We start from the raw sequence: 72,089 nt of genomic DNA on the forward strand, positions 1-72,089 counted from the left end.
CTGATTTCCCGTATTTTACTAAGATGATCGTTTCTCCCTATGAAGGTCGACGTCAACAGAATATTTTCGCATTCGGAGGAGAAAACTCATGATTGAAATGTCAGATTCTGCCGCAGCGAAAAACGCCTTTGTTTTAATAATGTCCACCCCAAATACAATATCAGTTCAGTGACAATCTCTCCCCTATTTCGGAATAATGCAATACGTGCTGCCCTTCTATGAACTTTCTCGATGTGCTCCGCCATTCTTATCTGGTAAGGATCCCACACCGCGCAGCAGTATTCTATAAGAGGACGAACAAGCGTAGCGTAAGCAGTCTCTTCAGTAGACTTGTTTCGTCCGGCCCCGGTAGCTAAGTGGTTCGCCGGCACGGTAGCTCAGCGTGTTCGGTCAGAGGGTTAGCAGCCCTCTGTAATAAAAAAAAAACTGAGTTAATCCATCATAAACGAACTTAAATGGATGTCTTACGACGTCCGCCCCGACCACACACAACGAACGAAAACGAACAAAATGAGAAATAATTTTAAAAAAGTGGTCAGCGTGACAGAATGTCAGTCCTAAGGTCCCGCGTTCGGTTCCTGGCTGGGTCCGAGATTTTCTCCGCTCAGGGACTGGGTGTTGGGTTGTCCTAATCATCATCATTTCATTCCCGTCGACGCGCGGGTCGCCGAAGTGGTGTCAACTCGAAAGACCTGCACCAGGCGAACGGTCTACCCGACGGGAGGCCCTAGCCACACGACATTTCATTTCATTTTGCAAGTGTCCTCCCAATAAAATGCAATCTTTCGTTAGCGTCTCCCACAACATTTTCTATGTCTTCCTTCCAATTTAAGTCGTTCGTAATTGTGATTCCTAGGTATTTAGTTTAACTTACGGCCTTTAGATTAGACTCATTTATGTGTAACCGAAGTTTAACAGATTCCTCTCAACACTCAGGTTGATATCCCCACACATTTTGTTATTTAAGGTCAATTGCCAATTTTTGCAGCTTACACATATCTTTTGTAAATCGTTTTGCTTCTTTTTTATCTCCTGATGACTTTACTAGACGAAAAGTGACAGCATCATCTGCAAACAACCTAAGACGGCTGCACAGGTTGTCTCCCATATCTTTTATAAAGATAAGGAAGAGCAAAGGGCCTATAACACTACCTTGGGGAACGCCAGAAATCACATCTCTTTTACTCGACGGCTTTCCGTCAGCTGCTATGAACTGGGACCTCTCTGACAGGAAATCACGAATTCAATCACATAACTGAGACGATATTCCACAAGCACTCAATTTCACTACAAGCCGCTTGTGTGGTGCTGTGTCAAAAGTCTTCTGGAAATCTAGAATACGGAATCAATTTGAAATCCTTTGTCAATAGCACTCGATACGTCATTGAGTAAAGAGCCAGTTATGTGTCACAAGAAAGATATTTTCTAAATTTCCAAATCCCTGCTGCATATTGACGTTAATGATAAGGGCCTATAATTTTGAGGATTACTCCAATTCTTTCTTGAATACTGATGTGACCTAGCAACTTTTCAGACTTTGGGTACGGATCTTTGTCGAGCGAACGGTTGTATATGATTGGGAAGTATGGAGCTATTGCGTCAGGATACTTTTAAAAGAACCTGATTCGGATACAATTTGGACCGAAAGACTTGTTTTTGTTAAGCGATTTAAGTTGCTTCACTAATCCGAGAATATCTTCTTCTACGTTATTCATGTTGGCAGCTGTTCTTGTTTCGAATTCTGCAGTACGTACTTCGTTTTCTTTGGTGAAGGAATTTCGGAAGGCTGAGTCTAGCGCCTCTGCTTTGGCAGCACTGTCTTCGATAGTATTTCCATTGCTATCGCGCAGAAAAGGCATTCATTGTGTCTTGTCTCTAGCATACTTCACACGTATGTGAAGAATCTCTTACGATTCTGCCAAGTTTCGAGACAAAGTTTCGTTGAGGAAACTATTATAAGCATCTCGCATTGAAGTCCGCTCTAAATTTCGAGTTTCTGTAAAAGATCGCCAATCTTGGAGATTTTGCGCCCGTTTAAATTTGGCATTTTTTTGTTGTTTCTGCAACAGTGTCTACGGTGTGCTCCTGGGAATGTCAGTAAAAGACTTTTGGTTTAAATAAAGATTAATGTCTACGAATAATAATAAAAAAGTAAGGAGACATTCTAGAATTACAGCCTGGAGAAAACGTGGCACCGAATCAGTATTTAAAAATGTATATTCTTTGAGGCAAAGGATATTATTGTAATAACTTTATACTAATTACATGTTATCCAGTGTAAAACTGTTTAGACTTAAGTATTCAGTGCACCCATCCTCTCTACGCAAAGTATATTATTAAGTTTTCAGGACGCTGAGACGAGTTAACCGCTCCAAGGCTGGCGAGTTTTGACAACCACTACGCGCCACATCACTTAAAAAATTCTTTTACAGCTTCCTGCACAAGATAGACTACGAGTAGGACATATACATATTCTGCAAATAAATTTCGAATACAGCAATAGCAGTTGTTATAAAAATATTAAGAAATTCAACCAGGACTACTGTTGAGTGATTTCTTTGTGTCCTTTCTCGGCCGATGTTTTATTAATAGCTTTTGAAGAATTAAAGAGAAAGTACACTATGCAAAGAAATTATTAACAGTTGCATACAATATTCACAACGCGACTCCACGATAATTAATTTCTCATGCTTTTCATCTGTGATAAATCCCTGAAATAAAAATTCTACTTATAATATTCTTACGTACGTAGTTACGTGTCCTGCATTTAAACGCTTTACTCTGGATCATAAATATCATAAATAGTAAAAAAAGACATATTGACAGTGAAAAACATCTAAAAGAACCCAATTCATATTATGCCATTTACTGATCTATAGATACGATCGCTATAAAAAAAAATGCACACAGTGTTCTAATCCGCTTTGTCAGCCAAGGAGAATCAGCTCTGTCGTTTGTTAATTTATTTGGTACAACCTCTCAACTGCTACCGATACTACTTCTTTGAAATAAGCCACATCTGGTCTGCATGTACATTCTTAATTTGGAAGGGGTCGAGATTGTGTCTCAGGAAGGCGTCAAGTGAAATTTTATCTAGTTTTTCGGATGGGTATATTTTACATTTATTTTTGGAGGATTTGGGGGCTACAGTATTCAATCCCACTACGCCAACCCTGTGTTCACTAATACCTGTATCCGTTTTGATGTTGTTTTTAGCTGAGGGTTATTTGTTGCTAAGAGGTCAAGTGTGTTGCCACAACCTTTTCCTATTCGCATGAGTTCATGGACTAACTACTCGAAATAATTTTTAGCACAATTTCGGATGATGTTTTATGCGTACCCTCGGATTTAAACATGTACTTTTCGCCAACATATTGAAGGTAAATTAAAGTCATCACCAATTGTAAGTGTATAAGTGGGGTACGTGTTTGAAATTAAATTCAAGTTTTCTTTAAACCTTTAAGCAATAGTATCATCTGAATTGGGAGATCGGTAAAAGGATCCCATTATTATTTAATTTCGGTTGCCAAGAATGACCTTTGCCCATTATAACTCACAGGAAGTATCTACTTCAATTTCACGACACGATAAATTACTCCTAACCGCAACCAACACGCCACCGCCAATTGTGTTTAGCCTATCCTGTGGAAACACTGTTAGGTTTTTAGCAAACATTTCGGCTGAACTTATGTCCGGCTGTAGCCAGTTTTCAGTGCCTATAACGATTTGAGCCATCAGTGCTTTCTATTAGGAGTGGAGCTCTGGTACTTTCCCAACACAGCTACGACATTTCACAACTGTTATACCGACACTTCCTCTACCTACGTTCTTCCTGTGTTCGGCCTGCACCCTTTGAGACTGAAGCCCTTTTTGTGTTTTCCCGAGAGCCTCTAACCTAAAACACCGCCGAGTCCACGCCACAGAGCACCTGCTACCCGTGCAGCCACTTCCATCGTGTAGAGGACTCATGAACTATGCAGCGGAAACCGAAACCCAATCACCCTATGACGCAAATCGAGGAATCTACAGCTTACACGGTCGCAGAACCGTCTGAGACTCTCATTCAGTGCCTCCACTCGGCTCCATACCGGAGGCCGGCAATCGGTCCTGTCGACTATGCTGCAAATAGTGAGCTCAAATTCATCTCGAAAGCAAGACTGGCATCCTTTAACACCTCTTTTAGCCGCTCGAAACCGGAGACAATATCTTCAAATCCTTACCGACACACATCGTTGGTACCGAAGTGAGCCTCCACCTGTGCTCTTCGTGGCAACCAGATGAACCCGTTCCACGTCTGGAATGACTCCACCCGGTATGAACACAGAGTGCACATTGGATTTCTTCCCCTTCTTGGTAACCATGTTCCGAAGGGGCCTCACAACGCATTTAACATCGGAGCTCCCAACTACCAATGATACCACCCTCTGTGAATGCCCGGATCTTGCAGGCTGAGAGTTTCCTCTGAAAGAGGACAGGCCACTATATCTGACTAAGTGACAGTATCAGCCACAAACAGCACATGGAATCTATTTGTCAGACTAACCGGCGAGGCCGTACGTGAGGACCCCTGGGAAGTCTTTCACCGCCTGCCATGCTTCAAGGCGACCTCCCATTGTAGCACGGGTGAGCCGTCAACATCAGTAACTGGGCTGGCCACTAGAGAAGACCGATCGGAGGACTCGGACGTGCTTGACATCCGTTGGATCCTGACAGCCGACACACAACTATGACTCCCATCCACTGCAGCTTCAAGCTATGTAATAGAAACCATCACACCCTGTAGCTGAGAGCAAAATGTCACCAACTCGGCTCGCATCCGCACACAACAATCAAAGTCCCTATCTGTACTAAAGACCGTGGAAAACTTCACTACTCAAAAAGTGGACTATCGATAAGTGGTGCCGAGCTCTATAGCAGACCCTGACGCAAACGCAAGAACTGTGTCTAATAGATTAATACAGGAAGATTCAAAAACCGAACTACCGAAGCACTCAGGAGAGACTAAGTAATTCGCTCTTTATTGGGAAAATGTACACTACTGGCCATTAAAATTGCTACACCAAGAAGATGAGGTGCTACAGTCGCGAAGTTTAACCGACAGGAGGAAGATTCTGTGATATGCAAATGATTAGTTGTTCCATGCTTTCACACAAGGTTGGCGCCGATGGCGACACCTACAACGTGCTGACATGAGGAAAGTTTCCAACCGAATTCTCATACACAAACAGCAGTTGACCGGCGTAGCCTGGTGAAACGTTGTTATGATGCCTCGTGTAAGGAGGAGAAAGGCGTAGCATCACGTTTCCGACTTTGATAAAAGTCATATTGTGGCCTATCGCAATTGTGGTTTATCGTATCGCGACATTGCTGCTCGCGTTGGTCGAGATCCAATGATTGTTAGCAGAATATAGAATCGGTGCGTTCAGGAGGGTAATACGGAACGCCGTGCTGGATCCCAACGGCCTCGTATCACTAGCAGTCGAGATGACAGGCATCTTATCCGCATGGCTGTAACGGATCGTGCAGCCACGTCTCGATCCCTGAGTCAACAGATGGGGACGTTTGCAAGACAACAACCAACTGCACGAACAGTTCGACGACGTTTGCAGAAGCATGGACTATCAGCTTGGAGACCGTGGCTGTTGACGCTGCATCACAGACAGGAGCGCCTGCGATGGTGTACTCAACGAGGCACCTGGATGCACGAATGGCAAAACGTCTTTTTTGGGATGAATTCAGGTTCTGTTTACAGCATCATGATTGTCGCATCCGTGATCGGCGACATCGCGGTGAACGCACATTGGAAGCGTGTATTCGTCAACCCCATACTGCTGTATCACCCGGCGTGATGGTATGGGGTGTCACTGGTTACACGTGTCGGTCAGCTTTTGTTCACATTGACGGCACTTTGAACAGTGGACTTTACATTTCAGATGTGTTACGACCCGTGGCTCTACCCTTCATTCGATCCCTCCGAAACCCTACACTTTAGCAGGATAATGCACGGCCGCAAGTCGCAGGTCCCGTACGGGCCTTTCTGGATACAGAAAATGTTCGACTGCTTCCCTGGCCAGCACATTCTCCAGATCTCTCACCAATTGAAAACGTCTGGTCAATGGTGGCCGAGCAACTGGCTCGTCACAATCCGCCAATCACTACTCTTCATTAATTGTGGTATCGTCTTGAAGCTGCATGGGCAGCTGTACCTGTACACGCCATCCGACCTCTGTTTGACTCAATGCCCAGGAGTATCAAGGCCGTTATTACAGCCAGAGGTGGTTGTTCAGGGTACTGTTTTCTCAGTATCAATGCATCCAAATTGCGTGTAAATGTAATGACATGTTAGTTCCAGTATAATGCATTTGTCCAATGAATACCCGTTTATCATCTGCAATTTGCATGGCTAGTTGTGTATTAGATATTAAATTAACACGCAGAAACTCAAGAAACTAAACTATCAAAGCACACAGATGAAATTACACAATTCGCTCTTGGTTAGGAAATCATAAAAGCCACAAAATCAGTTACTTCCCTGTTGCTGCTTCTGTATCGGCCGGTTGCGCTGTCTGACACATATTACGTAATTCCCGTGCAGGGGAGGACATTTTAATTCAAAGTTGCTGCCTGATATCAGTGGCCAAATATGATATTGTCTGTGCTGCCTGTTTTATTAAGACGTACGCTGCAGTGCTTCTTCGAATATGCATGTATTTCAGAAGGAACAATGCATCGTTCTTCTTATCAACACAGGCACTGCAACACCTTATCAATATATGTTTCACTTCTTGACTTTCCTATTAGAGATGTGATATCCTCCCCTTTCTCCCAGTAGCCAAGAAATCTGGGGCCCCTGGTTGTATGAGCTTTGCCAAAACGTTGCATAATCTAATACTGGATAAGTAATCAATTCGGAATTGCAGCCGCCCGTTAACATTAACCGCGTCTACAAACTGTGACAAACTCCTCTCATTTTCGCCACCTGCGATTGCAGGAGTTATGGAACAAAACGGAATGAGTTAGCCACAGACATATAGGGTTTATTTGCTTGCTTTTACTGGGTGAATATTTGTTCAGCAGAGACAAATGACTCCTGGACGGTACTCATTCCATTAACAGTACACCAAGTAAACAAGTAATATTTCTGCTTATCCAACAGAAGCAAATATTTGTGTAAACAATGAGAGGAAACACTTGTTTGCAGCCCCTCCTCCCTACTGCGAAGAGTATGTGCATACATGACTAACAAATATATCTTAAAACGAAACAGTGAAGCTGGAGTTACGAGTGTATTTATGTCAGGCCTCATAAACAACATAATTTAATTAACACTGCTTCATTGTTAACTGAGCGGTTAACAATTTGGTTTCATCAGCTAGTACAAAAGGAAGTACAAAAATTTTAGGCGACGTTGGATCATAGATGTGATTACTCTATCACTTTTTCAACTGAAAGATTAAAGTCATTTGCAGTGATAAGATGTAGACTTGGCGAATATGTGTCACTAACGTTACTAGTATTAAATAGCGGATAGAAGGCCTAAATAACTAGCGTGATCAAGAGTAATTTACTGGAGACCCTTACAGCCAGCACTCAGGAAACTATCAATCACATGGAAATCGCTCGTCCGTCACTAATTAATAGATACAGTTTGCCTCGACGTAAATGAACTAATATTTTAAATAATAATTCATAAGCATTTTATCAATGCAAGCTTACTTCAGTTCAGTAGTGAAACAGTGTCACGCAAATTTGTTGCCTAAATGGGGACTGAGCCTGCTGTCCTATTCGTGAATACTGATTTTGTCCAAATCCATGGTATTTTCAGGCTTAACCAGAAATGAAAGGGGCAGAAGTGGGAGATCCTGATACCCTAGTATTTATTTAAAAAATATCGTTTTTGGCGCGGGTGGCGATGCGTCAGCCATTTACGTTACCGGGATTTCCAGGCAACAGTTGGCGCAGTGGAAGGAGTAGAAAAAGTACAGAACGTCAATGTGAGGGTTATGGGGTCGAGCACCTATGCGGGAAGATGTTTTATTTTAGATATTTACATTTTTTACACTGAAAATAAACCGAAATAAAGCTAGGCATATTATATTCATTAAAACTCTGATGAAAGACGTGAATGTGTCTACTCACAGCGTCCACGAGGACTCTGGAAATAAAGTTCTAAGCAGGGACTGTCACTATCTCGTACAGGACTTCGAGCAGCTAATGTTATTCTGTGATACCTATTTAGATCGTGAGATCGACAATTTTATCAAAAATTTTAAAAATTGATTCAAATGTTTCAAATGGCTCTGAGCACTAAGGGACTTAACTTCTGAGGTCATCAGGCCCCTAGAACTTAGAACTACTTAAATCTAACTAACCTAAGGACATCACACACATCCATGACCGAGGCAGGATTCGAACCTGTGACCGTAGCAGCAGCGCGGTTCCAGACTGTAGCGCCTAGAACCGCTCGGCCACCACGGCCGGCTCAAAATTGATTGTACCTCTTCCAGAGAGAAAAAGAAATCACATTCCGAAGAGATTACATCAAAATACATCCAGTGTAGAAATGATGCATTACGCGCGGTTTGCTGCCAAACCGAGCTGTGAGAGAGAACCTTTCATGAATGTAAACCTAGTTTGTTTTCCCATGGAAACTTTAAAAGTACCATCTAACTGTAAAAATGCGGCCTTTATAACGTGTGCAAGATGCCGAGGTACATATTGTTTCACCTTTTTTGTGATGGATATCAACCCAATGCATGTAAGTCATCAACTTTAATACAATAAAAGTCTGTAATTTCATGTGTATGCCTTACAAATCCCTTCCAGGACATTTGTTTGCAATCCGAAATTTTCCTTTGTCTTCCCTTTCTATGTCTTTTATGGAAATATTTGCAAATACAAAATAATGAGCATGAATTCGCTTTACTAGTAGTTCAAGTAAAGTGAAAATGAAAATAAAAGAAATTATCCGCGTAGCGATTCGACCTCATGTCCCTCGGATTACCCTTCTGTACTCTTTCCGCTAAGTCAGTCGCTGCTGGGGAATTACGCTAATGTAATGGCTCAGCCCTCACACGATCCGCTCCAAAAATACCATTTCTGAAAACAGTCTGTTAAGACAGGCACTCACGGATCCCTTGTAATTGAGTTTTCATTCCAAGAACTTGAAGCGGTTCTGTCGGTTCCTTTCTTACGACCTGCCGTTTGGCGCCCCCAAGAGAGTTACGTTGAATTTCACGCTGTTACTATTACGAGGCGCCTCTGGAGGAAGGATGAGCGAGGGAACGATATATTTATGACAAAGTCATATGTTTTCAAATCACCTTCCATCGTGTAAATCTTCCTGAGGAGTGGATGGGTGAATCAGTCTGCCTTCAAAGTTCGACGGAGAACCAAGGACCAACTTCAGGCCGCATGAGCTATTCCAAGGTTTCAGTAATTTTATTATTGCACGGACAGTGGTAAACGAAAGCGTGTCGGTGATGTTCCTTTACTTAGAACCACGCTGATCGGATGTTGGCGAGATACCTTACGGATTCTAGTTCTCTCCTACCCTCAGCGAACCAGCGAACAGGCCGGAGCTTTGCTTATTGGTGCCTTCTAAGTACGACACGGCCTTCTCGGTCAGTTTACTGATACAGTTTGGAGATTGGCACCGAGTCGTTATTTCATCGTGTAAGAACTATCAATCAATTTTCTTTTATTGACTCAGTCCCGTAGTTTTTGTGGTTATAGTAACGACTTTATTCAATTAGTAGGTGGACTTTGACCGTGAGGAGATGCTCCCACCTGCACTTAAAGATCAAAGAGCTGAGTGTTGCATGCATTTGTTTATTTCTAAATTCAAATAGTGTTTGTTCTGGACACTTTTTAAGTCGTTTCTCTTAGAATTAGTATGTCTTCAATGGGTTCGTTCGTGCTTTAGTCTCGATTCTTTGTTGGTGACCATCCCATATGGCACTGCAGTGGATCGGAAGTAAATGCATGATCGTCTTCAGCGAATGCATTTAGTCGCATCGTGGCCGTCTCTATGAGAATATTTTGATTAGAATAGAGATATTTTCTTCTGATACTGAACTTACCACTCATAATCTGAAGCTGCAATGCGTCATTCATGTTGTATCCCACAAGCCATACTATGTTTCACATTATCGTACATGAGATTGTGAACCGAAAAACTACTGACGTGCGTATCTTTTCTTCCCTCGTTCTCCATTTATAGAACTTGAAGCGTTTGACGCCAGCGCCATATTTCACCGGTGGAAGGCCTGTATTCGCCCATTCGCCCTGGTTTTACCCTAGTCGGTTTGATCTTAACAAATGAACAGATGTAATAAAGTCTATTAGTTCAGAATTCACGTGTTCCTAATGTCTTCGTTCATGCTTCAATTTTGATCCTTCGTCTGTGACCACTCCACCTGGACACTGTAGTGTTGGATAAATCGCCTTCAACAACTGTACTCAGGTATATCGTGGTCTTCCCTGCAGGAACAAAGTTATCCGGGTTCAGAGACATTCGTTCGGTGTTGAACATAGCATTCATAGCTCGAAGCTTCAATGTAGCCTTTATTATCATATATAAGTCAGTGATCCAAACAATTACTGTCATGCTTAACAACATTTCTCTCGCTCCGCATTTACAGAAACTGATACGTTCTGCACCAGAGTCGTATCTTAGCCTATGTCTGCTAAGATACGGCGCTGGTGCAGAACGTTTCAGTTTCTATAAATGAACGATGAGAGAAATGTAGTTATGCAGACAGTACTTGTTTGGATCATGTTCACACTGCTCTTACCACAATTGGTTTGATAGTAGAAACTGAACACCTGTGGATGCTTAATTGATTTATCTCTGAATCGTGGTAAGATAATTTTATTGGTTTGAGTGACCTGTTCCCAATATCCATGCTCCATACTTCTCTGCTAATCCACTATGCATATAAATAAACTATATCTGCAATGGAATACCTATGCAGATGAACCTGAGTTACTAATTCTTTTAGGTGACGATGTAATTAATTCTACACCACTATTCTTGTTGCCTGTGTTTCATTGGCTGCAGCGACTTTAATTAAGGTTTTATTCTAACGACGGTCATATTACGTGTTTAGAAGCAATAAATGTCCCCTATTCGTCATAATTGGCCCACTAGGAATCGTGTAGATGCAAATGTCACAACTTTCAACGAGCTAATCTTTATACCGGCATAAAAAATGCTAGAAAGGTAAGAAGACAAATGAAATTTGCAACTAAGTTTCATATAAACTCCCTGTCTGCATCACCTCGTACACTTGAGCTAGAGCGATATTTTTTATTTACCCTGTGCACGTAAAAGCGATGCTAGTGCTATCAGTGATCCGAGCCAGTTGAAACAGTTTGAAGAAAAGCATTTTTGTAGCAATCAGTAGTACATTTTGCACTCTATTTTTACGCTGTTTCCGTTTTTAGAACTGTGATCACTGGGAGACTAATTAACGTTAACAGGAAAGTATTCGTAGTATACATAGATTAAGGGATCGAGAAATATAATAATGGTTCTCAATTACATCAAAATCATAGTCAACACTTACAAAGCAATACCTTTACATCAGACTTATCAAACAGGCACACTTCTCATCAATGAATCATTAGCATACAGAAGACCACGATGTTTTGTAGTTCAATAAACAGTACAAATCATGTAGCCAATGTCATAAATCCCACAGACAGGTTACGTAAAAGCTACTGACAGTTAACAGGTGACTGTCACTAAGACCATATAAAATCTAAGATCACCAAAGAGTCGAATACCAAAGAGCAAAAACATATTATGATATACAAAACAGTCATTAAAGAAGTCTGAGTACAACCAACAGAAAAGTAGTTAAATGTTTTTATAATGTTGTGTGTGCTATCAACAACCAGCATCCATTGAGTTCAGAATAAGAAAAACAAGCCTACATGTCATTACATAAAAACTACTGCAAACAAATAAATCTTAACTCACAAAAATGATGTCTTCTGCGTTTCATACTTTTTGGTACAGTATAATAATATCATTATGTAAAGTACTTGTTTTGATAGTAATTAAAATCAGTGACTTTTAATACATCATGACAGACAGTCATACCATCAGGTCGACATTAAATCCATAATTGAGCCGTTATGTAACACATTCATCAAGAAAATCGAGTACTAGAAACAACAAAGGATGAAAGACCAAACGTTTTTAGCATACCCCAGAATTACTAAATATATGAGTATTTGGGTAAAGGGGTTACCACCCCAGTCTTTATTGTTGCCAGACATCTCCAAGATGGCGGCGATGACATCACCCAAGATGGCGGCCTGTAGACTTGGCAACAGCGCATAACTTGATCCAAGATGGCGGCAGTGACATCAGCTGACGACTTGAGTACTATTGTCCAATATGGCGGTTTTTGGCAGGAAAGTGCCACACCCCCTTAGTGGGAAGCTTGAATTTTGGCAGGATATGGAATTATGTGGTTCTACGGGTCATCCGGCAGTCAACCACCCTTCTTGCATGATGGAGCTTCATCCTCTTGGAAAATGGGCGGGATTTTGAATTTTGCAGGGAATTTTGCGCTAAGAGCTTACTCCTGCATCTGAGGGGAGTTAGGCTTACTAGAAAGATTTCAAGATGTCATTCAATTCGAATATAATTTTCTTAATTTTGTTTAAATATGTTGAAATTTATTATCTACCTACAGAAGTTGCAGCTTAGTGTAATGTTACAAGCAGAAGACGCTGAGATATCAGTGCTTGTTGAGCTGTGAGTGTGGAAGGAGCATGTGTCAATTACCAAGATGTTGGTGCCAGACAGGGGGAGTTTTAATAGATGTATTTCATTCACTCATTCAGCTGAGGAGTGCATCCACAGCTCACTGCATGAGGAATGGAAGCGGGCATTAATGCTTGAACATATGAAGAGGAAGAATACAGTCCTGCAGTAAATGCTGTGCATCAAGATGCATTAAAGGTGGATTATGCAATGCATGAAAACATCTGTCTCTGCTGGAACTATCTGTCATTTCTAAAACCTACATATAAGCTCCCACCCCACAAAAGACAACTGCCTCCGATCCAGCAGACAAAATAACTGAGCTAGTTCGCGAGTTCACCGCTAGAGGGTGCCACGATAGGTCACATGATCTTGCAATTCAGTCAATATGAGCACAGCATCATGATGGCATCACATGTTTTTCTCAGCTGCACGTGCGCCCCAGCCACCTCATCAACCCAGCAGTCTGGAGGGGAAAAGAGGCAGGAAAAGATCTCAGCTTGTCCTGTGCTGCTGGAGAGAGGAAGGAGTGTACTTGATTTATTTTTGGAACAATTTATTTCGGAACGGATTTGATGTAGTTTATTTATTACGCTGATGCAAAACACTCACCCTGATGTGCTTAGGGTCACAATACACAGTTTACAGACCTGGAAACTAATCGCCAATAATGCAGTACACTGATGTTCAGAGACGCAAACAACTCGTAAATTACCTAAATAATCCAATACACAGCATACAGACGTGCAAACTACTCATAGATAACCAAAATAATGCATGTATAACGCTATGCAAACATGCTCACAACGCTTAAACACCCGAAAATAATGCAGTGCACAAACGTTCAGTGCACGTATGAAACCCAAAGTATCAGCGACTTGAACACTCATTCTACGGGATGGAAAGCCTAAGTCCACCCCCGACACATGGAAACTGTCCATATGCGAGAGAGGAAGGTTAGGTTAGTGTACTTTGTTTGGTTTGGTCAGGAAACTGACGCAAACATCGATCCTAATTAAGTAATGAATCACAGAGATCAATCCTAATTACACAGCTATATGCATAGCACTGCAAAAGGATGGCATTAAATAGCATTACAGTTTAACAAACTAACGATACCATACAACTAGTTTTATTCTGCTGGGAATAAATTTCGCAGTATCAAACAAAACTAAATAGATGTCGATCCTAATTATGTAAATAATCAGTAATGGCGGACCTAAATACACAACTGTATGCATAGGGCTTCACAAGGACGGCATAAAATCACAATACAGCGCAAAAACTGACCATACCATATAACTGGTGTTATCCTACTGGGAAAAATTTCGCAACACCACCCGAAAACAGCGACTGAAACACTCAAACTCTGCCCTACACCTACAAGCGAGGGGGAAAAAGTAAATAAAGTACATTCCTCCCTCTCTTCAGCAGCACAGAACCGGCTAAGTTCTTTTCCTGTCTCTTTTCCCCTCCAGAACGCCGGGGGGATGACGAGGCTGGGGCACACGTGCAGCTGAGAAAAATGTGTGATGTCATCATGATGCTGTGCTCATATTGACTGAATTGCAAGATCATGTGACCTATCGTGGTGCCTTCTAGTAGTGAACTCGCGAGCTACTTTAGTTCTTTGGTCTGCTGAATCGGAGGCAGTTGTCTCTTGTGGGGTGGGAGCTTATATGTAGGTTTTAGAAATGACAGATAGTTCCGGCAGAGACAGATCTTTCCATGCATTGTGTAATGCATCTTTAATGGATCTCGATGCAAAGCATTTATTTGCCAGAGTGTATTCTTCCTCTTCATATGTTCAAGCATTAAAGCTCGTTTCCATTCCTCATGCAGTGAGCTGTGGTTGCACTCCTCCAATGGATGAGTGAATGTAATCAATCTATTAAAACTCCCTCTGTCTGACACCAACATCTCGCTGATTGAACACATGCTCCTTCCACACTGACAGTGTTGATATCTTAGCCCCTTCTGCTGGTAACACCACACTAAGGGGCTACTGCAGTAGATGATAAATTTAAACAAATTAAACAAATTTTATTCGAATTGAATGACATCATGAGAGGTCTCTAGTGGTGGCAACACCATACTATCCCCCTCAGCAGCAGGAGTAAGCTCTTAGAGCAAAATTCCCTGCAAAATTCCAAATTCCCGCCCATTTTCCAAGAGGATGACTCACCCTCATGTAAAAGTCAGAAAGGGGGGCGGGGGACTGCCGAATGACCCATAGACATAATTCCATTTCCTAATAAAAGTCAAACATCGCGCCAAAGGAGCGTGGCACTTTCCCTCCATAAGCCGCCATGTTGGATAACGGTTTTCATGTCATCAACTGACGTCATGGACGCCATTTTTCATTACGTCAGGTGCTGTTGCCAACTCTACAGGCTGCCATCTTCGATGATGAATCGCCGCCATCTTGTATACGAGTATGACAACAATGGAGAGTGGGGTGGTAAACCCCTACCCTACTACTGATATGGACCTACATTAAAGGTCAGTAATATGACATGAATGTAATTAAACGCAGACCTCAGTTGAACAGATAGCATGAAACTTAGACCTTAGGCTACTGAAGACATAATACTTAAGACTGAGCTATTGATGACCAACACTGGATGTGATTGATTATAAATTAAATCTGTACTATTCACATCTCAGCTACTCATACCAACGCAAACATACCAATTAAATTATATGAAATTTTATAAACTGTACACAAATGTGACAATAAAGTCAAGTAATCATACTGTACAAACAGATACATACCATTAAATTGTGCACAATATACACATATATACTAGTCAATAATAGAAGATTAATGGAGTAAGTCTAGTCCTCAGGTTACATGCGAGATAAACATGAGGCTATATAGATTGCTGGTCAATATGAAAATATGAATGCTGCAAACCTGTCTATAGCTGACATAGCACTCACATTACAAAAGTCAATCATCAGTTGGCAGCTTTGGCAGATGGTGACACTCAAGCATTAAGCAGGTGCAGAATGTTATGAGTTGTTTTGGATTCATTGCAGTACTTTCTATTAAACCCAGATATTGTATTTTTAATGCTGTTTGTATAAATATCGTGAATTTTCGAGTTTGCATTCTACTCATGTCTTTCATGAAAAAAAAAAACTACGTTTAGTTTATATCGGTGGAGTGCTCACAAGCCAGTGTTAACATCTACTCTCCATCTAATGGTTATGTGTTGTTTTGGATTCATAATGGGGGTTTACACAATTTCCTGATAGCGTCGGTTTAAGATTGTTGTTATAAAATATCATGCTTTCTAATTTTCAATCACTTAATGTCTTCTGACGCTTAGACTCAACCAACATATGTCATGTTATTCTACGCCTACTTGACGCTTGAAGATAGTTTCAGACTTCACCAAAAGAAATATTTACTAATTATTACTGTATCACTATTTAAGAGTGTTCTAGTGCTTTTCAATTCTTTGCAATGGTGGCATCATGTATGAGAAATGTGGATGTTGTAATAGGTTAATTGGTATATGAAAATTGTTTAGTGGTGTTTCACTGGGGACAATGCAGGAGGAAGGCCAAAAAACGCCAGAGGAGGCTCTTCTGTGGAGTTGTATGTTATGTAGTCCAAACAAGAAAATCGTGGAACATCAAAGAAAGATCTGCGTCTTTTAGGCAGAATTCGAAATGGCATATCTTGAATAAGATAGTGTGAAGGGGTAAAGACACAATGTTAGCTAAGAGACGGTGACAAGTATTTGGAAAAGGAGAAAACCTCAGAAATCTCATTTCCCATTGCGGTTGGCAATCCATTTGCCTTCTTATATATTGTAGGAGAAAGGCCATAACTATTTATGAGGTAAGTAGAATGCATCAGACTTGTAGGAACGACTTTTGGTGTAGGTCAGTAGAAAAGTCAAGAAGAAAGAAAAAGTGTCTTACTGTTAAGTAGTAGTCATGGGAGACATACAGGTCAATCGCTACAGGAAAAGTTAGGTGTAGAACAGGAGGTCACAAGGACAGTAAAACCAGCTCCAGGCGTAGACAGGCGACAGGTAACATAGGGTACTTGTGCAGAGATTGTGATGGAGATGGTAGGGTGCTTATCTGTATAGTAGGAAGAGTAGGAAACAACATGGCTAGCAATGTAGAATATAGCATTAAGTATCACACTCCAATGTCGAATGAAATTAAAATAAGTTAAAATAGGAGAGTATTTTTTTTTTTCATTTAATCAGAATACTCTAACATGAGGAACTGGTAAGTACGTCAGGCATAGAGACAACAACTTAGAATGCATTCATTCCTCATTCTCTCTCTGAAATTTCAACAGTTGAACTAATAATTTGGGTCTCATATAAAAATGTACTATGTCTTTCCAACACAGCAATAACTAGACTGTAAAGTGATGGATCTTCACTTCAGGAACTGTTCTATTATGTATGTGTGTACCCTGTGCAACGACAATTATTCATATAAACTTGAGCTACAGTTCATTTACCTGCTCTTGCTCATAGGTCAATGTTTCCAGTTTTTCCTTGAGATACATAATGGCTGTCTCTCTAACTAGATTACTGGACGTGAAAATCATTCTAGTTGTCATTTGTATTTTACTAATCTTAACTATATATTTTATTCAACATGTTTGAGGTCTATCAGTACATCAAACGCAATTTAGAGACATAAATAATCATTCATTTTAACTTCTTTTAATTTGAAGTAACATCGTGTAGTACACAATTAACTACAAATATGGACATAGTATTCTAAGAAAGTTAGGAACTGATTATACTGACGCATCATAAATACTGCAAAGTACAAGGTGCATCAAAATTCGTGGTATTCAGATGGATAAACCTTGTAACAAATGCCACACATTAAAAAAAATCCCTACACGTACTCCAACCACCCATGATGTTCATACACCGTAAACTGGTGACTAAGCTGGCACATATCACTTTTTGGGTGTAAATTTCTGAAAGAGAAAGCACTTTGTGTTATTCTCATTGTTGCATATTATCACTATTCTCAGGCAGTCCCCAATTCTGTACATCAATCCTTTATGTGTTAGGTGTCTGGATAATCGCCATTGCAGTTATTTGTGTTGAATTCCGACAATTTATTCCATTAATATTCTGAATCACTATTTTCATTTCATTAAATGGTAGATTTTCAAAAATTACCATTACACTGAAATCATGATTTGTGGGCAGGTCTACAATCACGCATTGGCTGTTGTTTACATTGAGCTTCTATCTTTTAGAGATTGACAATACTTGGTAGTGGCTCAATGAGTGGTGTACATAATGGCAAAAGTATAAACTGAATGTCTGGAAAGAATTCTGCAAGCTAACTTGGCTTCTACTCGAAAGCATCAGGTAGACTATATAGTGGTTGTCCCGCAACGTCTGTTGTATGTGTTGATATATTAAAAATGTGAAGTCTGCAAACTTGTTTGTATCCTGATCTGATATACACTCCTGGAAATTGAAATAAGAACACCGTGAATTCATTGTCCCAGGAAGGGGAAACTTTATTGACACATTCCTGGGGTCAGATACATCACATGATCACACTGACAGAACCACAGGCACATAGACACAGGCAACAGAGCATGCACAATGTCGGCACTAGTACAGTGTATATCCACCTTTCGCAGCAATGCAGGCTGCTATTCTCCCATGGAGACGATCGTAGAGATGCTGGATGTAGTCCTGTGGAACGGCTTGCCATGCCATTTCCACCTGGCGCCTCAGTTGGACCAGCGTTCGTGCTGGACGTGCAGACAGCGTGAGACGACGCTTCATCCAGTCCCAAACATGCTCAATGGGGGACAGATCAGGAGATCTTGCTGGCCAGGGTAGTTGACTTACACCTTCTAGAGCACGTTGGGTGGCACGGGATACATGCGGACGTGCATTGTCCTGTTGGAACAGCAAGTTCCCTTGCCGGTCTAGGAATGGTAGAACGATGGGTTCGATGACGGTTTGGATGTACCGTGCACTATTCAGTGTCCCCTTGACGATCACCAGTGGTGTACGGCCAGTGTAGGAGATCGCTCCCCACACCATGATGCCGGGTGTTGGCCCTGTGTGCCTCGGTCGTATGCAGTCCTGATTGTGGCGCTCACCTGCACGGCGCCAAACACGCATACGACCATCATTGGCACCAAGGCAGAAGCGACTCTCATCGCTGAAGACGACACGTCTCCATTCGTCCCTCCATTCACGCCTGTCGCGACACCACTGGAGGCGGGCTGCACGATGTTGGGGTGTGAGCGTAAGACGGCCTAACGGTGTGCGGGACCGTAGCCCAGCTTCATGGAGACGGTTGCGAGTGGTCTTCGCCGATACCCCAGGAGCAACAGTGTCCCTAATTTGCTGGGAAGTGGCGGTGCGGTCCCCTACGGCACTGCGTAGGATCGTACGGTCTTGGCGTGCATCCGTGCGTCGCTGCGGTCCGGTCCCAGGTCGACGGGCACGTGCACCTTCCGCCGACCACTGGCGACAACATCGATGTACTGTGGAGACCTCACGTCCCACGTGTTGAGCAATTCGGCGGTACGTCCACCCGGCCTCCCGCATGCCCACTATACGCCCTCGCTCAAAGTCCGTCAACTGCACATACGGTTCACGTCCACGCTGTCGCGGCATGCTACCAGTGTTAAAGACTGCGATGGAGCTCCGTATGCCACGGCAAACTGGCTGACACTGACGGCGGCGGTGCACAAATGCTGCGCAGCTAGCGCCATTCGACGGCCAACACCGCGGTTCCTGGTGTGTCCGCTGTGCCGTGCGTGTGATCATTGCTTGTACAGCCCTCTCGCAGTGTCCGGAGCAAGTATGGTGGGTCTGACACACCGGTGTCAATGTGTTCTTTTTCCCATTTCCAGGAGTGTATTAGGCACTACATCGTGATGTTGATTTATTAGAAATGTGAAGTCTGCAAACTTGTTTGTATCCTGATCTGATATATTAGGCAATACATCGTGAAGTCAGTCTGAAAGGGAGGTGGGAGAGGGGGGGGGGGAGAGAACTGCAGCGCCATGAACACTGGAGCAATGGTATTGGCCTGGCAACATCGCAATCTGTGCTCATACATCAAGTTCTACCATCTTTCATTCCGATATCGTTGATGAAGTCATGGAGTGCTATCTTGAACCATGCAGACTGTCCCAATGCCTTCAAGATCGCCAATTGTGGTAGCTCATCATGCTGACTGTGCAAAGGCCAGTTTACCTTGTCAAAATTTTGGGGTAGTTTGTTACAGTTTTGAGGTAATTTGCTACAGTTTTGCACAGTTGGTTAGAGTTTAGGGCAGTTTGTTATAATTTTGGGGCACATTGTTACAACTTTTGGTTATTTTATTCCAGTTTGGGGGGGTACTTTGTTACTGTTTTCGCTGAAACATGGGGCAATCTGAAAGGTGTAGGAGCTATTTTCTAGGTTTTAGGAGTACTTTCTTACATGTTTTTCAGATTGTGTTGCAGTTTTTGCTGAAATTGTTATAGTTTCAGTGCAATTTGCTAAAGTTTTGGCGCACTTTGTTATAGTTTTGGGCAATTTGATAAAGTTTTTGATGTAACAAGTAGATGTACTGTGTGAATCGTTGTGTAGTCTTCTCTATGAAGGATATGAGTTGTTGAGTTTCCGATCAGATCCCCACTGCGCTTGGAATATTGAAAATCTTAACTTCATGTAAAATAATTCACACTAGCCTTCATAACATCATACGCCTCTTGACCTTTACTGGCTCTGAGTTTGATAGTTGTCAGAGCTGTTTCAGTACAGAAAAACATTTTTCAATGTCCTAGAACCCAGCAGTCTTGTATAATTTCCAAAAGGCTGTAGACACAGCCGTTTTACATCATCTCCTGACACCTGATATAATGAAGTTCAGAAAGTCCTCCTGCACAAGTGCCCTTCTTGGAGGAATCTATAGAGCATTCACTGGAAAATGATCCAGGAGTCCTATGGAACCATGTAAGCTTCCTAAATAGAAATCCCACTATCCCACCAATCAAATAAAAACGTGTTTTATATATCACACTCATCTTCAGTTTCCTCAAGTGTCTCCATTTAGAAATCGAATGAAAATGATAGATGTCTTATGTAAAAAGAAAAACACGATTAACAAGAGTAATCACCTTAAATTCATTTCAAAATGCAATTTTTACCTGGATATCAAGTAGTTTATTTTTATGAGGAGGAGGAGAAGTAGCTTTATACATTATGACGTGGTACCACACCCAGAAAACATTTATCTCGAGGACGATTACAGTTTGATGTTCAATCCACATCAACAATAAATATCCATCACATTAAGACATACCCACAGTGAAACCTAGTGTTAGTTAAAGAATAAGACTGTCATCTATCAAAAAATAAGTGGTCATTGTGGCACAGCTAGTTTAGACTCTCTGGTATGAATCGTCAGACTGGAACATATTTCAATCTGTAGTATGAGTTTGCTGCTACTATCGTACACACTTTTTCATGGAAGTATGTGTCTATGGAATGAAATGTACTGTCATAACGACAACGCCTAGTACTGTAACAGCTTAGCCATAACGACCACGCGTGTTTAACAACTAGTACAGCAACTTTCCCTGGATTAAACAACCTTATAATTTAAAGTGTTATAAGATTCAATTGTTTTACGGTGATGTTGAGGTCTTAGCCATAAAATTCATCTGATCTGAAAGCGTCAGGGACACTGGGTGTTAACTCTGCACCTGCACTTCACAGGCGTTCTTTGTAATTATACATTGTTAGATACATCCCGGAGAAACCTCAGAACTTAGTCATCAGCATGCTAGACCTGCTGACAATCATAGGTTTGCATGGGGTATATAGCGTAAGCTACAAGAACTGACCGATAATTGGCAAGAATGGCTTGCAAAACCCTTCCAGTGTTGGCATGTTGTGGCAGCAGTCAAACCAGGTTCCTCACAAATGATCTAGAGATTCTGTGGAAACTTGGTGAACATTTCTTGCAAGTCTTTCGAATGCTTGCATTGCTCTGTCATCTACCTCCAATTGATAACCTGTGACGCTTGTCATTGTTCATCCAGTGTGTAGCAAGATGAACCTTTAATCGACAAGAAAGGATATTCTTCCACATCTAGAGCTTTTTACAAGCGCAAGAGTTTATGATAATTTCGGTAAGCTAGAAACTATAATCTCTGAAATATCGAATGACCGAAATCACAATCTGCACATCTTCATCTCACTGCTACACTGACCTCAGTAAGACAACACCACATATATGCTGCCACGAAATCTATCCGTAACGTACCTACATTCATCTTCCTTAAGATAACATTGACCTCAATGCCTCACCCGATGTTAAACCTCCGAAGACAGCTTGAAGATGCTGTTTTTCTTCTTGTGAGGCGTTGCTTAAAAGGCCCGCTGCTATGCTGAATATTAGATCACTTTTTATTTTACAGGATGGGTGACAGAAGTTGGACATATCGCTAAACATGTAAAATTATCACGTAATCCCCAGCTAAGAAATTTCATGCTGTCTCTGCTAATGTAAAAACTGCACCCTTAGAAAAGCGACTGTGTACATTCTGCAAGTCTTCGACAGTGCATAGCGTATTATATCATATATCACTGCTATTCACAGCCTTTGCTATTTCACTAGCGAACTGAGGGATTGGAGGATGATCGCAAGCTTCCACACGTTACGCCAACGGCCTTGCCGCAATGGTAACACCGGTTCCCGTCAAATCAGGAAAGTTTAGCACTATCCGGCTAGGTTAGCACTTGGATGGGTGGCCATCCGGTCTGGTGAGCGCTGCTGGTAAGCGTAGTGCACGCAGCCCTTGTGAGGCAAACTGAGGAGCTAGCTGATTGCGAAGTATGGGTTCCAGTCTTATAAACAAACGTACGGCCGTTAAAGCTGTGTGTTGACCACATGCCCCTCCACATCCGCATCCAGTGACGCCTGTGGCCTGAGGATGACACGGCGGCCGGTCAGTACTGTTGAACCTTCATGGTCTGATAGGGCGAGATTTACTTTAGTTTTCACACGTTAAGTGTCCATGAACCATGGACCTTGCCGTTGGTGGGGAGGCTTGCGTGCCTCAGCGATACAGATAGCCGTACCGTAGGTACAACCACAACGGAGGGGTATCTGTTGAGAGGCCAGACAAACGTGTGGTTCCTGTAGAGGGGCAGCACCCTTTTCAGTAGTTGCAGGGGCAACAGTCTGGATGATTGACTGATCTGGCCTTGTAACAATAACCAAAACGGCCTTGCTGTGCTGGTACTGCGAACGGCTGAAAGCAAGGGGAAACTACGGCCGTAATTTTTCCCGAGAGCATGCAGCTTTACTGTATGATTAAATGATGATGGCGTCTTCTTGGGTAAAATATTCCGGAGGTAAAATAGTCCCCCATTCGGATCTCCGGGCGGAGACTACTCAGGAGGATGTCGTTATCAGGAGAAAGAAAACTGGCGTTCTACGGATCGGAGCGTGGAATGTCAGATCCCTTAATCGGGCAGGTAGGTTAGAAAATTTAAAAAGGGAAATGGATAGGTTAAAGTTAGATATAGTGGGAATTAGTGAAGTTCGGTGGCAGGAGGAACAAGACTTCTGGTCAGGTGACTACAGGGTTATAAACACAAAGTCAAATAGGGGTAGTGCAGGAGTAGGTTTAATAATGAATAGGTAAATAGGAATGCGGGTAAGCTACTACAAACAGCATAGTGAACGCATTATTGTGGCCAAGATAGATACGAAGCCCACACCTACTACAGTAGTACAAGTTTATATGCCAACTAGCTCTGCAGATGACGAAGAAATTGAAGAAATGTATGATGAAATAAAAGAAATTATTCAGATAGTGAATGGCGACGAAAATTTAATAGTCATGGGTGACTGGAATTCGAGTGTAGGAAAAGGGAGAGAAGGAAACGTAGTAGGTGAATATGGATTGGGGCTAAGAAATGAAAGAGGAAGCCGCCTGGTAGAATTTTGCACAGAGCACAACTTAATCATAGCTAACACTTGGTTTAAGAACCATGATAGAAGGTTGTATACATGGAAGAACCCTGGAGATACTAAAAGGTATCAGATAGATTATATAATGGTAAGACAGAGATTTAGGAACCAGGTTTTAAATTGTAAGACATTTCCAGGGGCAGATGTGGACTCTGACCACAATCTATTGGTTATGACCTGTAGATTAAAACTGAAGAAACTGCAAAAAGGTGGGAATTTAAGGAGATGGGACCTGGATAAACTGAAAGAACCAGAGGTTGTAGAGAGTTTCAGGGAGAGCATAAGGGAACAATTGACAGGAATGGGGGATAGAAATACAATAGAAGAAGGATGGGTAGCTTTGAGGGATGAAGTAGTGAAGGCAGCAGAGGATCAAGTAGGTAAAAAGACGAAGTGCAGAATGACAGGAAGTGCTGAATGGCTAAGCAGGGATGGCTAGAGGACAAATGTAAGATGTAGAGGCTTATCTCACTAGGGGTAAGATAGATACTGCCTACAGGAAAATTAAAGAGACCTTAGGAGATAAGAGAACCACTTGTATGAACATCAGATGGAAACCCAGTTCTAAGGAAAGAAGGGAAAGCAGAAAGGTGGAAGGAGTATATAGAGGGTCTATACAAGGGCGATGTACTTGAGGACAATATTATGGAAATGGAAGAGGATGTAGATGAAGATGAAATGGGAGATACGTTACTGCGTGAAGAGTTTGAGAGAGCACTGAAAGACCTGAGTCGAAACAAGGCCCCCGGAGTAGACAACATTCCATTGGAACTACTGACGGCCTTGGGAGAGCCAGTCCTGACAAAACTCTACCATCTGGTGAGCAAGATGTATGAAACAGGCGAAATACCCTCAGACTTCAAGAAGAATATAATCATTCCAATCCCAAAGAAAGCAGGTGTTGACAGATGTGAAAATTACCGAACAATCAGTTTAATAAGCCACAGCTGCAAAAAAATAACACGAATTCTTTACAGACGAATGGAAAAACTAGTAGAAGCCGACCTCGGGGAAGATCAGTTTGGATTCCGTAGAAATACTGGAACACGTGAGGCAATACTGACCTTACGACTTATCTTAGAAGAAAGATTAAGGAAAGGCAAACCTACGTTTCTAGCATTTGTAGACTTAGAGAAAGCTTTTGACAATGTTGACTGGAATACTCTCTTTCATATTCTAAAGGTGGCAGGGGTAAAATACAGGGAGCGAAAGGCTATTTACAATTTGTACAGAAACCAGATGGCAGTTATAAGAGTCGAGGGGCATGAGAGGGAAGCAGCGGTTGGGAAGGGAGTGAGACAGGGTTGCAACCTCTCCCCAATGTTATTCAATCTGTATATTGAGCAAGCAGTAAAGGAAACAAAAGAAAAATTTGGAGTAGGTATTAAAGTCCATGGAGAAGAAATAAAAACTTTACAAAGAACGCCTGTAAAGTGCCGATGACATTGTAATTCTGTCAGAGACAACACAGGACTTGGAAGAGCAGTTGAACGGAATGGATGGTGTCTTGAAGGGAGGATATAAGATGAACATCAACAAAAGCAAAACGAGGATAATGGAATGTAGTCGAATTAAGTCGGGTGATGCTGAGGGTATTAGATTAGGAAATGAGACACTTAAAGTAGTAAAGGAGTTTTGCTATTTGGGGAGCAAAATAACTGATGATGGTCGAAGTAGAGAAGATATAAAATGTAGACTGGCAATGGCAAGGAAAGCGTTTCTGAAGAAGAGAAATTTGTTAACATCGAGTATAGATTTAAGTGTCAGGAAGTCATTTCTGAAAGTATTTGTATGGAGTGTAGCCATGTATGGAAGTGAAACATGGACGGTAAATAGTTTGGACAAGAAGAGAATAGAAGCTTTTGAAATGTGGTGCTACAGAAGAATGCTGAAGATTAGATGGGTAGATCACATAACTAATGAGAAAGTATTGAATAGGATTGGGGAGAAGAGAAGTTTGCGGCACAACTTGACCAGAAGAAGGGATCGGTTGGTAGGACATGTTCTGAGGCATCAAGGGATCACCAATATAGTATTGGAAGGCAGCGTGTAGGGTAAAAATCGTAGGGGGAGACCAAGAGATGAATACACTAAGCAGATTCAGAAGGATGTAGGTTGCAGTAGGTACTGGGAGATGAAGAAGCTTGCACAGGATAGAGTAGCATGGAGAGCTGCATCAAACCAGTCTCAGGACTGAAGACAACAACAACAAGTGTCTTCTATCAAGTAGCTTCGTCTATGTTGTGAAGAAAACTCCTTACGTCTATAGAGTGTTCATAAGTTTGCTTCTGGCGGAGTAATGCAATAGTGCTCTGTTGATTTTTACTTTGAAATATGGATCTGTGGGCTGCTGGATGGCGTTAAATTATCATGTCATGTCTTTTGTGGGTTTTGAATTCTCTTTTTTCGATATTTTTGGTAAGGTCTTTATGGGACCAAACTGCTAAAGTCATCGGTCCCTAAGCTTACACTCTATTTAATCTAACTTTAACCTACCCTAAGGACGACACACACACACCTATGCCCGAGGGAGGACTCGAACGTTCGACAGGGAAAACCGCGTGGACCATGATGAGACGCCTGAGACCGCGCGGCTACCCCGCATGGCGTTTTCATCTGGAAGTATTTCTGTGAAGAATAGTTTTGTTAGTTTAAAAGTAGTATGTTTATGTACATTTCCAACTGTGAAGGCAAGCCCAGTCGATGTAACAGAGAATGGAAACTGTTCTGTACGATATTGTGTTCCTCGTCTTCTAGTCAGTGTTTGATACAATTCAGTGATGCCAGCACATGAGCAAAATATGGAATATCACGTAGATCTATGCTTGTATTGAGGAATTCCTTGCAAATAGATAGTTATTCTTAACGGTTAGGATGACGGCAGCCAGAGGTATCTGTGTTGGAACTAGTTCAGCTACAACATGGACAAAGGACAAGTCTAACAGAAAAAAATGTTCAGCAGTCGCACAAAAATAAACATTCATAGACAGTTTGAAAAACAAAGTTTGCACATCAGACTTTCCTGCAGCTTTGCAGTCATGTTCTGTCACAATACTGAAACGAAAACTGCTTCTACCTGTGCTATATCTTATAGTACGTGTGATGTAGTATATACTGTACATGTGCCCTTTCCCGGAAGTATGATTTTTACAATAATAGCGTCTTTACAAACTGTAATGTAATCAATAACAAACAGCTACATAAAACTTTTTATTACTATGTTACATGACAGAAAATTAAGAAGTCAGTAAATCTGTTAAGAATGTTCATGCAGACATGAATAGAGTGTTTATGGACCATTTATCTTCACATTCATTGTCCTCTTCATCTGTGTATGTTGCAGGATATTTGAAAGTGTCTCATAAAATAGGAAAATTGTGGAAATTTTTGCGGATTCTTCACTTTGTTCATCATTATGAGAATGTTATCAGTGATGTATGGCTTCGTATGAGGTAGGATCAGAGGGCTATTTTAGCATTCAAGTGAACATGTGTGCTTGTCTAGTCAATCAGTATACTCAACTCTTTCAAATTGGAATGATAAACGATATGCTTCAACTTGAACAGTTCCTTACGACAATTCCTTATGAATACCGCTTCCTGTTTTCTCACCTCATAGACACACTTTGTTTTACAACGCTTAAGCCACTATTTCTTCTAAGACTTTGATGAAGAAAAGTTCAAGCTCTTATTCATAAGCTTACAATGTTCTTAAACGATATAAATTCTGTCACATTTTCTGATGAGCCGTTTAATAGCCCCAGTTCCCTATTACAAAGTAGAAAGAAATTTCCTCGCAAAGTAATATAATAGGGTACAGTTTTTGATGTATGATTATCAATCATTTTAAGCGGAACACGAAAAAGTGTACCATTTACATTTTGTCCAGGACATGTTCCATTGAACCACATTCAAATCCCATTAGGTGTTACATATCTTGCTCTTTAATATTCTGTTGAATATAATCCAACAAAACGCTGAAAACGTCTTCAGGAGTTCTCTTGGCAGTTCCTTCATGGGAAACATACAACGTTGCATGGCTGACATTCCCTGCTTTGCAGTAAAGGAAGAACTAGAAAGGTTAATTTTACATCTTTCAGGATGATAAACTGCCAGCTAAATCATGTTCCACTGCGTATATGTGTGGTTGTTCTACACAGTGAACAGAATTGCAACCCAGATATCGATTGATGCTAATAAACGAAAATACCAAATTTTCTTAATGATGATATTTCTGTATCTTGATGTTCAGTTGTTGTTTGGGTTCTTTCTGTAACTTGTAACGTTTGACTGCGGCTAACGCCTCTACTGTTGGATTTGAAGAAAAAATAATATTAAAAATGCAATGCCTATAGTGTCAAAAGGTGTTTTCTTCAGCTTCTTGTCCATGAACTGTAATGATTCGGATCAACCCATCAGCAAGCTTACTAATGAAGAGTTCTTAGCGCATATCATGCAGTTCTTAAAGGCGAAGAAAGTCACTCTGTTCACTCATGAACTCAGATGGTGGTGGGTGCGGGCGTCTATTTTCACACCACGTTCCTTCTGGCCTGAAACAGATGCAGTCCACGTTGTCACCACAAGAACTATACAGGGTGGTCCACTGATAGTGACCGGGCCAAATATCTCACGAAATAAGCATCAAACGAAAAAACTACAAATAACGAAACTCGTCTAGCTTGAAGGGGAAACCAGATGGCGCTATGGTTGGCCCGCTAGATGGCATGGCCATAGGTCAAACGGATATCAACTGCGTATTTTTAAATAGGAAACCCCATTTTATTACATATTCGTGTAGTACGTAAAGAAATATGAATGCTTTAGTTGGACAACTTTTTTCGCTTTGTGATAGATGGCGCTTTAATAGTCACAAACGTATAAGTACGTGGTATCACGTAACATTCCGCCAGTGCGGACGGTATTTGCTTCGTGATACATTACCCGTCTTAAAATGGACCGTTTACCAATTGCGGAAAAGGTCGATATCGTGTTGATGCATGGCTATTGTGTTAAAAAGGCCAGCGGGTGTGTGCTATGTATGCTGCTCGGTATCCTGGATGCCATCATCCAAGTCTCCGGACCGTTCGCCAAATAGTTACATTATTTAAGGAAACAGGAAGTTTTCAAACACAATTGAAACGTCGACCTTGACCTGCAACAAATGATGAAGCCCAAATACGTGTTTTTGCTGCTGTCGCGGCTAATCCGCACATCAGTAGCAGACTAATAGCGCGAAAATCGGGAATCTCAAAAACGTCGGTGTTGAGAATGCTACATCAACATCGACTGCACCCGTACCATATTTCTATGCACCAGGAATTGCATGGCGACGACTTTGAACGTCGTGTACAGTTCTGCCACTGGGCACAAGAAAAATTACGAGACGATGACAGATTATTTGCACGCGTTCTCTTTAGCGACGAAGCGTCATTCACCAACAGCGGTAACGTAAGCCGGCATAATATGCACTATTGGGCAAAGGAAAGTCCACGATGGCTGCGAAAAGTGGAACATCAGCGATCTTGGCGGGTTAATGCATGGTGCGCCGTTATGGAAGGAAGGATAATTGGCCCCCATTTTATCGATGGCAATCTAAATGGTGCAATGTATGCAGATTTCCTACGTAATGTTCTACCGATGTTACCAGAAGATGTTTCAGTGCATGACAGAATGGCGATGTACTTCCAACATGATGGATGTCCGGTACATAGCTCGTTGAAGCGGTATTGAATAGCATATTTCATGACAGGTGGATTGGTCGTCGAAGCACCTGGCCTTCATGGCCTTCATGTTCACCGGATCTGACGTTCCCGGATTTCTTTCTGTGGGGAAAGTTGAAGGATATTTGCTATCGTGATCCACCGACAACGCCTGACAACATGCACCAGCGGATTGTCAATGCATGTGCGAACATTACGGAAGGCGAACTACTCGCTGTTGAGAGGAATGTCGTTACACGTATTTCCAAATGCATTGAGGTTGACGCACATCATTTTGAGCATTTATTCCATTAATGTGGTATTTGCAGGTAATCACGCTACAACAGCATGCGTTCTCAGAAGTGATAAGTTCACAAAGGTACATCTATCACATTGGAACAACCGAAATAAAATGTTCAAACGTACCTACTTTCTGCACTTTAACTTAAAAACCTACCTGTTACCAACGGTTCGTCTAAAATATGTTTGTGACTATTTACAGCGCCATCTACCACAAAGCGAAAAAAGTGGTCCAACTAAAACACTGATATTTATTTACGTACTACACGAATATGTAATAAAAAATGGGGTTCCTATTTTAAAAAAAACCAGTTGATATCCGTTTGACCTATGGCAGTGCCATCTAGTGGGCCAACCATAGCGTTATCTGGTTTCCCCCTTCAAGCTAGACAAGTTTCGATCTTTGTAGTTTTTTCGTTTGACGCTTATTTCTTGAGATATTTGGCCCAGTCACGATCATCGGACTACCCTGTATACGAGATATTATTCCATATCTGTAGCAGTGGTACGTCAAGCACAGTGTTCACAGAGGTATCGGCTCTCACCACTGCATGCCAATCAGAGTAGAATGATCGGTAGTTCTAAGGTTAGAGTGAGACAAGTGTACAAACATCTAATCGCCGTTTTTCGGGGCTCACCGCCTGTACCGTACAACAGGCGACGACTGTCCATATTTCGAATTAATGACATGGCACAGACTGCTCCAAACTCGCACGGTTCAGAACAAAGCAGCCTAATTGGATGGAACTCGTCTGGCCATGAGACCATGTGGCGTCAAGTAGTACTGGGAGTAGGTACTTACATGTATTGATGTCGACTTGGAAGTGGGCAGCAAACCTGTGTGGACGCCTCTGACGCATGCACAGTGTCACAGCCTGCTGTGTGCTATGACACTGCAGGGCATTGCGTGCGTTGTGGTGGCTGCAGTAGATGGAGTTGGCGTGACCAAGCACCTATGATCTGACCTCAGGCAAGCGTGGCACAGCATGTAGACCACGGTGCGAAGTAAAGTAAAGATGCAAAAGCATTCCTCTCCTATTCCTGTTCAAGAACTCAAGGCAGTTACGAGTGTTCGATAACCATACTGGCTGCATCAGTGAGCTATTCAGTTTTAAAGGTAGGATTAGTTACCTAATTCAGTAAACCAGGTGATTTTCTATCATTTCAAGTTAATTATTCATTAATTACTCACCATTTTAAATATAGAACTTATTGGTTCTCTGAATATACCAATTTTTTTAAAACCATCGTATCTAAAATGTATGAATTTTTTTAAAAGTCAAAACATTAGAGGAGTCGGAGGCAAATGTTTATTCTTCAGTGTCATAGGGTCTATTGTTTAAACTTTGAAGAATTTGGCTAGTAACATTTGGAAACTTACGGCGAGTCGGCTCTGAATTTTAGAGTTGGTTCAAATGGCTCTGTGCACTATGGGACTTAACATCTGAGGTCATCAGTCCCCTATAACTTAGAACTACTTAAACCTAACTAACCTAAGGACATCACACACATCCATGCCTGAGGCATGATTCGAACCTGCGACCGTAGCAGCAGCGCGGTTCCGGACTGAAGCGCCTAGAACGGCTCGGCCACATCAGCCGGCTTTATAGAGTTGACCTGAATGTGAATTGTTCTGGAAAGAATTGAATTGGATTTTAATTTGAAATAACATGGTTCAAAATGACATTTGTGTAAGCTCTCAGCCATTTTCGAATTTCCTATCACAATAGGATTTCAGACTTAGAACACTGGTAACTTGGTAAACAAGTAGGCTGCAATCTCATGTTTTTAATTTGATACCAGCAGGAAAAGGCAACATCTCCATTTTTTGAATTTCCCACTAATTTACACTTATGAAAACTGCTTTACTCTCACAGTGCATCATAGGAGTGTGGCACTACTGCAGGCTCAGAGTGGCATGAGAAAATCGCATTTTACAGGCAGGTTTAGACTTGCAGGGGCTACAAACGCCTTTCATCCCGATTATGAACAGTGACCCTTGCAGACTGGGACTGGAAGGAGAAAACATCTTTCATCTAATAGGTGAGCTTGAACCTGCACAGGAAGCAAATGCGTTTTGTCCTGGCTGTGAACAGCAGCCCATACTGTCTGAGACTGCATGAGAGCTGAAGGAAACCAGAAATGTCATTTGTCTTATAACAAACAGAGGGAGGGACGGAGGGACTTCACGAGATAATGGTCCTTTCCCCAGAACTGTGACACCCATGGATGAGGGGAAGGCGATGGCCTTGAAAGGCAAAATCATTTGTCCCCCAAGTAGCAAACCAAATGGGGAAGGTGGCCGTGTCCTTGTTCCAGAACAATGGAGGGTGTGGGAGTAAGCTTCAGAACAAATGCCCTTTGCCCTTGTTTCAGAATAACAGAGGGAAGGAGGAAGAAAACCTCGTGGAGGAACAAAATCTTGTAGAGCATTTGAGCTACTTTGTATTCTCTCACCAGATTTAGAATTTCCAGCGGTTTAATTCACTGGTCTATGTGAGAAGAGGTAGTTGATGGGGGCAAATCTGGCAACATCATGTGGTGACACATGGGGCAGTGGGAGGGATAATTCTGGCAAAAATACAGACCGCTCACAACCAGTAAGACTGTACTAGTCAAATGACCTGTGAAACTGCTGAAGTTAAAGGATGCATGCAACTGAAAACATCCTCACATGACAGTACATCACAATTATCGAAGACTACCATCTTTCTCATGGCCTTCATAAGTGAGCAGCACACAGTCTTCTACCGTGTGTCAAAATGATGCCAAGTGATCGTTACGAGAAAGGAGTGACTTGTGGATACACTCTGAGGTGTCTGGGAAACAAAGCATGTGGACCATGAATAGCTTATCATAAATTACGACATTCAGTGAAGGAGACATAAGGAATGACGAAGGATCAGTGGCATCTGGCGGAGATTTCGAAAATTAGATGCAAGTGGGTGCAATCGGTGATGAAAAACAGTCCTTCCCTTCCCCTCCCCCTTCCCCCTAGTGTCAGTCCTTGCAGTAGGTCTGCGAAGAATATCCTAATCCATGATGGCCTCTGAGCACTACCTTATTATTCCACTCATTGTATGTGCAAGATTCAACTACACTAAATGTTATAATTTGTGTTTTTATGATTTTTTTCCTTTCAGCATTGAACTATTAAAGAATTTGATTGCGTTATAATTACTGAATTTTCATGTTCACACCAGTGATAGTGATATGTTATTATTTCGCGTCTTTTTTCATAGCATGGCTATCCTTTTACACATCTGATTGCTTGAATACTTTTCACATACTGCCATATTTCTTAGAGAAGAACACCAAATCTCTTCTGGGTACTTTTTCGACCGTCATAGTATTTATAACAACAGGCTATTTTCTAAATTTTTATTTTCAACTCACGTTCATATTATTGTGTACTTTCCTTTTCTATGAATAACTATAGGATAAATATAGACTATTATTATTGTTATTATTATAAGTGCTCTAAGGAGATGGCTTCCCTTTATAAACCCCAGCCTCTAGTCAATAAACGTCTTAAAGTTGGGCTGATAAGTATTTCATTACTTAGAGTTTTGTAATTAACTTCGTGCAGTATTTCATTTTTGCATTATCTGTGCAGCAAAAATAGATAACAATGTTAATCGAAACGTGCACTGTTACCCTTGAATGTGTTCATGTTAAAGCAGATATATTTTTCAATTTTTGACTTATTTTTCTATCGTATGTTTTAGGGCTAGTCTAAAACCAGCAGCTTAACATCTCTTCCTCATAATTCAGATCTAAAATAAGTAAATAAAAAAGTTTGCCACTTACTTCCACTGAAAATACAAGCCCAGTAAACTTATTCTCCTGAATCCAGGATAGATGAAATAGAATTTTCAGCTCTATTTAATATGACTTGTCTTCTGACATCTCCAAGCGAGTTACAAAAAAAGTGAATAACATTAAACATTATTTTTTTCTGCTATGACGAGCCTCTGGATGAAGGATTAGCGAGATAATATGTGTAATTATTGCTTTTTTTTAGTCATCGGTCTTCTAACTGGTTGACATGGCTAACCAAGAATTTCTCTCCTGTGCCTTCCTCTTCATCCCTGAGTAGCACTTGCAACCTACGTCCTCAATTATTTGGTGGATGTATTCCGGTCTCTGTCTTCCTCTACAGTTTTTTCCTTTCTAGTACCATGGAAGTAATTCCCTGATGTCTTAACAGATTCCCTGTCGTACTGTCCATTCTTCCACTCAGTGTTTTCTACAAATTCCTTTCCTCTCCCATTCTGCGTGGAACCTCCTCATTCCTTACCTAAGCAGAAACCCTAATTTTAAAAATTCGCCTGTAGCACCACATCTAAAAAGCTTCGATCTTCTTCTGTTTTGATTTTCCCACAGTCCACGTTACACTACCATATAATACTGTGCTCCAAAAACATTCTCAATAATTTCTTCCTCGAATCAAAGGCTATAATTGGTTCTAGTAGACTTCTCTTCATCTAGAATGCGCTTTTTGCCAGTGCTAGTCTTCTTTTGATGCCCTCCTTGCTCTGTCCGTCATTGGTTATTTTACTACCTAGGTACTACAGTTCCTTAACTTCATCTACTTCGTGACCATCAATCCTGATGATAAATTTCTCACTGTTCTCATTACTTCCGTCTTTCTTCGATTTACTCTCAATCCATATTCTGTATTCATTAGACTGTGCCTTCAGTTCAGAAAATCAAGTAATTCTTCTTCATTTTTACTCAGCATAGCAATATCACCAGCAAATCCTATCGTTGGTATCCTTTCACCTTGAATTTTAATTCCACTCCTGAACCTTACTTTTATGGCCATCATTGCTTCTTCGATTTACAGATTGCGCAGTAGGGGCGAAAGACTACATCCCTGTCTTACACACTTCTTAATCCGAGCACTTCGTTCTTGGTCGTCCACTCTTATTATTCCCTCTTTGCCTTGTACATGTTACATATTACCTGCATTTCCCTTTAGCTTACTCCTATTTTTCTCAAAATTTCAAACATCTGGCACTAATTTGAACTGTCTAACGCTTTTCCCCGTACGGCAAATTCTAAGAAAGTGTCTTGATTTTTCCATTGTCTTGTTTTCATTATTAATCGCAGCGTCAGAACTGCCTCTCTGAGGCCTTTATCTTTCCTAAATCCGAACTGATCGTCGTCTAACACATCCCCAGTTTTCTTTTCCATTCTTCTGCATATTTTCTTGTCAGAAACTTGAGTCCATGAGCTGCGATATTTCTCCTACTTGTCAGCTCTTGGAATAAAACCTATCCCTTATGCCTTATTTGGTCGGAAGTCCTCCAAGGCTCTCTTAAATTCCGATTCTAATACAGAATCTCGTATTTCTTCTAAATTGACTCCTGTTTCTTCTTCTATCACATCAAACAAATCTTCTCCGTCATAGAGGCCTTTAATGTATTCTTTCCATCTACCCGCTCTCTCCTCCGCATTTAACAATGTTGTTCCCACTGTACTCTTAATGTTACCACCCATGCTTTTAATTTCACAGAGGACTGTTTTGACTTTCCTCTATGGCGGGTTAAATTCCGACTGCCATTTCTTTTTTGATTCCTTCACTTTTTTCATGGAGCCGTTTCGACTTAGCTTTCAGACACTCCCTGTTTCTTCCAGTCCTCAACGACTTGTACTTCTACATTGCTGAATTCCCCTGAACATTTTCGTACTTCCTTCATCGATCAACTTAAGTATTTGTTTCTTCGCAGTTACTTTCTTTGTACCTATGTTTTTCTTTCAAACTTCTGTGATTGCCCTTTTTAGATATGTCCATTCCTCTTCAACTGTACTGCCCACTGAGCTGTTCCTTATTTCTCTATGTATAGCCTTAGACAACTTCAAGCGTATCTTGTCATTCCTTAGTACTTCCCTATCCCACTTCCTTGTGTACTGGGTCTTCATGACTAACGTCTTAAACTTGAGCCTACTCTTCATCATTACTACACTGTGATCAGAGTCTGTATCCCTGGGTACGCCTTACAGTCCAGTATCTGATTACAGAATCTCTATCTGACCATGACGTACTCTAATCGAAATCTTCCAATATTACCCGGCGTTTTCCTAGTATACATCCTCCTTTTGTGATTCTTGAAGAGAATATTTGCCATCACCGGCTAAAATTTATTACAGAACTCTATTAGTCTTTCTCCTCTCTCATTTTTGTCCCAAGCCCATATTCTCCTGTAACCTTTTCTTCTACTCCTTCCTCTACAGCTGCGTTCCAGTCCCATGGCTATTAGATTTTCATCTCCCTTTACGTACTGTATTCCCCTTTCAGTATCCTCATATACTTTCTCTGTCTCTTCATCTTCAGCCTGCGACGTCGCCATGGTTACCTGAACTATCGTTGTTGGTGTTGGTTTCCTATCGATTCTTATAAGAACAAACCTATCATTGAAATGTTCACAGTAACTGGGTCTCTGCCCAACCTTCCTGTTCACAACGAATCTTACTCCCATAATACCATTTTCTGCTGCTGTTGATATTGCCGTATGCTCATCTGATGAGAAATCGTTCTTTCCATTTCATTTCACTGACCCCTACTACATGTAGACTGAGTCTTAGCATTTCCCTTTTCAGATTCTCTTGGTTTCCTGCCATTTTCAAGCTATGACATTCTTCACCCCGACTCGCAGAACGTTATTCTTTCGTTGGCTATTCAATCTATTCTCATGGTTACCTCTCCTTTGGCAGTCCCCTCACAGAGATCCGAATGGAGGACTATTCCGGAAGTTAATGCCAATGGAGACATTATCATAAAGCTTTTTCAATTACAGGCAACATGTCCTGTGGATACACATTATATATCTTTAATGCAGTGGTTTCCATTGCCTTCTGTATTCTTATGCCGTTGATCACTGCTGATTCTTTCGCCTTTAGGGGCAGTTTCCCACTCCATAGACAAGAGAGTATGTCCTGAACCTCCGTCCTCTCCTCCACCCACTCTGACAGTGCCGTTGGCAGAATGAAGGTGGCTTGTTATTCCGGAAGTCTTGGGCCACCAATGTTGTTTATTAATCAAAATTTAACCGATGGCGGGTTTCTAACCCGGGACTGTGTCGTTTTGATTCCTAATCAAAGAAGCAACCCCTAGACCGGGGGTGAATCCCATTTAATGCTTAATGATACCTTTTAATCCACCTTCTTTTGTGTAATCCTTCCTGGATGAGTAGATGGAAGAACCAGGCCCTTTTATAAGATCCGCTAGCAACTGACTTACATTGTCACAATATACACTTAAATAATTTTAATACTATTTGCCATATTAAAATTGCCATGTGCTACATACCTATGATGTAAAAAGGAAAGTATTGTATGCGTGAAATCCTGGTTCGGTGCAAGAGAGAGTCTGAGGCCCTAATAAGATTAGATTAAATCAATAAATACACGAGAAACTCGTACAGAAAATTATACATTTTTATTGTTTTACTGTTGGTGATTTACAAGTGCGGAGCGATATTAATCGTAAAGTCTGGGAGCTGTAATTTTCTCCTCATCTTGCACACATTATCAGTCCCCTATTTTTATAATTACATGGTTGTTTAATAGTTTATATAGGAAAACAAACGTGGTTTACGTTCATAAAATGTTCCCTCACATTGCACAGTTTGGCAGGAAAGTACGCGTAACACAGCGTCTGACCAAAAATTGACGAGGATAGCTGCTGATACACAGTGGAATGTATTTTCATGCTATCTGCTCGGCATGCCAGTTATTTTTCTCTCTCACTGAGGGAACTGAAGACCAGAAGCTTTTTGATCACATTCTTTATCTCATGATCAAAATACACATCATAGAGTGGCACTAGAAGAGTGCATTTGGTGATGAATTATTTTAATGCTGTTCGATGGAAATTCTTCTTCATCGCGAAAAGCCTGGCCGTATAATTGTGTATTAGTTTGTCCTCTCCACGAGTCAACAGAAGAAATTTGTTGTTATGCACGTAAGGCTTCACCATCTGTCAAGAAGTCTTTGTTCAAGGTTGTTGTAATTTTCCCAGATTTCGATGAAGTAATGACATCTACAACTACATTTACTCCGCAAGCCACTGGGCGTGACAGAGCGTTCGCTGTACCACTACTTGCCGTTTCCCCTTCTCTTCAAGTCGCAAACAATGCGAGGGAAATACGACTGTCTGTACGCCTCCGAATGTGACCTAATTTGTCGTATCTTATCTTCGCGGTTCTTACGCACGATACATGTTGGCAGTAGCAGAATCGTTTGGCGGTCAGCTTCAAATACATGTTCTCTAAATTTTTTTAGTAGTGTTTCCCGGAAATAATGCTGACTTCTTTCCAGGGATTCCCATTTGAGTTCCCGAAGCATCTCCGCGACACTTATATTTTGTTCGAACCTACCGGTAACAAATCTTGCGGCCCTCAACTGAAATGCTTCGATGTCTTCCTTCAATCCGATCCGGTACGGATCCCAAACACTCGAGCAAGAATACGTCGCACCAGCGTCCTATATCCTGTCTCCTTTACAGGTGAACCACTCTTTCCCAAAATTCTCCCAAGAAACCGAAATCGACCATTTGCTTTCCCTACCACAGCTTTCACATGGTCGTTCAACCTCATATCGCTTTGCAGCGTTACGCCCAGATATTTAAACAGCTTGACTGTGTCAAGCTGGACACTGGTAGTACCGTATCCAAACATTAGAGGTATTTCTTCCTACGCATCCGTGTTAACTTAAATATTTTCACATTTAGGGCTATCTGCGATTCATCACGCCAGCTGCAAATTTCGTCTAAAATCACTTTAATACTATTTGTTATCACGTACTCATCCAGCAAATTCGCCGATAAGATTATAGCACGTTGTGCTGTATACGAGCTGTATACGAGTGCATTACCTTTTTCATATCTTGTCGTTGTACGAGAATTACACACATCAATAAAGTTTTGCATCACCTCGGTTCCGAGAGTTCCGGAAACTGTATAGAAAATTGGAATAGAGGTCAACACACGCATCACTTCCAACCTTTTTTTTCCTCATGAAAACCACAACATTGCATATTGTACCACCATACAGCGAGACCTTCAGAGGTGGTGGTCCAGGTTGCTGTACACACTGGTATCTCTAATACCGAGCAGAACGTCCTCTTGCATTGATGCATGCCTGTATTCGTCGTGGCATACTATCCACAAATTCACTAAGGCACTGTTGGTACAGATTGTCCAACTCCTCAACGTGGATTCGGTGTAGATCCTTCAGAGTGGTTGGTGGGTCACGTCGTCCATAAACAGCCCTTTTTAATCTATCCCAGGCATGTTCGAGAGGGTTTATGTCTGGAGAATATACTGGCCATTCTAGTCGAGCGATGTCGTTATTGTGAAGGACGTCATTCACAAGATGTGCACGATGGGGGCGCAAATTGTCGTCCATGAAGACGAATGTCTCGCCAGTATGCTGCAGATGTGGTTACACTATCGATCGGAGGATGGCATTACGTATCGTACTGCCGTTGCAACGCCTTCCATGACCATCAGCGGCCTACGTCGGACCCACATAACGCCACCCCAAAACAGTAGGGAACCTCCATCATGCTGCACTTGCTAGACAGTGTGTCTAAGTCATTCAGCCTGACTCGGTTGCCTCCAGACACGTCTCCCACGATTGTCTGGTTGAAGGCATATGCGACACTCATCGGTAAAGAGAACGTGATGCCAGGCCTGAGCGGTCCATTCAGCATGTTGTTGGGCCCATCTGTACCTCGCTGCATGGTGTCTTGGTTGCAAAGATGGACCTAGCCATGGACGTCGAGAGTGAAGTTGCAGATCATGAAGCCTATTGCGCACATTTTCTCGTAACACCACGTCCTGTGGCTGCACGAAAATCGTTATTCAACATGCTGGTGATGCTGTCAGTGTTCCTCCGTGCCATAATCCTTAGGTAGCGGTCATCCACTACAGCAGTATTCCTCGGGCGGCCTGAACGGGGTATGTCGTCGACATTCCCTGCCTCTCTATATCTCCTCCATGTTCGAAAAACATCGCTTTGGTTCACTCCGAGACGCCTGGGCAATTCCCGTGTTGAGCGCCCTACCTGGCACAACGTAACAATGCGGACGCGATCGAACCTCGGTATTGACTGTCTAGGCATGGTTGAACTAGAGACAACACCAGCCGTGTACCGCCTTCCTGGTGGAATGACTGGAACTGATCGACTGTCGGACCCCATCCGTCTAATAGGCGCTGCTCATGCTTGGTTGTTTACATCTTTGGGTGGGTTTAGTGACATCTCTGAACAGACAAAGGGGCTGTGTCTGTGATACAATATCCACAGTCAACGTCTATCTTCAGGAGTTTTGGGAATCGGGGTGATCCAAAACTTTTTTTGATTTGTGTATTTTTGCCTCTATATTGGCCAGGCTTCGTTACAAGCAGACGAGTAGAGGCAACCTGGAAAAAGATCATGCGAATTTAAATATGATATTTTACGTGACGTCAAGAGGAGTATGTCGATCGACGTCAACGGATGAGAGTTCTCGACTTACCTGTCCAATCAGATTCTGAAATTTCAGTTCCTTTAGTTATTTCCAGAGTACCTTCCTGAGAGATTAATTTGCAGTCACAGTTTCTCTTTTGTTTTTCCTTTACACGTCTTTTGTGAAAAATTGATAAATTTAAAGTGTTAAGACTTGTTTCGGTTTATTTTCAGTATAAGTTACGTAAAAAATGAAAACGAAAATGTTTAGGAATAGGCACTCAACACCGCGACCCTCAGACAACCGTTCTTTACCCTGTCCTCCGTTCCATCCTCTCCCTAGAATAATCCTAACATAAATGGCTCATGCCTCGTCTCAACTGCGCCAAAGTTGATATTTTATTTTTTTACTTGCTTGGCTCTCTTGAGCTTCCACTTCTATTTCTAGCGAAGTCCTGCAAATACTACAAATTAGGATGGAATCATCGGTGGTGACGAATAGCCGCGGTCTCCTTATTAATGCACAATAAGACTAAGCAGAGTGGCGCTTTCTCAGCTCGCTACCCCAACCATGTTCCTGCATGTTGCAGCGCACCGAATCGAAATGTTATTTCCCATGAGGGAAAGCGAGTGCAATCTTACACGATCACTACCCACAAACGCGAAGGCTACGCTAACAAGCGTGCTTTCAAGCGATGGAGGTACCTGTGCTTCAGTGCTCACACAGCTCGCGACGCAGTGATGTATAGAAGGAAGTTGCAAAGTGTACGATTGAGTTTTAATTTAACAATACCGACTGCGTCTGTGAAGACTGACGTCGGGAGAAAAGACTATCACAAGAGCATACGTGGTACAGTATTAAAAGAAATATGTTATACGTTAATGAAACGTCAACCGAAGACAGTAGTGTGGGAAATTAAAAAGAAAAAAAATACGTGCTGTGGAAAAGACGTGTTACTGAGATATGAAGGAGACCTGCTGCTGGTACCAGTGATCTGTAATTACTAAAGGTAGAGTTTTTTTGACAGCTTTATATTCACCAGTGACGTGGAATCTTAGAGTATTCGATGACATCACTGTAGACTGCATCGTCAATTTCCGTTGCGAAAGGTTCAATAGAGATCCATATCTATACTCTCAGTGCTAAGTTAATTTCGTAACGAGATTTAGTCCTCTAAAGAAAACTGCAGTACCTGATCAAAAGTAACAGGAAACATTAGTTGACATTAACAATTTCAACGAAGTGTCTGAATGTCTGTCGAGATATAGCAGCCAATTCTTCCTTAAGAGCTGAAACAAAAGACGATGGTGATGTTGGACACTAGGATTCGGAGTGAAGTCGACGTCAGAACTCTTCCCAAAAGTGTTCTACTGTGTTCAGGTCGGGACGCGGGGCAATCATTCCATTTCAAGAAAGTTACCGTTCAGAAGCCATCGCCTAATTGATGCAGCTTTATGGCCGTGTTCATTGTCATGCCGATACTATTATCGTCTCCGAATTGCTCAATTACTGTACGCAGAACACAACGTTGTAAAATGTGACCATATCCATCTGCATATAGCATTATCTTAACTTCAATAAGGAAACCCCACCGTAACTATGAAAAGCACCCCTATATCTGAATATCACCTCCTTGGTACTTCACTGATGATACTACCCGTGACGGAAGGTACCGTGTCACAGGCATTTACCGAACACAACCCCTTCAGCGGATTCTCACAGGGCACTGCGTAGTTCATCACACCAAATCACCCATTTGCAGTCATCCTGTGTACAGTGTCCTGTGGCTTCTCTCCTTACACCACCTCAAGCGTCTCATAGCAATCTGTACAGATATATATGGCTTATGAGGAGCTGCTCAAGCATTTTATCCGAAAGTAATTAATCCCCTAAGCACAATCAAAAATGGTTCATATGGCTCTGAGCACTATGGGACTTAACTTCTGAGGCCATCGGTCTCCTAGAACTTAGAACTACTTAAACCCGACTAACCTAAGGACATCACACACATCCATGCCCGAGGCAGGATTCGAACCTACGACCGTAGCGGTCGCGTGGTTTCAGACTATAGTACCTAGAACCGCTCGGCCACCTCGGCCGGCCCCTAAGCACAATCAGTGTGATAGCTGGACTGCTGGTACCACTTTGAAACTTCTCTTCCCTTCTAAATGCTCCTATGCCCCTGTTAGTCACTACGTGAGATCTTCCTGGTCTTGGTTTAGCTGTGGTTGTTCCTCCGCGTTTCAACTGCGAAATCACATCACCAACTACTGACATGGGAGTGGAAGGATTGAAATACGCCCGATGAATTTGTTCCTCAGCAGACATCGCAAGACTAGTTTTTGTATGTCCGTCCTTTTGACTGGAGGTCTTGGGGACCACGGCCGTTCACTATTGCAAGAAAATCGCAGTTGCAGGTAGTCTGCCTAAACCAGTTACGTTGGCCACTGATGCAGCATATACAGCGTGATTATAATTAAAGTTAAACTTCCGAAACGCTGTACAAATAACACCACTGGTCAGAATGAAGTCAAATTGCAACGGAATATTATCGGAGAAGGCGTAAAACGCATGGCAGAAGAGAAATAATAGTATGAAAATTGATCAATAGATGGCGCTGTATGTGTCAGAATACGTATATGAAAACACCTGTCATGCGCACGACCCATTGAAGTTGATATAAACACGCCGGGTACACGGCTTTTACTCCTTTCACCTTAGCCAAGTTCACTGTGAATGTCTCAATGCAGGATCGCGCTCTGCTTGTAAAGCTGTATTACAAGAATGATAACTGTGCGCACGTCACACTGCACATGTTCCGGACGCTAGAGGGTTTGAAAAAGGCGTTGGTCCGAGGACTGCATTGGGTGTGCCGAAAATGATTCATAAATTTGAAAAGACGGGTTCGTTTTAATGTGCAACCTAGTAGAGAGAGGAAACGAACTGATTTGACGTCAGTGGCAGCAGTGGCTGCGGCTGGTCCCGGCGGACGTTCGAGTCCTGCCTCGGCATGGGTGTGTGTGTTTGTCCTTAGGATAATGTAGGTTAAGTAATGTGTAAGCTTAGGGACTGATGACATTAGCAGTTAAGTCCCATAAGATTTCACACGGAAGCCGTGGCTACAGCAACGCAGGAGCAGACGTGTGGAGGTGTGCAAACGTGCAGTGCACGGAGAATTGCCCGTACGTTGGACATACCCGTGAGCACGATGCGTAAAATCTTACGAAACATCCTTATTTGCTATCCATTCAAAATTACCCACGTGCACCAGTTGCTTCCTGTTGACCTGTGCCGGCCGGAGTGGCCGAGCGGTTCTAGGCGCTACAGTCTGGAACCGCGCGACCGCTACGGTCGCAGATTCGAATCCTGCCTAGGGCATGGATGTGTGTGATGTCCTTAGGTTCGTTAGATTTAAGTAGTTCTAAGTTCTAGGGGACTGATGACCTCAGAAGTTAAGTCCCATCATACTCAGAGCCATTAAAACCATTTTTTTTTTTACCTATCAGCAAGAGAAACCTTTGCTTTAGAATTTATTGCTCGCATGGAAGTGCACAATGACTAGCCGCGAAAGATTTTGTGGACAGGTGAAGCCCACTTCCATCAGAGAGGACACAGAATTGTCGAACAGAGGCTACGGAAAATCCACACGCAAATCAACCGGTACTACTCCATCCTGAAAAGGTCACTGTATGGTGCAGACTTACGGCATCATTTATCATAGGGCCATATATGTTTTCGAAGAGACAATTGCTACCAGTCCTGTTACCTGTACCGTCACTGGTAGTCGCTATGAGTGTCTTTTACGCAACATGTCATTCCAGCTCTCCAACAGCGTGGACTTGTGGCTGGAATCATTTTTATGCAAGATGGTGGTCTTCCGCAATTGCAAATCCATTTAACCGCGTGCTGAAGAGCGAATTAGGAAATGCTAGAATTATCAGCCGCCATTTCCCTACAGCCTGGCCGTCCGTATCATCCCCTCTTAATCCGTGTGACTTCTGGCTGTGGGACTATCTGAAAGACGTTGTGTCCATTGTTCCGATTGCAAACTTAGCTGCACTGAAGGCACGCATTGCGCAACACATTCTGAATGTGACCCCAAAAACACTTCGATCAGTTGTGGAACATGCCGTTTCTCGATTTTAATTGTTGCAGATAACGGTGGACGGCATATTGAACATGTTTTGCGCCAGTAACAAGGAAATTAATAATCCGATTTGATTTTGATTGATGTTTTTTATGTGGTTTTTGGCCTCTGTACAATAAAAAAATTCGATGTGGTTGATCTTTTTATGCGTTTTTTCCTGTATGACGATTAAAAACCGATGCGAGTGATGCTTTTTATTGCGGCTTTTGGCCTCAGGACAATTAAAAACCGATTTTTCCCATCCGATGTGATATGACCTTGTCGTGGTGCATGGACGTACGTAACTAACAGTATCACACCTGTACACCCATGCACACTGAGTAGTACTGTTTAACATCAGACGTACAACTTAGACATTGTTGTATGATTTATTTGTCATTTGTAGTCGACCACTATTAAATTATGATGCTTACAGCACCATCTGTTCTTACGTTTTGTAACTATTTTTCTTCTGCCATGCGTTTTCCCACTTCTCGTATAATATTCAGTTGCAATTTGACATTCTGAGCAGTGGTGTTATTTCAACAGCGGTTTGAATGTGTAATTATAATCACCCTCTACATGGATCGTGATAATCTCTTCAGCATTAACTGGGGCTTGAAAATTGCGCAATGAAGAACCAAAACTGATAGCTACTCAATAAATAAAATCGTAAGGATGGATGTGGGTATTTTTGGAGGAATGTCGTGCTTAGCTCATTCTCTCCTTCCATCATTAATTTTTTCATGCATTGAAACACGTATGTAACATAGCAGCGATGGCGAGGCATTGTAGCATCTGTGACCAGAGAGTATGCGCTTGACCGCGCGAGTGTTGCGAGCGGTTCTCAGTCTGTCGGTCAGTCGTTGCGAGTCTGTAGCTCTGTCTAGTTGAGGGCAGTACTCAGTTAGTTGTCGTTGAGAGCAGTTCTGTTGTAGTCGGTCAGTAGTAGCAGCCCAGTGCGGTTGTGTGATGTAGTCTGTCGGCAACACTGGTCAAGATGCTGAATGAGGTATATTGTTAATTAAGGTAATCATCAGATAATGTAAAGTTTATTTATTGTAATTAATTTCCAACAAGTGCCCCAATAATAATTTTGATTTCAAAAGCAATTTTACAAAAAAAATTTATTTAATTGAAGTTCCACTTCCCTTAAACAAAAGTCTCAGTTAAATTAAAAAAAAAAAAGGAATATTATTATATTTGCGATGCATTTCCTCCAAGCTGTGCGCAACAATAAGAGCAGAAATTTGACTAGCAGTTACAATGAGGTAAGAATTTAATTATGATTTTTGCACAGGGCCAAAGACCGATATTTCGGTTTAATTGAATTATCATTATCACTGAGATTTCATTACCTCTGAATTGATTTTTCATTATTTTTGCGGAAGCTTACACCAGAAACAGATAGCGAATTTTACATTTTGTTGCCTTTGTCAGTACATTTCATTGCGGGAGGTTACACTTGGCGACACCCAGTCCAGGATCGTATTTCGTTGAGAATCTTTTGAAAAACAGTCAGATATCTGCTCTTATTTTCTTAGATATAATTAGGATTTGGCGCAACGCTTTTACTAATCTTGTGACTTTCTTTCTACAGGTCAACGGCAATTCGTTGCTCTGTTGTATTTGTGTGTTGTTTTTGCATTTGTGTTTATTGTTTTGTGAATAATTGTGACTACTGTAAAAATGCCGCGAAAGACTATGAATAGTGTATCGCGAGGTATTATGAATGAATTTACCGACTTAAACAACGTGACCGATAGGACATGTGACACGCAGTGTAATGATGACAATCCTGCGTTCACTAACAATCAGTGCATTACAACCACTAATGATGACTTTTACCTTAATGATGAACAAATGAACTCAATTGTCTCGTCTGTTAATTTGACGACAATTGATGACGCGGGACGCTCTATTGTAATGAGCGCTGCGCAGCTTAACATACCCGATTTGGAAAATTCAAGTAACGTACAGACAAATTTGTCTAATGAAAATGAACAGGATACACAAGGTACGACGGATTTATTTAATTCCGAAATAGTGAGTGACAGTGTAGGTCCGAATGACAATCCTTTTTGTAAATTACAGAATGACCAAATGGTCACACAAAGCGCGACAATTCCAGGTACACAATCAAACAGTACAGATAAAGGAGTAGGTAATGTTACTTTGGAACAATTTATGGCAATAATGCTACAGTTTAGGAACGAACAGAACGAAAAACAAGACAAACTTAGTGTAGATATCAAACAACAGAGTGAAGATTTCAAACAACAATTTAGTGAACAGGACAAAAAAATTAATAAAATAAATGAAAAATTAGACGACAATTCCAGACAGTTAAATGAAAAATTAGACGACAATTCCAGACAGTTAAATGAAAAATTAGACGACAATTCCAGACAGCTAAGTGAACAAATTAGAGCTGTTGCCGCGCAGTGTCATGACACTAAGGAACAGTTGCGCGTGGAAATTGAGGCTTGTTCACGTAAAAATAGCGAAGAAATTAAGTCTGTTGCGCAAGAATTAAGGGAAATGCAAACAGCCGCAACAGAAACACTCAGAGAGGAAATTAGCGGAGTCGCTAAACAATGCTCTGAAAAGGCTACACAATTACGCGACGAGTTTAAAGCAATGACAGCGGAACTTTCGCGCACAATGGATGAAAAGATTGACGCGAAATTCGACCAACAGAACACTCAAATTGACGAGCGTTTTAATCAGCACATAGAAAACAGTAATACGCGTTTCCGCAAATTTATTCAGGATCAAAATAAAGTAAAACGTCAGGTAATGGAAACAATCACTGCACAGAGACAGGAAGACAAACGTAAATTGTTCGCGAAAGCGAAGACATACGTAGACAACAATATTGCTACAGTGTCCGACGAAATTAATTCCATCAAACAGTCGAACACAGAATTACGTGACGAAATTTCTGATCTTAAATTAAAAACAGACACATACACAACAGATTTTCAAACAGTGACCGACAGACTCGAGCAATTAGAACTAACACAGGATTCCGATGTCGTCAAAGCTGATGTTAAAAAACTGAACGAAACTACACGTAAATTGCAAAAACAGATCAATGCCACTGACACTAAAACCGATGATCAGGTAAAAATACTGACTGAAAAATGTGATGAATTGGCCAGTCGTATTGACGTTATTGAAACTACTAATGAGAATAAATCAGACGATACTGCACCGGTTTCATTTAACCAAACACCTGAATTTCAAAATTTGCAGCAGACAATTAATGAGATCGACTCGTCTAACAACACGTTGCGTAGAAAACTGTCGAGTTTACAGCAAGAACTAACAGAGATGAAAAATATTTCAGTTAATAACACATCACAGCAGGCGCCACTTTTCGAACATTTGCCAGACTCACGCAGCGCGTATAATTTGGGTAATCTACAGAGAGTACGGGACTTAGATTCCGAACAACCACAGTTCAACAGATTCTCTTACAATCCTGAACCTGTTCCATCACATAGAGACGATAACTTTGATTACAAACATTTTCTGTCAGTGAGAAAATTTAAAGTGTTTAAGAATGACAGAACACAGATTCACCCCCTGGATTGGATACAACAATTTAGCTTTGCTTTTCCACCGACTTGGCCCGTAACACACAAACTTGAATTTATTTGCAGTTTTTTGGAAGGCGAGCCGGCAACTCGTATGAGACCGATCGCGAGGCAATGTTATTCAGTAGAAGAATTTCAGAATGCATTTCTGTCAGCGTATTGGTCGAAGACGACGCAACGCGGAATTAAAGATCAATTAATTAGTTTACCAAATTATGAGAACTCAAACTTTCCTAGTGTCACTCAATTTTTTGAACACATGGTGCAACAAAACCAGTACCTAAGTGAACCGTACAGTGAATCAGCACTTATTCAATTATGCATCTCTAAATTACCAAGGTCATTAAGAGTGTCACTTCTGACGGGTCATCAAAAAGAAAATATTTCAGCATTCAGGGATCTTTTGCAGCTTTTAGAAGTACAGCAATCTGATTATTCTTTCGTAAACAAAAACTTTTCGTATAACAACCAAGGCCAACAAACGTACAGCAATTATGATCAGACACGTAATTTCAATAGGAGAGGTAACAGACGCTTTAGGAATGACAACCACGAAAACTTTAATAACAGCCAAAATTCTAATTATCAATATCGTCAAAATTTTCAGCAACAGGAACCACACTTTAGTAACAATAGAGGTATTTCACAACAACAACATCAAAACCAGCCGGTTAGCATACCTAACCAACAATGGAATGCACAAGGTCAACCAGGCTTCAATGTTCCGCCGCGAGCACGTATAGTCCCTGATACAACAAATAGTAACGTACGGCAGCAAGGAAACAACTACGTACAAAGAAGGCAGTATTTCAATTCCTATCGCAATACACCGTATAGGAATGACTATCACGACAGACGTAAAAACGATGAGCACAATTTTCAGCGTACATCTAACAACAGTCGGTCATACCAACAGCAAAATTATGCACGAGAACCTATTCTCATGAACGAACCCGACAGTAGGTATCATCCAGAGCGTAACACGTCTGGAAGAAGTAATAGGACAGTTCAAATAGTCGAAATGCCACAGAATCCTCCTAATAATAATAACACGTCAGATAGAATCTGACTAGATACTGTAGAGGACGCATCTTCCAATAACACAAGCACTACGTTTGACACGCAAAATGTTGTTCACGAAAATGTAATTACTTTTGACGATATCAGAGACACTCTCTTGCAGGAAAGACCATTTGTTCAGAAAACTATTTCACATCCTGTTATCGAAATCAAAATTGGTACATCAAAATTCTCAGCAGTAATTGATTCTGGATCACCTATATCAGTAATAAATGAGGAGACTTTTAACGAGTGCAACAAAGAGAATACTTATCCGACATTACCTTTAGGCAAAACAAAAGTGAAAGGAGCAGTATCGAGTAAAGGAGTAGACGTTAAATTGCAGACACATTTATCATTTTGTATTGGAGGTCATATTTTCCACTCTAATTTTTGGATTGTTCCATTATTGACAACAGACGTAATTTTAGGTACGAATTTTCTGGTACAGCACGATGCAGTTATCGATTTTCAAAATTCTTACTTAATGTTAAAAGATGAAAATGTACAATTGGCTTTAGAATTTCAGCACTCTTTATCTGCGGAAGAACAAACAATTAACAGCACAGAGGTCATTTCCGCAACACGTGACATAGAATGTAATCCCACATTGTTCACGGATACCTACGTACATAACTATAATACTCCAGACGAAGTTGACTACGACGTAATGCAAATGATTTCTGATAAAGTTAGACAAAGCAGTGCAACTACAGACGACGAACGTACGCAATTACACAAAATTCTTTTACAGCAAGCTCCAGTTTTTGACAACATTCCTGGTACTATGTCCGGTTTTATGTATGAATTTCAAGTGAAACAGCACGACACATTTAAAGCAAAGCATTATCCCATTCCGTATATTCACAGAGAACAAGTTAAAAAAGAATTGCAGGATATGCTTGATCAAGGAATTATAGAACCAGCGGTTAGTCCGTACATAAACCCGCTACATATTGTTAAGAAAAAAGATGGCTCACTTCGCCTCGTACTTGATTCACGTCACATTAATGACATTATTATTAATGAAACAGATCGACGACAGACACTAGAGGAACTTTTACAGAAATTTCACGGTACTGCTATTTATTCTACATTAGATTTGAAATCGGGATTTTGGCAAATTCAACTTCATCCAAATTGCAGAAAATATACAGCTTTTCTTTGTTTTGGCGACTGTTATCAATTTTGTAAATTACCGTTCGGTTTAACTATTTCATCTGCAGCTTTTATTCGCGGTTTAAATACAATACTTCCGACAGAACTTAAAGACAGAATCACGACGTACGTAGACGACATTCTTATCGCAGAAGCTAACTGGACTGAACACAATCTGATTCTAGAACGACTGTTGCAAACTTTTCATGCACAAGGACTTACAGTTAATCTTGGTAAATCGCACTTTGGCAAAACTTCTATAAAATTTCTTGGACACGTAATTTCAGCGGAAGGCATTGCACCTGATCCGGAAAAACTTCAAGCTCTACGTGACATTACTGTTCCTACGACAAAAAAGCAACTACGCAGTTTTTTGGGCTTAATTAACTTTTTTCGTAAATTTATTCATCACTCCGCTTTAGACACACCCAGGTTATGCCAATTAACAGGTAAAAACAGTATTTGGTCTTGGGATAAGCAAGCACATTCTGAATTTGTGAACCTGAAACATGCTTTGTTGAATGCTCCACTTTTATCGCACCCAGATCTTACCAGAAATTTTTCCATTGCCACCGACAGTTCCAACACAGCTTTAGGCGTACATATTTTTCAGGAAATTGAAGAAGATGGTTCTACAGTAATTAAAAACATCGCATTTGCAAGCCGCATTTTGTCACCCGCTGAACGAAATTATTCCGTTACAGAACTGGAAACATTATGTGTTGTATGGGCTTTTACAAGATTTCGGCACTTTCTTTATGGCAGACATACCACCGTGTACACAGACCACAGAGCGATACAATTTTTACTTTCAGCTAAATTCACTCACGACAGATTAAGTAGATGGAAACTTTATTTACAGGAATTTAATTTTACAATAGTTCACATTCCCGGTACGCAAAATGTTGTAGCAGACGCACTATCGCGTTCTCTCGGCAACAATCAGCAAGACGTAGCAACCAACTTCTGCAAAACAAATTTCAGTGTCATGTACATTCAGCAAGTAGCATTTGAAAATTTTATTTCATCGTCATTACAGGACATAGCAAAAGAGCAAAATAAAGACAATGTGTGGAAAGAAATTAAACAGCTTTGGCAAGATAAGAATAATGTTACGATTAGGAATCACTACACTGTACGCAATGACATTCTGTTTCGCCGTTCTCATCCTGACAGCAACAATTGGTTATTATGCATCCCTGACGAACTTGTTAACAAATTAATCTGGTACACTCATTTAAGTTACGCACATTACGGAGCACGAAAATGTTTTCTTATACTGAGACAGAACTGTTATTTTAACAACATGGAGAAACGTATACGACGAGTTTTAGCGTCTTGTAAAATTTGCCAGAAAGCTAAATCAGACACCACTTCACATATTCCTCCTTTATATCCCATTGTACCTTTTAAATTAAGACACATGGCCGCAGTTGATATTTTTGGTCCGATTCCGAGAACTAACAGAGGTTTTTGCTACATCTTTGTCGCTGTTGAGCTCACTTCAAAATTTGTTACTTTCACTCCGTTACGCAAAGCTACTGCTAAAACTGTTTCGAAAGCATTTGTAAAACATTTTCTATTTCATGTAGGGCATGTGATGAAAGTAATTTCTGACAATGGATCTCAATTTCGTAGTAGCGTATGGACACGCATGTTACGAGCCAGAAACATTTCTCCGATCTATATATCCAAGTACCACGCTTCTTCGAACCCCTGTGAAAGATTAATGAAAGAAATTGGTAAGCTGTGCCGAATATACTGCCACAAAAGACATATTGATTGGGATACACACATTCTCTCATTCCAAGATGTAATTAATTCCATTCCAAATGAATCCACTATGCTATCTCCGTCTGTTATACTGAAAAACGTTGAACCACCAAACAAAATTAAAGAATTAATAAATTTCCCTACATCTCGTCGCTTACGACACCACGAAATAATCGACATTGCGCTGAACAACATCAAACGTGCCGCAGAGCGCCGGAGAAGACAGCAAAAACAGGTTTGTACACGCCGCGACTTTCACGTTGGACAGAAAATATTAGTACGTACACACTATTTATCCAGCAAATTAAAAGGTAAGTGCAGTAAATTTGAACTTCTATACGCAGGTCCATATCGGATTCGCAGCATCCCTCACCCCAATGTTGTACACGTCGAAACCTTGAGAACCAGAAAATCGAAAGGCAATCACCATATCTCAAACATTAAACCGTTTTTTGAATGAAATCACTTTATGATTTAACAAGCTATAATGCCATTTGCTAATTTTATGATCACGTATGCAATTATACTCTCATGAATACTTACTGATGATTATCGTATTTTTTTTTGGCAAGTGCCCGGCGAGGTAAGGTTAGCAGGTCGCTTTTCTTGTCGTTATACACCTCAGACCGTGCATATTTGCCATTTTTTGTATGTATGATTGTTTTTCTGTTTTGTTAGTATGCATTATGAAATAGTTAAGATATAACACACACCAGTTGACTTTGACATTTTTGCCTTATGAAATCTCAACATCATGACTACTTTACTTTTTTTTTTGCTGCTGCATTGTGATATTCCGTGTACATTTTTTTTTGCCTTTGAACACTGTCTATGCTTTTGACATATTACGTTTTCTGTCATGTTATGCTGTATGCTTAATTATATTACCGTTAATCAGTAATTACTTAGTGGGTATATGATTTAAATGCAAGACGTTAATTTCTGTTCATCATTTTCAGAAAGAAATAACGTGTAAAAAAAAAAAAAAATAAATTAAACGGAAATGGGAATTTCAACTACGGAATAGACGAAAGAAGATGCAATAACTTTATGAGGAAGAGTAAATGGATCAGGATTAACAAGCATTAACAAGAATATACTATACTCATCGTAGAATAGCAGTCTTAACTAATTTTTTCTTTCAGAATACAAGGTGATTGGTGCAGGCTGTCAGACAGAACTACACATCTTAGTTTTAGTGATGAAATATGCTAGAGATAAGGAATAGTTGTATAATGAGTAATGAAGTGATATTTTTGCAGATGATAATGAATACTGATGAATAATGATGAAGGATATGCTGTTATGAATAATGAAGTTTTTCTTTATAGGTGATGATAATAATGAAGTTATGATAATATGGATAATGAAGTGATTGATAATGAAGTTTTTTCTTTGCAGATGAGGATAATGTTGAAGTTATGTATTTATGCTACATAGTTATTTAAGTATTTGTTGCAGTTTGTTTTGACAGCAGGTGTTATATTGCATAGTAGGATGACGGAAAGTTTTGGAAAGGACAGCTATGGAACACATTTTATACACATTTCACTACTTGTTAATTCGAAGTTCACTACTTTTCAGCATAGTGTGCGTTTCTTCTTTCAGGTCAATAATCCATTTTGTATTTTTTCCAGGAGAAGTTTTTCATGATACTTACTAAACCTGTTACTTATTATACCTGTTCTAGTACTTGCATTTTTTTTGAACCCATTTGTGTTTATCATTTATAAATGTGATCACATACTGCCTTGTTACATAACCTTGCTACAGCTGACTCATGACGAATGACGTTACACATTTTTCATTTACAGGAACAACCCACTACTGTTCTCAAGTACAGTATGTGCACTCTTGTCTTTTATATTGTATATACATTTTTTTTAGTATTTTATTTTAATGATATGTTCTGAACTACAGTGCATGTGCACTTATGTTGTGTGTTAATATGTTTTCTACTGAACTCCACTGCCTGTGCACTTTTCTCATTTTTCAATATGATTTGTACTATTCTGTATATTCAATACTTCAATGCGTATGCACTTATGTCATTTGTTACTAATTGTATATACATTTCATCATTTACTGATATGTTCTCAACTGCAGTGCATGTGCACTCATGTCACTTGTCAACATAATATTTTTTTGCCAGTCTGTTTATTTGTTCTGAATATGCTAAAGAATTTTTTCAGTGCCTGTGCACTTTGTTATCTGTCAAATAATTTGTATATACATTTTTCTGATTTGCTACTATGTTTTGTACTCACATTTTGTCTTTGTCTGATATATTTTGTACTTAGTGCGTGTGCACAACATTTAATTCATGTACTACATCTAAATATTCTGTAAGTTGTAGAAGTTTGTTAATTAAAGAAAAATTTTGCCGTGCTTGGCAAGTCCAAATGACTCACCATCGCTGCCAAATTTTTGCCCCCCAGTGGAGGGTTATGAAACACGTATGTAACATAGCAGCGATGGCGAGGCATTGTAGCATCTGTGACCAGAGAGTATGCGCTTGACCGCGCGAGTGTTGCGAGCGGTTCTCAGTCTGTCGGTCAGTCGTTGCGAGTCTGTAGCTCTGTCTAGTTGAGGGCAGTACTCAGTTAGTTGTCGTTGAGAGCAGTTCTGTTGTAGTCGGTCAGTAGTAGCAGCCCAGTGCGGTTGTGTGATGTAGTCTGTCGGCAACACTGGTCAAGATGCTGAATGAGGTATATTGTTAATTAAGGTAATCATCAGATAATGTAAAGTTTATTTATTGTAATTAATTTCCAACAAGTGCCCCAATAATAATTTTGATTTCAAAAGCAATTTTACAAAAAAAATTTATTTAATTGAAGTTCCACTTCCCTTAAACAAAAGTCTCAGTTAAATTAAAAAAAAAAAGGAATATTATTATATTTGCGATGCATTTCCTCCAAGCTGTGCGCAACAATAAGAGCAGAAATTTGACTAGCAGTTACAATGAGGTAAGAATTTAATTATGATTTTTGCACAGGGCCAAAGACCGATATTTCGGTTTAATTGAATTATCATTATCACTGAGATTTCATTAGCTCTGAATTGATTTTTCATTATTTTTGCGGAAGCTTACACCAGAGTCAGATAGCGAATTTTACATTTTGTTGCCTTTGTCAGTACATTTCATTGCGGGAGGTTACAGCATAATGACCTTTTTCTACATTTAATGCTGTTAACCGTATATGATGAAACGGCCACAGAGAAAGAGAGGATTGCTGAATTCATTTGAACACTCTACGCCATGGCAGCATGCTTTCTGTGCCTATTCTTCTGGTCAGTGCTTTTAGGGACGTCTAACCGCAAGGGACATCCAGTTCTCTCTAGCGCAACGTCTAAAGGAACGTGTAATAGGCTGAAAACCAATATGAATGCATCATCATATCAAAGATTTGAAAGAACAAACAGCTGGTAATCCTCATGAGAACGTCAACACCAAAGTGGGAGAGATATAGGGGAGACCGGGCCGGAATAGGCTACTGGGGCAGAACGGTCCCGGTCGTCTAAATTCATTTAGAGGGGCTAGGGTTCGGTCAGACTAACAAGTGTCTAACAGACCAATATCTGTTATGGTTTAGTAAGGCATTAACTCCAGAATGAGATTTTCACTCTGCAGCGGAGTGTGCGCTGATATGAAACTTCCTGGCAGATTAAAACTGTGTGCCCGACCGAGACTCGAACTCGGGACCTTTGCCTTTCGCGGGAAAGTGCTCTACCAACTGAGCTACCGAAGCACGACTCACGCCCGGTACTCACAGCTTTACTTCTGCCAGTACCTCGTCTCCTACCTTCCAAACTTTACAGAAGCTCTCCCGCGAACCTTGCAGAACTAGCACTCCTGAAAGAAAGGATATTGCGGAGACATGGCTTAGCCACAGCCTGGGGGATGTTTCCAGAATGAGATTTTCACTCTGCAGCGGAGTGTGCGCTGATACGAAACTTCCTGGCAGATTAAAACTGTGTGCCCGACCGAGACTCGAAGTCGGGACCTTTGCCTTTCGCGGGCAAGTGCTCTACCAACTGAGCTACCGAAGCACGACTCACGCCCGGTACTCACAGCTTTACTTCTGCCAGTACCTCGTCTCCTACCTTCCAAACTTTACAGAAGCTCTCCTGCGAACCTTGCAGAACTAGCACTCCTGAAAGAAAGGATATTGCGGAGACATGGCTTAGCCACAAACTGGGGGATGTTTCCAGAATGAGATTTTTACTCTGCAGCGCAGTGTGCGCTGATATGAAACTTCCTGGCAGATTAAAACTGTGTGCCCGACCGAGACTCGAACTCGGGACCTTTGCTTTTCGCGGGAAAGTGCTCTACCAACTGAGCTACCGAAGCACGACTCACGCCCGGTACTCACAGCTTTACTTCTGCCAGTACCTCGTCTCCTACCTTCCAAACTTTACAGAAGCTCTCCCGCGAACCTTGCAGAACTAGCACTCCTGAAAGAAAGGATATTGCGGTGACATGGCTTAGCCACAGCCTGGGGGATATTTCCAGAATGAGATTTTCACTCTGCAGCGGAGTGTGCGCTGATATGAAACTTCCTGGCAGATTAAAACTGTACTGGCAGAAGTAAAGCTGTGAGTACCGGGCGTGAGTCGTGCTTCGGTAGCTCAGTTGGTAGAGCACTTGCCCGCGGAAAAGCAAAGGTCCCGAGTTCGAGTCTCGGTCGGGCACACAGTTTTAATCTGCCAGGAAGTTTCATATCAGCGCACACACCGCTGCAGAGTAAAAATCTCATTCTGGAAACATCCCCCAGGCTGTGGCTAAGCCATGTCTCCGCAATATCCTTTCTTTCAGGAGTGCTAGTTGTGCAAGGGGTCGCAGGAGAGCTTCTGTAAAGTTTGGAAGGTAGGAGACGAGGTACTGGCAGAAGTAAAGCTGTGAGTACCGGGCGTGAGTCGTGCTTCGGTAGCTCAGTTGGTAGGTCCGCCGGGACAGGACGTCTGGATCGAACGCAAAAGGATAAAAGCTAAACTAGTGGCTTTAGCTCGGAAACATCTTCAGGGAACCATGGTGCGCGCCAGATGTCACGATACGATAATGCACGAGATTCCTTCCATGCACCACGTCGTGAATGAACGAAAGCACCGACGACGCGTTTTGGTACGGGAATTAATTACCCGCGAAGCCCTGAGAGTGACGCGTCAAGCGGACGTTGTCTCTGCATTCGTCGACCATTACCAACACATCTATCGGGACGAAGCAGCCCCTGTCGATGACCTCGAACGTATAGCCACGTACGTCTCCCGTATACTGACGGTGGAAGCCGCGGGAACCTTACTGGAAGCCATTAGCTGTGAGGAAGTACGTGATGCGATCGCAAAGGGTGCGTTGAACCGGTCCCCAGGCATTGATGGACTTCCTGCTGAATTTTATCGAGAATTTCGCAACGAAATGGCACCGCGATGGACGGAAATGTACAACGAGATGTTAAATTCCGATGCGCCTATTCCACCGGCTTTTATGGAAGGCCTCTTGGTGCCAGTACATAAACCGAAGCCAGGAATTACGGTCACACATTATCGCCCCATCACCCTGCTTAATGCCGACTATAAGATCTTTGCATGGTTGCTAGCGTCCCGATGTCGTATGTTAATTCGTAGCGTTCTCTCTCCAGAACAGACGACACCGGGTGGATCGGTGAATGTGCAAACAGCCACTGGCGAATGCCGTGATGTGATAGCGCTGGCGGAGGAGTGCCGGCTTAAAGCGGCGATGGTGGCGGTTGATTTTGACAGTGCTTTTGATAAGGTGCGCCACAACTATCTGTACGCTGTACTGGAACAAATGGGATTTCCAGACCGTTTTACTGGTCTCATTAGAAGGATTTATGGGGGCGCACAATCCTTGGTACAGGTTAATGGGCGTATAGCAGGGCCCATTCAAATTCGACGATCCATTCGCCAGGGCTGCCCTCTTTCGATGCTGCTGTTCGCGATAGCGTTGGAACCATTAATTGGGAGGCTAACGAATTCTCTTTCTGGGATGGAACTGCGGGGCTACACCTTCAAATGTCGTGCCTATGCGGACGACCTCCTGCTGCTCGTTCGTTCTGAAGAAGAGGTGAAGACGGTCCTTGAACTGTTGTTGGACCACAGTGTGACGGCGGGTAGTGCAGTGAACATGAACAAATCGGCAGCAATGCCGGTTGGAAGGGGCCTTACGCCAGAAAAAAAACAGTCCGTTTCCTTGTGCGCAACGATTCCGCTATCTCGGCATAGACTTTACCTCATCTGTAAAACATACTGCGGCAGTTAACTACCGACGTATTTTACAGACAACACGTACCATGGTCCGACAACATCTCCTACGGCGCCTCGATTCTTTGCAGCGAGTCGAATATCTGAACACTTATGTGGTTTCTCGAATGGTGCATATTTCGCAGATCCTGCCCCTACCACTCACGCTCGGACGTCGACTTCAATCAGCACTAGGCTATTTTGTGATGATTGGATCGCCCCTCAAAGTGCGATACACAACGCTCACGCTCCCTACGGACAAGGGGGACTCGGACTTACGAATGTTCACTGCCGAGCGACGGCGCTCCTTCTAGCCACGATGTACAAGCAATGGCGTAACGGGCGTGATTCCCTTACATCCCGCCTCCTGGATCTCCTAGTTCAAGCGGCCCTCACACCTCCGGTAGCGGTGGGCAACATTACGCCACATTTTGCGCATGTATCAACATTTATCGTGGAACTTAGTTATGTCAGAGACGAGCTTCCGCGCACGAGACCACCATGCGCGAAGGATTTTTATGTTTGGCTGCAACGACGGATAAGTCGTAATGTCATTGAACTCAAACACCCCAAGTTGCACTGGCCGAAGATTTGGAGACATGTGCACCAAAAATTCCTTCCTACCTTCGTTCGAACACTGTGGTTCTCTGTCACCTGTGGCAAGTTCAACACCAACGAACGACTCTATGCAATTGGACTAGTGGACACTCCACTATGCCCGAAATGTCGCCAAGTGGATGACGACCATCACCGCTTAACTTGTATCGCGGTGGAGTACGTATGGCTCCTAGGAAGACAGATGGTGGCTTGCTACCTCCGTGTGACCCCGCAACATATTACACCTGCTTCCTTCTTATATCTGGAGAGTGACTACTTTCCGGCGACTAAATCACACTCGATCATCTGGGTCAAAGGTTGGACGATCGCGTACCTCTATGGGGATGCTGCCAAGTCGCGACTCGACTTTTGGTATTTCTTGCAGCAAGCCCACAATGAGGTTCATAGATGGTCACACTATGGGAAAACCTTTGCCAGCTATCTTCACGCAGTCTTCCTCGACCCCCCACGCAGTTGGGATGTGCCGGGTGCAGTCGGTGTGCACATTTGACGCTTCTCTCACCGCTCCATATGTAATGCACATACTATACCATGAAATAATCTACATGTTCCTTTTAACAGAGTGATCTTTATGGAAAATAAATAAATAAATAAATAAAAACAAAAAAAAGTTGGTAGAGCACTTGCCCGCGAAAGGCAAAGGTCCCGAGTTCGAGTCTCGGTCGGTCACACAGTTTTAATCTGCCAGGAAGTTTCATATCAGCGCACACTCCGCTGCAGAGTGAAAATCTCACTCTGGAAACATCCCCCAGGCTGTGGCTAAGCCATGTCTCCGCAATATCCTTTCTTTCAGGAGTGCTAGTTCTGCAAGGTTCGCGGGAGAGCTTCTGTAAAGTTTGGAAGGTAGGAGACGAGGTACTGGCAGAAGTAAAGCTGTGAGTACCGGGCGTGAGTCGTGCTTCGGTAGCTCAGTTGGTAGAGCACTTTCCCGCGAAAGGCAAAGGTCCCGAGTTCGAGTCTCGGTCGGGCACACAGTTTTAATCTGCCAGGAAGTTTCAAGGCATCAACTGTTGTCGTTCATGATTTACATTCTCAGCGTATACAACTGAGTGAATTTCCTCTTCTATTATAGCTTTCCAGACAATTTCTCACTACGATAAATATGTCATACATATCTTTACTTCACAATCAACGCCCACTCCTTCTAAACCAGCATGTTCTTAGGTGTCTTTGTATGCAACGCAATTGGGAAAAATTATTGTTTACGGTGGTGGCTGAATATTTTCTATACAGACATGCGTTTGGGGCAGAATGGTGTATTGGTATAGTCCGTTCCTACCCGGTCGCTTTTTATTCATCTAACGAATTCTGCGGCGTGGTTTGCCCTTCTCGTTTGCAGATGGTACGTCATTTTGATATGGATAGACAAATTTGTCCCACGAAGTACGTGGTACAAGCCGTTAAATCAGCAAATAACAAAACGATGACCCACAGAAAGGTATCGAAACAATCTGTAGTGCCTTTGACTACTTTAAAACGATGTATAAATTTTTTTAAAAAAAAGAAAATTCTCTTTCAACAGTTAACAAAACCGGCGGAAAATAGCAACGTGTTTTCAATAAGGTCAAGAAATAGAACTTGTCGAATATCTCAAGGCTCTACAAAAGCAACGTTTTCCTATGACAGGCACGATAATCCTAAGAAAACACGATTCACTTACCAGAGAGGTAATTCATGTAATCTACGTTCGATCTATTGCTGTGTACTGACTTTCAGGCTAAACATGTTAGGAAACAGGATTAATAGAGCAGACAGAGAAGGTCGAAAGAAGAGCACCGCGTTTCATTATGAATAGGTAGGGAATTACCGTGGTTCTCGAAGAAAACAATGCCAGGCGGCTTATGGATAACAGACGTTAAAGTAGATCTTTCCATATCACAGTCTTCAATCTTGATGTGTCACGCAGTTTGTTCCTGCGTTCACATCAAATTCATACTCCCTTCTTCTTCGGTACTGTGATAGTGCAAGCCGGCATAAATTCGATAAATTTCAGTTGAGTCATGCATATTTCCAAAAACATTATATGACATATATGTTGACTTAGTTAACGCAGCCGTCATCTCTATATTCAATTGTTCTTGAGCGTATATTTAGTTATAGTGACTTTCAGGGCTTAAAGAATTGTTTTGTAAATTTTACACTTTTGCGTTGAAAATTCCTTTACGAAATGGGTTAATTTTCTCTTACAGAACGCCACAAAGTTTACTATAACATTGGCACGGAGATAGATCTGCCACTCATCACGTTCCCGCTGCGCACCAGTACCGGTGATCCACCACAGATTAAGCGATAAAGCGAGGTAAGTAGGTACCGAAGCTCCACGTAAATGATTGATTGTTTGGTATCGGTAAAGCTTAAAGGATCATAGCTGAAAACGTGCTAAGCAGGTAGGACTACACGTATAACAGCACGACAAGGAACATCAGAGATGGACGCCGTTACTAGGAACAAATGAATGTGCATAACTAATTTCTGGTACTTCCTACGAAGTGAATCAAGAACCCTCTCTAGCTTGAGTAGAAATGCTCTGAAGTCAGAGTTAGGGGCCCTATAAACAACAAAAATTAGAAGTTTAGTTTCACTAAATTAAGCTGCCCCTGCACAACGTTCAAATATCTGTTCAGTGCAGTGCCGTGATTCGTCTATGGACTCAAATGGAATACTGTCGTTCATGTACATAGCCACTCCCCAACCCTGCAAGGAATTCCTGGGTAAACAGCCAGCTAATCTGTATCCTGGTAAAGGAAGCCTCTGAATTGTCAAATTACTTAAGTGGTGCTCTGATATACCAATAATATCAGAGTCAACATCTATAAGCAGTTCACTAACTTTATCTCTAATACCTCATATTTTGATGAAATATGGTAATTTCTTCTCTACATGGAAACATTACATCCTCCGAAGAACACTCTTTAGTCAGAGATACTTCCGTTAAGCAGGTACACCTATCAGCTGACTTCAATCTAAAAAAGGTGCAGCTCTAACACCAACTACTACAGGAATTTTTGCATGATTGATCCCACCAACACCACCCACAACACTGTCACCTATAAGCTTTGCCAGCTTCCCCTTCCAATACCTATTGAGGTGCAGGCCATGCCTAGTGAAGCCTGACCTACTGATAGACTCAACTGGCACCACTGAGATGTGATCCAAGCCCTCTGCCATCAGCGCCCTCCCCAGCCCCATGTCAACGCGCTTAACAGTCGTACTGAGATGAGGCCAATCATGACGCTGAAACAGTTGCACAAACTGCATATTAGTGTCACCAGTCTGAGTAGCTATCTTTACAAGGTCACCTACATCAAATTCCCCGTCCCCATCAACACTGTTCCCTGCTCCACCCACTATCACTACCTGATCCTCTTTCGTAAAATTCCTACATAACTCCCCTATGCCGCCAGTCATTTGAGCCTGCAACTGCTGGCCCATACCTCTACCGCGCGCACTACCCAGCAGCAGAATGTTCTTTCTGTTTGACTTTTCAACTGACCTAGGCCACCTATCTGCTTAGGACTGCTGCATGTTCCCTACATCTACAGCTACAGCGACACGAGGCTCCTCTCCACTAAACTCTGACAGTTGGTCAAATTATACAATTTACGCAAACTGTCTGAATACCTCCTCTTCCTAGCTGCCTTCTTGTCAACTGCCAGTTACCATTCCGCATCACCATTTACCCTCCTCAACCTATCTAGTCCCTCTTTTGCGCGTTGTAAATGCACCTGAAGGGCACAGATGCTACATTCCTGATCCTTTATCAACTTATTTCTACTACAGATCCTGCATTCCCGGGAAAGGATCTCGCTAGAATGTCCACTGGCTTCCCCACTGCGTTCCCCCCAATGAAAATACTTTGAACAATTCCCTCACCGTAATAGGGTAGTCACAAACCGACGACAGAGCCCACTGTTCTCACTCATAGTAAAATTTTACAGTTACTGAAAAATTCTGTACGTCTACGTTACCAAAGTCCTGTTACACCAGTAGAACTATTTATAGAACTAACAAAAGTGGTCTCTAAATTCTCTGTCTACGAAGAAAGTAGCTACTTGTATTAATACTACTACACCACAGCTAATACCAATACCAACAAAACTTCACAAAATAACTAGCTAAAACCAAAAATTCAAACAGCCTCTGGAACAGTTAACGAAGTTAAAACACTGAATGAAATATTTCACAGGAAACAATAAGAAAGGTCAGGTGAAAACTAAAGCAAGAAGTTTACTAAACGACTTCCACGCGCGGAAACTCTAAAATACACAGCGAGCGAACGTTTCCTAAAGTTTATTAAATCGTTATTTCGCTACAAACAGAACGAAACACCGCTGAAAACTATTACATATATTAACTGTGTAACAGTGTATAAATAAGTTTGTCAGTACTTAGCTTTATAAGGGCTACAGCTGCACTGCACTGCCGCAAAATGTAAACACACTACTGAGGCGTGAGGCTTATGCGAACGACGTAAGCACAATCACGAATAACAGACCACTCTAGACAATAACACAGGAAGAAAGACTGAGATTAATGAAAAGCCACTAATAAGTTACTTTTACAGCACATATTAACACAAATAAACTTTAAAATAAGTGACTGACAACTAAAACCTTATAAAATATTGACGAGCAATTTGAACTGCAGTAAAGCACACTTGACGTCACACCAAAGAGCAACAAACATAATTGGATAAGAATTGATCACTACTGCACCTCCGCACAATTGATAACAGAGGGGTACAGAGGAAACTAATAAGTTACTTTTACAGCACATATTAACACAAATAAACTTTAAAATAAGTGACTGACAACTAAAACCTTATAAAATATTGACGAGCAATTTGAACTGCAGTAAAGCACACGTGACGTCACACCAAAGAGCAACAAACATAATTGGATAAGAATTGATCACTACTGCACCTCCGCACAATTGATAACAGAGGGGTACAGAGGAAACGGAACATTCTGTTTTGTCTATGTGATTCACATTCATCGAGTGTTGGTTATTTTAAGAAAAACCGATCGCATGAAAATTCATCAAATATTAAATAGCATACTTTCTTTCAAAGACTGCAGAATGATTACTCAGAGAACAATGAAATTGTACAGCATTGGTGTTCAAACGCAGCAAACGCGTAAAAAGGTTTTACCCTCCAGGCACTAGAAAATTATGCAAAAGGGTAAGGGACAAGCCGAAAATAATTAACTGGCAGCTGTTACTCATAGTCTACATGTTATCTCCAGAAAAGTTGTGAGTGCCTCTTTAAAGAATGCATTGTTCGCATTTTCCGTGCAAAAAGCATGTACAGGGTGTTACAAAAAGATACGGCCAAACTTTCAGGAAACATTCCTCACACACAAAAAAAGAAAATATGTTATGTGGACATGTGTTCGGAAACGCTTACTATCCATGTTAGAGCTCATTTTATTACTTCTCTTCAAATCACATTAATCATGGAATGGAAACACACAACAACAGAACGTGCCAGCGTGACTTCAAACACTTTGTTACAAGAAATGTTCAAAATGTCCTCCGTTAGAAAGGATACATACATCCACCCTCCGTCGCATGGAATCCCTGATGCGCTAATGCAGCCCTGGAGAATGGCGTATTGTATCACAGCCATCCGCAATACGAGCACGAAGAGTCTCTACATTTGGTACCGGGGTTGCGTAGACAAGAGCTTTCAAATGCCCCCATAAATGAAAGTCAAGAGGGTAGAGGTCAGGACAGCGTGGAGGCCATGGACTTGGTCCGCCTCTACCAATCCATCGGCCACCGAGTCTGTTGTTGAGAAGCGTACGAACACTTCGACTGAAATGTGCAGGAGCTCCATCGTGCATGAACCACATGTTGTGTCGTACTTGTAAAGGCACGTGTTCTAGCAGCACAAGTAGAGTATCCCGTATGAAATCATGGTGGTGAATCGAGGACGTACAGTACATACTGATGAAACTAAAATGGGCTCTAACATGGAAATTAAGCGTTTCCGGACACATCTCCATATAACGTCTTTTCTTTATTTGTGTGTGAGGAATGTTTCCTGAAAGTTTGGCCGTACCTTTTTGTAACATTCTGTATACATACCAAGCGTCACTTCATCGGCAGAAGACGAAAGGAATTCTGTGACTAGATTCTTACGCAACACGAGGACTGTAGCTTCTTTATTCTTGTAATTCGTGAACTTATTTGTACATTTTCAAATCACGGAAAGCACAATATTCATACAGAGAAACTGAACTGACCAAGACACCGTGAATATTAGGGTTAATGGAGAGTGAACGTTTCGTATGCCTTTATTGAAGACTGCTGTATCTGGTCTAAGTTCATTGAAGGAACCTCGAAAGAGATACGTACAGTTTCTTGACGAAAATATACTTGCTCTCCTGTAGGAAGTACCAGCTGAAATAAACTGATGGATGTGGAGCAACCAGATGGGTGGCCAGTTTGCTCGCTTGTAAGTAACAAACAGTTCAACCAACATTATTCACTTCATAGCATAGGACATGAAGGCGTTACCAGTTAGCCTGCACGTTTGCTCGATTTGATGCCAACAGATTTACTTCGCTGGGATAAACTCAAAGGTGAAGTCTACATATAAGTTGCAACGTCCAATGATGATTTAAAACATAACGTTGCTGCAGCATTGCAGGAATGCCTTCAGAATATGTAGAAGGCCTTCCACCATCGTCTGTAAACATTTGACAATAAGTATTTATGAGCAGTCTTCTAGTTGTTGCCATTGCTGAAGTAATATCTATGTTTATAGTTTCTTGTTGTATAATCATATTTAATTAATTTAAGTACGCCATAAACAACAGCAGTGCTGTAACTGTAGTTAACTGGTGAATTATACTTACATTCCACGTCCTTGCAAGCCAGTCGGTGTGCCGATTCAGCCATATGTAACGAAATTTGATCAGTAATAGATTCCTTTTGCTCCGAATTTTCAAGTGAATGTTGCAGCCTATTAGAAGTACGAGATAGTTCAGTGTGATAACAGCATTTACAGCGTAAGTTTGCAAATAGAAGCTTCAAACATATTCATTCTAAATTCCAGATATTGCTATTTCTGTAAAACTGCATGGCGGATTTCGGGAAGAACGTAGCTGAATTCGTCTTTTTGACATCTACAATAATTACTGCGAAACCTTCAATAGTTCCATTTGAAAAAGCGAGACTGTTCATGATATCTAATTACTATAAACCATCTCTGTCTCTAGAAACTAATAAAATCTCGGGTAAGAGATATAAATTTCAGTTATTATTATGATTATTAATGTTAATACTATTAATATGGGAACAGATCTTATTACGATTGGTGGTTGGATAAACGTCAACTGCTGTACAGTGCGCTTGTAATTGCGCAACTAATGGTTAGCGACGAAACTGTTTGTTCGTTAGTAGCACAGAATAATTAAAACAAACTCCAATGATACAAGTTCTGGCGCTTGACCATGAACCGTCAACTGATACCGTAACACACAAGTCGTCTCCGTGTTCAGAAAATGAATTATTATACTGAATAATTTCAGAAAACCAATAATTACACGAAACAATCTCATCAATTTATTTGTCGCAATCTGCAGTCAAAATCAGATACTACCACATCAGTATTAACCGTGCAGATACATCGACTAAGTTTTAATAAAACCTACTGAATCAAACTCCCTTCATTTCATACGTTATTCTCTGTCTAAAGTCCAAGTCAGAGTGATTTTTTGAACATCTCACTTTTTGGTAAGATTCGGTGGGCAATTGGAGTGTAGCAGCGATAACAGTACGTACACTGCTCTCGTTATTGCAGCTATATTCCATTACAGCAACCACTCAGAGAATAGCTACTCTGAGTTGAGCACAACGTTTAACTTTTTGAGTAGTGACAACAACACATAGACGAGGAACATCGTTTAGTGTGGACATGCTACAGTTCTCCTGAGTAAAACAGAATTACGATAACTTAAACGGTCCGAACATATTTAAGATAGACAGCTCAGCTCATATATAAATGAAAATAGGTCAGTAGGCATTAATGGCAACAAGAAAGAGACTGGAATAAAGTAAATCTGCCTACACATCTTTCCGCAGTCTACCTACTTACATGTATCTAATTTAGTCATAGAAAGGACTGCAAAAACATAGAACTTGGGCTAAGAGAATATAAATTAACAACAAACATATGGATTGCATTAAATAAACCCACATTGTATGAGCTATAATACACTACTGGCCATTGAAATTGCTACACCAAGAAGAAATGAAGATGATAAACGGGTATTCATTGGACAAATATACTACTACTGACATGTGATTACATTTTCACGCAGTTTGAGTGCACAGATCCTGACAGATCAGAACCCAGAACAAACACCTCTGGCCGTAAGAACGGCCTTGATACGGCCGGGCATTGAGTAAAACAGAGCTTGGATGGCGTGTACAGGTACAGCTGCCCATGCAGCTTCAACACGATACCACACTTTATCAAGAGTAGTGACTGGCGTATTGTGACGAGCCAGTTGCTCTGCCCCCATTGACCAGACGTTTTCAGTTGGTGAGAGATCTGGAGAATGTGCTGGCCAGGACAGCAGTCGAACATTTTCTGTATCCAGAAAGACCCGTACAGGATCTGCAACATGCAGGGATCGAATGAAGGGTGGAAGTGCCACGGGTCGTAACACATCAGAAATGTAACGTCCACTGTTCAAAGTTCCGTCAATGCGAACAAGAGATGACGGAGACGTGTAACCAATGGCACCCCATACCATCACGCAGGGTGATACGCCAGTATGGCGATGACGAATACACGCTTCCAATGTGCGTTCACCGCGACGTCGCCAAATACGGATGCGACCATCATGATGCTGTAAACATAACCTGGATTCATCCGAAAAACTGACGTTTTCCCATTCGTGCACCCAGGTTCGTCGTTGAATACACCATAGCAGGCACTCCTGTCTGTGATGCAGCGTCACGGGTAATCGCAGCCATCGTCTCCGAGCTGATAGTCCATGCTACTGCAAACGTCGTCGAACTGTTCGTGCAGATGGTTGTTGTCTTGCAAACGTCCCCATCTGTTGACTCAGGGATCGAGACGTGGCTGCACGATCCGTTACAGCCATGCGGATAAGATGCCTGTCATCTCGATGAGGCCGTTGGGATCCAGCTCGGCGTTCCGTATTACCCTCCTGAACCCACCGACTCCATATTCTGCTAACAGTCATTGGATCTCGAGCAACGCGAGCAGCAATGTCGCGATACGATAAGCCGCAATCGCAACAGGCTACAATCCCACCTTTATCAAAGTCGGAAACGTGATGGTACGCGTTTTTCCTCCTTACACGAGGCATCACAAAAACGTTTCACCAGGCAACGCTGATCAGCTGCTGTTTGTGTATGAGATATCGGTTGGAAACTTTCCTCATGTCAGCACGTTGTAGGTGTCGCCATCGGCGCCAACGTTGTGAGAATGCTCTGAAAACCTAATCATTTGCATATCACAGCGTTTTCTTCCTGTAGGTTAAATTTCGCGTCTGTAGCAGGTCATCTTCGTGATGTAGCAATTTTAATGGCTAGTAGTGTATTATATTCGTGTAAGTAACTGACCTCCACGCTTCTAATTTTGAGTAATACTCTGGACATAGATGAGAGAAGGGGAAACAGAAACAACATGGAAACTCGGTGATACGTCAATAGTATAGGCGAGTAAAGAGAAAAAAGATGAGAAATATGAATCCAGTTTACTGAATTCTGCTACCTGAGTACCTATAATTTATATAATAAATTAATAATATTATGATGAAAATTGTAGTTACCACACAAGGCTTTGGGAAATATAAGCGGCGATCAAAAAGTTACTCTTTGAGATAGTTGCTGCAGGGTATATGCAACGTAGAGTGACTCCGATGAGAGTATATAAGCATAGACATATAAGCGCGTGGGATTAGTGTACGTACCGTTCGTGTCTTTCCGACGTTCGCGAGGTAACTGTGGAAACGTGAACTATGGCGAAGTTAATACCAAATGCGTCCAGACAGGACCAACGTGCTGTTATTCTTCTTCTTCTTCTTCTTCTTCTTTTTTTTTTTTTTTTTTTTTTTTTTTTGGTTTCCGGTAGCTATCCATCGGAAAATGAAGAATATGTATCAGGTAGCTAGTCAGTCGAAAACCCCTATTTTGGAATGGTGCCCAAAATTCTCTGTTGGTCGCGATTCGACACAAGAGGCCAGTCGATCTGGGAGGCCATTCTCATGTATTACGGTTGATGCCAACTCAAGTGGGAGGCACTGAAGCACCCGCCCTGTAGTCGTGATCTCTCTCTACGCCAAAGGGCCTTCAAGGGTCGGCGATTCCTGTCGGATTTAGGTATGCAGCAGGCAGCTGCAGCATCGGTGGGATTATTCCCCCAGTGCTCATGTCGATTATGGATTACTAGCATACCGATTCTGGACTCTACGATCTTCGAAATGGAAACTTATTGATTGCTCCTCATACAAGCCATTTTTAAGAAATATTTAAATCCAGAACTGAGGAATGAATTAATCAAGCTAAACTATAAGAAACTGTTAACGCAAAGCCGAAGAACGTTTCCCTTTCTAGCGTCTTCCACTGGAATTGGATGAGTATCGCCGCGATGCTTTCAATTTTTCTAAACGAACCCTTGAAGAAACACGCTGCTCTCCCCTGTATCTGCTCTATTTCCTCTATCAATAATATCTGCTAAGGATTCCAGATTGATAAATAAACGCCGGTCGAGTAATACTTGTGTAAATAGACCTATCGTGACTGTATCAACTTTATGAGGATTCTTCCAATGAGTCTCTTTCGGGAAACTCTCTCGGCTACCGTATGTTTTATGTGATTGTTCCACTTTCAATCACTCTGCACACATACTCGCCGATAGTAGATATGATTGCTTCCAGTGTGTTTTTAGGAATCCCACAAATAAGAGGGCAGTGAGCGTTCTCGCTAAAATCGATTACATCAGCATTGTTTTCATACGATGTCATATAAATATATTCTTTTATACTTACATTTATTCACATTTGTTCAGCAACGCAACATGCCCCTTACCCAGTAACAACCTAACTACATTACCAGGACACACAGGTGCTGTCTGCACCACCCCGTCATCAGCCACAGTCCCTAATTATCTACGTCTACAGCTACATACATACTCCGCAAGCCACTTTACACCACGAAGCGGAGGGTAACCTATACCACCCGCTAATAGACGGAGTGAGAAACAGGTATCTATATGCCTCTGAACGCGAAATGTGTGTTGGCAACACTAAAATCGTTCTGCAGTCAGCTTCAAATGCCAGTTCTTTAAACATTTCCGATAGTGTTCTCTCCAGGGATTCCCATTTGAGTTCCCAAATCATCTCTGTAACAGTTGCATGTTGTTCAAACCTACCAGTAACAAGTCTAGCAACCCACCGCTGAATTGCTTTGATGTCTTCCCTTAATCTGACCTGGTGCGTATCTCAAACACTCGAGCAGTACTCAAGAATAGGTCCCCCTAGCTTCCTACATGTGGTCTCTTTTATAGATGACTCACACTCTCCCAAAAGTTTGCGAATAAACCTGGGTTGGCCACTCCCCTTCCCTACCACAATAATCACTCCCTTTGCAACATTACACACAGATAGTTAAAACGACATGATTGTGTCAAGTAGAGCACGTATAACGTATCCAAACATTACGGGTTTGCTTTTACTACCTTTTCATATACGTCGAGCTAGTTTCCATTCATCACACTAACTAGAAATTTTATCTAAGCTACCTTCTATCCTCTTACAGTTACCCAACTTCGACACCTATCCATACGCTACAGCATCATCAGCAAATAACCGCAGATTGCTGGAAACCCTGTAGCGGTCCTATCACACCCTGACGACACCCTTGTCTCTGATGAACGCTCGCCGCCGAGGACAACATACTGGGTTCTATTGCTTACGAATTCTTTGAGCCGCTCACATACCTGGGCCCGCATCTCGTGGTCGTGCGGTAGCGTTCTCGCTTCCCACGCCCGGGTTCCCGGGTTCGATTCCCGGCGGGGTCAGGGATTTTCTCTGCCTCGTGATGGCTGGGTGTTGTGTGCTGTCCTTAGGTTAGTTAGGTTTAAGTAGTTCTAAGTTCTAGGGGACTGATGACCATAGATGTTAAGTCCCATAGTGCTCAGAGCCATTTGAACCATTTTTGAACCACATACCTGGAAACCTATTCCATATGCTCATACCTTCGTTTACAGCCTGCAGTAGGCCAATGTGTCAAATGCCGTTATAAATCTAGAAATACGGAAAACGCCAGTTGCCCTTTATCCAAAGTCTTCCTGAGGTATCGGACTTTTCTGTACCACCGCCACAGCCACAGCGGCAGTTATTGCCAGAATTTCCTCAGCTCGCTGTCTCTCAGTTAAGTGCTACGTTGAGCAAGTGTGATGTGTGAATTGTGCTACCAATTTAAATGAACCCACTAATGAGAACATCTTGGCGAATATCACAAACAGCATCACACTCAAGGAAATGTGCATGTAATGCCAAAAATCTGTTTTGTAAACTTTTGTTACTTTCGACCGGACCTGACTGGGGCACAAGCACTGATTAATCAAATCTGGTAGTGACAAGAATTTTACATGGTTTTAATTTGCATGCAGAGTGTTATATTCACCTCTGAACCATCACACACACAGCTGGGTTAATTAATTATCTTTATATTGTAAATATGTTGTTTGGTATAGGTTTGAAATGTTACTTTGACAAAGTAACACATATTTAGAGTAAGATGGCAAATAAATACAGTCCATACAGACCAGAACAATGGAAAAAGTAAATGCCGTGTGACTAGGGCCTCCAGTCGGGTAGACCGTTCGCCTGGTGGCAAGTCTTTCGAGTTGACGTCACTTCGGCGACTTGCGTGTCGATGGGGATGAAATGATGATGATAAGGACAACACATTACCAGGTCCCTCAGCGGAGAATATCTCCGACCCAGCCGGGAATCAAATCCCGGCCGCTAGGTATGACATTCCGTCGCGCTGATCACTCAGCTACCAGAGGCTGACATGAAAAAAGTGATACACATCATTTATTAATATGTAATTTACAAACTACTACGTACAGTGCCTCACAAATGTATTCGACTACCCTTATTGTTCTTGAAATGTGAAGTTATCTTCGAACATTTGTGGCCCACGAGAAGCAATTGCGGCTCCCTTCTGTTGTGTGCATATTGTCTGACAATGTAGCACAAG

Source organism: Schistocerca cancellata, chromosome 6 (genome assembly GCF_023864275.1).
Source record: "Schistocerca cancellata isolate TAMUIC-IGC-003103 chromosome 6, iqSchCanc2.1, whole genome shotgun sequence".
NCBI classification, from domain to species: domain Eukaryota; kingdom Metazoa; phylum Arthropoda; class Insecta; order Orthoptera; family Acrididae; genus Schistocerca; species Schistocerca cancellata.